A 72089-nucleotide genomic window follows, 5' to 3' on the forward strand; every position below is an offset into this window, starting at 1 on the left:
GAGGGGAGCAAGGCGGGGGAGGGTGTGTGTGTGTGTGTGTGATGGTCACCCAACTTGCTCTCCAACTCAGGGATTCCCTCGCCCTAAACTCTCTCCAGGTGGCACTTGTATTGTTCGTCCACTTCAAATCACTGAATGTGATACACAGCGCTGTGCAAAACAAAGCAAACCACAAATCTCAGTCTGGCTGCGTGCCAGTCAATCACAAACAGTGGTCGAAGTGTACGAAAAGAAGTAGTGGAACTATGTTCCCTGCTGGCCTGCACCCACTCCCGACAAACCCTATCATCACGTCCCCTCCCACACACAATACACACACCCAAACACTTGCACCTACTGTTTAAGGGAACGTTCATTGCAGTGCACTGAAAATGCAAGTTTCAACTTCTTCCTACACTTTTATTTTAAAACGAAACCATTCCGGAACGGTTTCTTTTTAAAATAAAAGTATAGGAGCTGTGAAAGGTAATTTAAAAAAGTAGAGGAGCACCGCTCCTGACCGCTCCCGCTCACTTCGACCACTGCTCACAAATCTCAGTCTGGCTGCGTGCCAGTCACTCACTTCCACTCCTTATCCTTCTTGCTACTCAACTAGTCTAATAACTCCACTCCGGTCTATCAATCCTGCCCTACATTTCCTAAGCTTGCCTCCAGAAAGGACCTCCATCCTCCAGAGAGCTGCCTGAAACTGAAAATGAGCTCCAGCCATATGTCACCCTTTAAGCCATGTGGTCGAACTTTGGAAAACACTTATAAAAACAGAAAAATCGTCCTGGACGAGTGACCTTAAATGTGGGTGATTCGAGATTTGTAGGAGAAAGTTTGCCTAGGCCTACACATTAGTGGCAACGATTTACACTTGACCCGTGAAAAAGATCCTCAGCAGCCGCTAATTACGTACACGGTGGGCCTCATTACGAGGCTGGCGGTAAAGCAACAATGGTGCCGGTATCCCTACTGGCACCGTTGCTACCGTACCGCCATAATAGGAGTTCTGCTCTCGGGTGCCCTTGCAGCCACCAGGTCTGACCTGGTGGCCGCACCGGCACCCGCGAGCAGAACAGGATGGTAGCACCGGTACCGTCATTACTGGTACCGGTGCTGGCACCCTCCCCATTCCCATTCAGCCCTATGGGGCCGAATGGAGATGGGGAGTCCCTTATTACCGGCACCTGCGAATGGGCAATTAACGCGTCTGCCAAACTCACCATGACCCGGTAATTGCCCATTCGAGGGTGCCGGAATAAAATGCATACCGGTGGCAGCCGTGTCTGTAGTACAGGCATGGCTACCGCCAGCCTCGTAATGAGGCCCGATGTGTTTTCGTTGTTCTGTGTATGGGATAACAACCTATTCCCAAAGTTGTCTGGAAATATCTGAATTCTATGCCAAGACGGAGGCGAGCATTAAGCTTCATCTTCTTTATTCTCTACTCTCCAGCAGTTTCAACAAATATAACTTTGTAAACTTTCAATTTAATTTTTTTTTTTTTTTTAAACAAACCTCAAATCCCATCAATCCTGTAGTCCCTTAGTCTCTGGCCATGTGACCTAGTCCTTCCTGTTCCTCTGTCCTTCCTCTTCTTTTCCTGCTCTCCACAAGATAAGTACCTCTTTATCTTAGCTCCGTAATATTCGCTTGACAAAACGTGTTTTATGCCATTAACGTAATTGGAATTGTACACCATGGACAATAATAGAATAAACATGTATAGTAGAGCGCGCAAGCGTTAGTGTTTTAGTGTTTAAAAGGGATTCGGAGGCCCCATGTCGTAATGTATGACACCCCAGGAGCCGGCCGTAACCCCTAGCAGAGCGTGAGTTCGCAGCCCCAACCCTTGGAAGGGAGGAGCTCTACGCAGACGGGAAACTCCCTGCGAGCCGAGCAGAAACGGCCACGCGCAGCGAATGCGCCAATAGCGAACGCCTCCTATGCGGGGGCCTGGCTTTAGACAGCGGAGCCGCACGATTATAGAGTACTACCAGGCAAATCGGAAGGATATATCCTGCAAACATACATATTGTATAAGGAAGGTGCAGCCTCGAGCAAAGTGAATCTGTGGACGCGCCATTACACCTAGACAGGTATTTGATTCAGGCACCGGCCAGCACAATGTCGAACTTTGAGTGGAGCGAAGAGGAGCAGGAGGCAGTCTACCAAGAAGACCTAGCCTATAGCTTCAAAGAAGTGCTGGGAGATTCACTGACAGAGGCAGTGGCACAAGGAGTGGGGCCTTTAAAAGAAAGGCTAGACACCATAGAACTATTCCTGAGCCAGAAGGAAGAACGCACCAAGCAGGAAGATAGCGCGTCCACAAGGGCAACGTTTAACGACTCTAAGGGGTGTAACAGGGCCCGGAAGAGCAAAGACTCTTCTGACCCCCCGGGCCAACCGACAGGGGTGAGTGCAGGAGCCCCAGAGGCTACGGACGCATTCCTCAGACTAAAGGAAGCGTTCATGAAAGATTCCCAGGTGCCGAGCCTCCGGACCCCCTACCCAGGGGAAGACAATATGGGTTGTACAGAGGAGGAACCCCCAGAAGGCTTCCCAGACGAGAAACTGCCGATATCCCCCACATCCACTCAAGCGGATGCAGATAACGAAGGGGATGAGGGGATCCAACCTCCGCCTAAGAAAAGGCAACGAAAACTCCACCACCTAGAAGAGGACGAAACGGCGGACATGTTCCAACCGGAAGAAATCAGAAATCCGAAATCCCCCGAGTGGGTGCCATCACCGAGAGTGGCGAAATACATGACGCAGAGATTGAGGAAAGCTCTCGAAAAAGAGGTCAGACAAAGACTGAGGGCTGAATGTCCGAGACCAGACCTGCCGGGCAAAGTGGCGGAAGCCCTGGAATTGGACCCTAAAATGTTGTTGTTCGTCTCCAAATCGAACAGAGACCCGAGAAACGGCATAGACCGCTCCTGGAGAAGCTGCCAAGAAAAACTCCTCGACATGGCAGGTCCGCTAGCCAAAATAATGGACCTCCCTGAACGAGACAGAGATACAGGCGAGGAGGTAGACCCAGGAGTGCTAGCGAACTGGGCCCAACGGGCCGTATGTATACTAGGAAACGCGAACTGCGCGATTTCATCGGAGCGCAGAAGAGGCCTCCTCTTGAAAATAGACGGGAACTAGGAGACCTATCGTCATACGAAGCCGGCGAGGCAGCGCAGGGCCTATTGTTTGGAGAGACGTTTGGTAAGGAGATGGGGAGGTTCGTAGGGACCTACACCTCTCTGGAGAAAGCTCAGGCTTCGATGAAGAAAACAGAAACCAATGCTGGGAATCCAGGCAGCCTGATACCTTCTTTCCCCCAAGAGGACGCTTCCCTAGAGGAAGACGAAGCAGAGGACAGGGAAGAGGACAAAATTTCCCCACAGGTGAGAGACTTTACATATCCACCAGTAGGGGGGAGGACAGCGATATTCTGGGAAAACTGGCGCTCGCTTTCCAGCGACGCTTGGGTCCTTCAAACAGTAAAAGGCATGTGTATAGAATTTACCGAAACCCCCGTTCAGGACCAAGCACCACGCCCCGTAGTCACTACGCTGACCGAGAAAGAGCTGCTAGACTCGGAATTGCGAAACCTAGCAGAGAAACAGGCGATTGAACCATGCATAGCGCCTCCAAGATTTGTGAGCAACATGTTCCTGGTTCACCGAAAAGACAAAGTGAGACCAGTGATAAACCTAAGGCACATGAACAGCTGGGTGGCCTACAACCACTTCAAAATGGAAGGAATCCACCAGCTCAGAGATACGCTCAGACAGAACGACTGGCTGGCGAGGATAGACTTGAAAGACGCCTATCTGACCATTCCTGTACAGAGGGATTTCCGTCCATTCCTAGCATTCGACTGGGACGGCAGTTATGGCAGTTCGCAACGATGCCTTTCGGGCTCTCCTCGGCGCCGTGGGCTTTCACGAAAGTGATGAAGCCGGTAGCCGCAGCAATTAGAGGAAAAGGAATTCACATGATTATATATCTAGACGACATCCTACTGATGGCCGACAGCAGAGAGACTCTAGTCTACCAGACCGAATGGGTAGTACACCTCTTAACTTCGTTAGGTTTCCTAGTGAACTGTGAGAAGTCGGAGATGGCTCCGGCGAGGAGGATAGAATTCCTAGGGTTTATTATAAACACCAGGTCGGCAACACTGGAACTCCCAAACAAAAAGATCAGAGACATAAAGAGAGAAATAAGAGCATGTCTCAGCAAAACGAGCATATCACTCCGCACCGTAGCGAGAGTAGTAGGCTTATTAGCGGCATCAATACAAGCAATCTTCCCAGGGCCATTACACTACCGAGCCCTTCAGAGGCTGAAGATACGGCATCTTCAGCAAGGCCTACATTACCACCGACTGGTACTCTTAGATCAAGAGTCCAGGACAGAGTTGGAATGGTGGTTAGCGAACATGGAGGCCTGCAATGGCAGAGCCATCTTCGGCGACCGCCCAGACCTGATAATAGAATCAGATGCCAGCAGAGCAGGCTGGGGAGCCCGGTGCGGGGATCTCCAGACAGGAGGGAGATGGAGCGCATCGGAACTCCAATTACACATAAACTGTCTAGAGTTACTAGCCGGATCCTTTGCGATTAGAGCATTTACGAAAGGGAAAGTGAACTCCTGTATCCTGCTAAAAATTGACAACATTTCCCAGTCAAATACATCAACCATTTAGGAGGGACAAGGTCCAAATTGCTGGCGGAAATAGCCAAGGATTTCTGGCATTCCTGCCTAGAATCAGGGATCTCGGTGGTAGCCGAATACTTACCAGGTTCGTTGAATGTAGTAGCGGACTGGAACTCCAGACATTTCTCAGACTCCAGCGACTGGATGCTGGACCGGATGATTTTTCAGAAACTGTTAAAGATATGGGGCCCAATATACACAGATCTGTTTGCGTCCAGGCTGAACGCTCAGAAAGAGAGTTTCTTCAGTTGGAGATTGGACCCAGCGGCAGCCGGAGTGGATGCTTTCCTACAAGATTGGAGGGAGCACACGCTTTACGCTTTTCCCCCATTCATAATGATGAACCGAGTACTAGCAAAGGTACGCAGAGATACAGCGGACCTGATAGTGGTAGCTCCGATCTGGAAATCCCAAGTATGGTTCCCAGCACTCATGGAACTATTGGTAGATTAGCCGAGAATACTGCCCCAAGGAGAACACCTCCTCACGGACCCAGCTGGGTCATATCACCTTTCTGAGAGTGAAGGGGACACTGCCATTGATGGCGTGCAGGATAGCAGGAGACGCTGGAATCTCCCGGGCATTTCGGCACAAGCTGCAAGTCTCATCGCAGAGTCATGGGCTCCATCGACTCGAAGGAGCTACGACACAGCTTGGAACAAGTGGTCGACATGGGGCAGAAGGAGAAATATTCATCCCGTTTCTGCACCTCTAGTCGAGATCTTGAATTTCCTAGCCGAACTCCTCCAGGACGGCAAAGCATACACAGCAATAGGGGTATACAGATCTGCGATATCAGCAGGCCACCTACCCGTGGAAGGAGTACCGGTGGGAGAGAACGTAGCAGTAATTCGGCTACTAAGAGGAATAAGATTCAGGAAACCACTGCAGCCGAAATATGAATCTCTATGGGACGTAGCAATAGTATTGAAACTATTTGCGGACTGGCCCGACAACAAGTATCTTTCTCTAGGACAGCTGTCCGAAAAGCTAGCCATGCTACTATGCTTGGTGTCATGCAGGAGAGTAGCAGACGTGAGAGTCTTAGAACTGAATAGCAGAACGTACAGGCCGGAAGGCGTGATGTTCAGCTTAGCCAGAAGAACTAAAACGGATTCTAGTACCATCACATTTCCGTACATGCAGGAGCACCCAAAATGGTGCGTAGCGGCATGTATAAAGGAATACGAAAATAAAACAGCCGAACTAAGACCGGCAGGGACGACTCAATTATTAATTCGCGCAGAAAGCCACACAGAGGAGTAGCAACAGCCACCATAGCACGGTGGGTCAGAAACATTATGAGTTTAGCAGGCGTAGACATGACAAGATTCGGGGCACACTCAGTCAGAGGAGCGATGGCCTCGAAAGCACTAGGACTAGGCGCATCATTACAAGACATCATGAAAGCCGCAGACTGGGCTAGTGATACGACATTCAGAACGTTTTACTACTGACCTATTAATGCAATGGCAGAAGTGGTAGTAAGAAGCTTTGAACAAGCTTAATGCTCGCCTCCGTCTTGACATAGAATGAAGATTCCCCCTGCTAATTGCGCAGGGAGCTCTTGATTCTATTAAAGACAAGGAGGCGAGCATTAAATTCCCATCCCGAATACACAATGAATGCAATAATGAAATACAGGTTGTGAAGTACGGTTGATAATTAACATGGCTATTTCTTCCAGAATAGGTTGTGTATTCCCGCCCTAACGTATACCATTTTGTTTCTTATTGACTTAGGAGATGAGCAAAAGAACAGCTGAAAGCCTGAATAAGAGCAGGTCGCTTAGAACAGCCTCGAAGGCTCGTATGTGAGAGATCGAACTGGTACAAAGCAGGAAGTTCAGCACAAGTTCAACAGTTGAGTGCGCAGTTAAAGAGAAAGGACAAGTTCAAGCAGTCAAAGAAGAGGAAGGACAGAGGAACAGGAAGGACTAGGTCACATGGCCAGAGACTAAAAGACTACAGGATTGATGGGATTTGATGTTTGTTTAAAAAAAAAATTTAAATTGAAAGTTTACAAAGTTATATTTGTTGAAACTGCTGGAGAGTAGAGAATAAAGAAGATGTAGCTTAATGCTCGCCTCCTTGTCTTTAATAGAATCAAGAGCTCTCTGCGCTATTAGCAGGGGGAATCTTCATTACTTCCTATAATTACACTGTGTTTGCACCACTCTGTGGATTTGCAAAGAAATGCCAAAACGATCCAAGGCAACAGAAATATTAACATCCTGATGCATATAAAAACACACCCAAAGTCTGTAGACTTTTTATATACCAGGCACGATGAGAACATCTTCCAGTGAACCGGCTGGAGCCTGCAGGCCCCGGGGGCCAGGACTGGAAGCTGTGACTGGATTTATGCCCTTAATTACAGGAGCTTTCACACTGTAGAGCGCACAGATATTGCAGTCACTTGGTGCCTGTGCTGCAGATAAAAACCGTCCGTGATTTATGATATTTCTGCATCTTACTGGGCGATGTAGGAGAGGCAGGCCCCTAAATCAGATTTATGGAGTTTGCAAATATTGTGTGCTCATTTTCCAAAGGTGACTGGAGAGCGGCAGCTGGATCGATGTCAGACACCTTAAAGACCAGCTCTCACAGAAGAGGTGGATACGTTTCTAGTCAAACAGAGCGGTTTCCTGAAAGGCTTGTGATTTCTTTATTTACTTCGTTTTATCTTGCGATTTCTTTATTTAATCTTATGTATTGGATATTTGCAAGGCGCCTATACAACAAATGGGGCTTCAAGGAGTCACAAGACAAAAAAAAGGCGGCAGGAAGGAGCAAGAGAGAAAGATAACAATAACGGTCCTACTAGGCCTTGCAATATTCAGATAGTGCAAGTGCTGTAACAAGAAGTGCGAGGGAAAGGTAGGTGGGGCAAGTGCCAGTCTGCGTTAACGCAAAATGCTTTTCTGGGAAGGATAGTGCAGGGAAAAAACGAGAGAGTGCAAGAGATGTAGGTGGTGGAAGGGGGGGTAATAGGTTCTAGGCGAGTGCTAAGGGGAGGTCTAGAAGGGCAAGTGCCAGGGACTGGTAGGGCTCGGGCAAATTTAATCAGGCCAGGGTAAGTGGCAGGCATACTGCTAAAACACTGAAGACTCAAACTGCTGACAAAGTGAGTTTGGGTGTTACCGTAGGATGAGAGATGAAGTCAGCAGGGTGCTCGGAAGTATTTCTACATGAGGCTCCTGCAAAGCAGACTTGGTACCGCGTTGCTCAATGTGATCAGCATATCTGGGATACAGTGGTCTATGCCCCATGGTCCTTTTGGATCTCCCCAATGTGTGGGAGCGAGGGGCCAACAGGCCCCTCTCTGCCGTCACTTCTCAGTACAAAACTCGGACCAAGTGCCTCCAGTAGTGGGTACGCCCCTCGCCCTTATGCAATGTTAACTTTGGCTTACATTCGCTTAGATGGGACCACTGAGCAGGACACAGGGCATCCATTTTTGTACCCCCTTTCGACTCCATCTTGGTGACCAGGCCTCACTGCGATAGAACAAAATGCCTCTCTCCCTTTCCCTGCCGCAGCAGCTCGGAGCACATGGCCCCCACCCTTGTTCCCACTCTGACTGGAAAACTCTGCAGCTCCATTCTCACGCTGAAGCCGGAGATACTTGCAACAAATAATAAATGTAACACATCTCTTTTCCTCTGAGATCACTTTCTTGCATGTGAACCAACATGAGCTAAGCACATAGCTCGTCCATCTCCACAAATGTGTCCTTGCCCTCATACCCTCGCCAGTTGAAACTCATTGCCATTCTAACCCTGTGTCCCTGCAAGATATTCCTTTCATGTGCCAGACCGCTGACCATGCTGTGAAGCCCACCCAACAGACCCCCAACTAACATTAGACCCCTGCTGCAGTATATTGTGCCTAATGCTAACAAATGCCACATACCTGAGATTCTTGTGAGACTAACCCCACAGTTCAATGAGAGTATTATGGTGGTCAAGACCCTTAAACCTGTGACCTGTATAACCCAAATGTTATAGATGATATAGATAACTGCGTGATTTGTATAGTGACATGATAAACTACTGAGGGTCTTTTTGATCAACCATTATTTAGTGCATGCATTATTTGGAATGTGTTCATTAGCTTAGATAGATAGTGACCACTGTGTTTCACAACGACCTGACCTTCTCCACTCCGGAGCACAGATGTTTGACGTCAACCCTCCCGCCAACCAAGCAACCAACCCGGAGGAAGAGATGATGCCCACACCTAAGACATCACCCTGGTTGACCAATCCGGGTCCAACGTAGCATCATATGTTAGATATGTCAATGTGCTTATATAATGTGTTGTAACCTTGATGTGGTCAGAGCGCTCTCAGAGATCTAGACAAACTTTTCCTTGAACTCTCGCAGCCTGCTCTTTTGTACCTTATTCCCTGCCCAGGGAGTGTCTGTTTTATTCATTTTACACGTGGAAGTCAGGGAGGGCACAAACACCAGATAGGCTCATTGAAAAGCATAGATGTGAAAGAGTGCCATTGTTTTGGCAGGACACTAACCTCATGTGGGTCTGCAATTAAACTCAGGTGGATCTCAAATACAGGGATGGGCTCATGAACGGACTGGGTCCTCAACAGAGGCCCTGGATGTTTTCCCAAAATGGCTCCATATTAAACCATGCAAGCAAAAATAGCATCTTAGTTGTGTGTCTGCCATGCAGCAATATGAAACATTCTGAGAGCTCTCAGAAAGGAAGACCATGGTGCAGAGGGCTAAAAACCCCAGACTTCACTGTAGGCAAGTCTACCAGCGGATGGGTTTCTAGTGAGTGACAAGTCATGTGTCACCCAGGAAAGTGAAAGGGAAAACGCCCAAGACCTCCTTTAAAGCCTCAATTTTAGAACCTGTGTGTAGTCAAAGAGAGTAGAGATACAAACCCTGCCCCGCCCTCATTCAGGAGGGCCTTGAGAAGCATCATGCAAAGCTATAACTCAAAATGCAGAATGATCAAAACAAGGACCTGAACTCACTCAGACCTGCCAGCAGATACTGCATTGAACAAAAGGAAGAAACATCATTGGGTGAAAGAGTGAACACCACAGGGAGGGCGAATGATGATGTCCTGTCGCAAAAAAACATAATTAAGGTTGTCAAAATGAGCACCAGTAGTCTCAACACTGCATGCACAAAAGAGAAGACAATGGAACCCGAACTATGAGTGAGAGAAAATAGTTATATCAAGGAGGAACTGGGGATGCGGATGGAGGGCAGAGATCTTAGATAATTCTTTGTGATGCTATGTGCCAACATTTTGGAAGAGGAAGATATTAGCATTATTCAATTGATTAGATGACACAGGTTTGGGCTGGGGGAGTAACACAATACAAACCAAGAGATATCCTGATTAAGGTCCACGTGCTTTTAATCAAAGAAAGGAATCCTGCAGAAAAGAAGGGGTCTGACAAGGGGATTGACAAAGACAGAAATCCAGGAAGATTTTAAGCCCTGATACCACTTGATCATTACAGCTGGAACATAACGAAACCTATTAATGAGAAACTAGCGAGTGGCTGGTGACAATATCAATTAACCTTTCAAATGGGAATTCTCTTTTCTTCGAAAGATCCACACAGTCATTTCAGCTTGGTGCAAGAGGTATGCAACATTTTAGAAATTGACATTTTTTGAGTAATCTTCTTAAAAGCATGATTGGTTCTTGGCAAATTAAGAGAGTGAGACGAGAGGAAATTCACCAAGAGGCCGTTACAGGGCAAACAAGTGAAATAAAAATGAACTGGGTCCCCGTTGTATGTGGGGGCTGCAATGAATTTAAGTCCAAAGATGTTGGCTCAAAAAAACACCAGGCATTAGTTGTTTTAGGGAATGTTAGGAGATTTCATAAGCATGGGTTTGACAACATACTTCTTTGTGATTTGTCTAATGCAAGAGAGTGTGTTTGATGTTTGCTTTCCGAGTATGAAATGATAGGTTACTTATAACGTGCTTAATACCCAGAAGTTTCTGAGCATGGACCCAGAGATCAAACCTGTGTTGCTGAGTGCCGTCTTGCTTCCAAGGCGAGGACATTGCCGCTGAGCTGTCCTCCCAACACTATGCGGCCCCACTATGTTTCAAGTTATTTCCTGAATGAGATTAATGATGCAAAATATCCCACAGTCATTTATTTATTTATTATATTTATCGGACATTTGTAAGGTGCCTATACACAAGTGTTTCAAGGTACCACAAGACAAAAAGAGGAAGGAGGGTCGGAGGTTGTGGGGGGATGAGGGAGGAAACAACAAGTCATACATAAAATAGCCAAGTGATTGATCTGATATAGATACATAGAAACTTGCTGAATTGTGTTACATGAAGTACTGGTGTCCACAAGCATGCTCAATCCTTATGAGTGGGTTATGAAGAACTCTGCTAACTGGTGAAATTTAACCAATGAGATTTGGTTAATTTCTGTTGTCGAATGCTGGAGAGTTGCATGGCTGATCCAGGGCTTCTTGCAACAAGTGTGACTGGATCTGGTGACAACCACAGAGCAGCTATTATCTGGAGAGAAGGAAAGTTGGAGTATGTCACAAAGTCACATATTATCAATAAAAGGACAACACAAAAATTTAGCAGAGATGTTTACAGAAGTGGCCATTAAGGGGGTTATCTTCTCTGGATTTCCATTTCTCAGTCCCTTTCCCAATGTATTTTCGTGTTGTTCAGTGACCGACAGTCTTGTGGGTGTAAGTGGCCCCACACTTTTTTCTTGGCTCGTCCTTCTTTTGTCTCAGGTCTTCAGTTTCTTATCTTGCTAGACTCCTGGAGAGACCATACTTCTGAGTCTAAGGTCCTATGTAAACCTGTTCACTGGTCGGGGCAATAACAGAAATCAGTGCTCAGTGACAATAGGATGAAACCCAAAACCACGACCAGGTCGCTGGCCAGATAGACTTCTCTGTGAGTAAGGTTAAGCTGGCCTATTGCGTTCCCTAGTTTGGGGTCCAAGCTCTAATAATCAACTCTCTGTTTTGTCTGCTACCGCAACAAGTAGCAAAGGCCCCATGCTTAAGGGGTTCTCTCCTCTGCCTCTTGTCCTCTCTTCTCCTTCTCCTTCATTTCCTCCTGTCCCAACTCAATACCTCAACACGTACTCGTACCCTGCCCTTCATTAAATCCATCCTTTCATACCTGACTCTTGCTTTTCCTCAATTCTCCCAACTTCCTCTATGCTCGTTGTTCTTTCTTCCTCCTTCCTTGCCTCTCCACCTGTTTTATTTTCAGCCCCCTCCCGGGAGTCTTGCTCCTCTATGCCCTCCACCTCCTTTATCTGATGTTTTCTCCAGCCACCTCCTTAAGCTGTTGCTCCTCCTCCTGATATATCCTCCTGCAACATATCAAGTGCTCTCCTCCTACTCACCTCTCTTAGATCTTCCTTCTGAAACATCTGTACTGCTGTTCCTATTTACCACTTTTTCTTTTTTGTCCACCTCAATACTCCCCTCCTTACTTCTGGCCCTCTTGCCAACTTCCACCTTCCTTACTCACCTGTACCACCTTCTTTGTCCATCACCAACTTTCTCCAATGCTCTGTCTCCTTCCAAAACACCCACAACTCTCTTTTCCAGCTCCCAAGTTGAATAGGGACTTGGGTCATGGCCCCGATGGACCACCAATGTCTATGCACACTCAGGTCTGGGTCAAAACTGTTTAGCAAATCTGATTGGTTGGATTGCTTTTATTCTGAGGCTCGACGCTGCTCCAATTGCCCTGCCCCAGATCCACAGAAAACATGACGTTACCCTTGATAAACATTGGCTGCCATCTTGGATTTGCATTCTTCACCTATCATGGGTGGGACTGCTTGTTCATAGCTCCATGATTCGGGGACATGTCCGCACTACTCAGTATGGGTGAGTTCAATTTTCACCAGCAAAGCAAAAAGTATGGAATCCACACTGGAATCAACTTCCTCCTGTTCTGAAAAATCAGCATTACTGTTCCACTGCCACTGAAATTTTGCCTGGTGTTGTGTGGTTACACGTGGAGTGTGCTATTTCGCTCCCATGTTAGTTTTGTGTGGTGCGATGAGAAACTTCGCATGGGTCTTTTCTTTTATCCGTGTTGATCTCGTGCAACGACACGTGAAACTTTCTGCAGGTTTTTCCAACTTTGCCAGTTTCATGCAGTGCCACGAGAAACTTTGCACATGTTTTCAATTTATGATAGGTTCGCGTAGTATCATGAGGCTCACGACACGAGAAACTTTGTGCTGGTCTTTTTTTGATCCGTACTAGTTTCATGCAGCATCACAAGAAACTTTGTGTGGGTCATTTTTTCAATCCTTGGTAGTTTCGTACAGCGGCATGAGAAATGTCTTACCATGTTCCATGATCCGTGCTAGTTTTGCACAGTGACACGAGAAATTTTGCGCTGGCTTTTTTTAGATACATACTAGTTTTGCGTTGCAGCACGAGCAACTTCACACCGCTTTTTGTTCTATTTGTGTTAGGTTTGCGCACAACACGTGAAACTGTGTGCCACTCTTTTCGATTCATGTTAGGTTCACAGAGTTGTACGGGAAACTTTGTGTCACTCATGTCGATCCATCCAAGGTTCACACAGTGACACAAGTAACTTTGCACTGTTCATTTGAGATCAAGAGACGGCACACAAAATGTTGCACCACTCTTTTCGATACATTGGGATGGCGGAATGGCAGATTGCTGAAAAACTGATCATAGTCTTACAGATGTCGCTTCCGCAGCTGGTGGAAAAGAATTACAAAATTGCGCCCCGCCTTACTCCTCAGCAACTGTAGTTAACTGAAATGTCTTGGTGTGGTGCACAGTGGGACATATACTGTAGCCTTGTGAGAAGTATATTATTGTACAAAGGGTGTTTCTTTTATTCTAGTGTTTTTGTGGCAGTATTTTGTTTATGATTTGAAAATACTAAACCTTCCTCCTTTGCTGAGAATGTATTCTTTGGGCTAGGCAATATCCTGCCATTGTGCCAAATCTAGGGAGAAAACTCTGAGGGCAATGGGACCATGGGGTTTCAGGTGGATTGGTGAGCCTGTTTATGTTTGAGATCTCTTTAAAAGGGTTTGGGGCATATAGTAAACTTATGTGACAAGCCCCTGCCAAATGGCGGTGCATGTTGGGCTGGACCAGAGGATTCTCACTAACACCACCCCATGTCCATCATGGCATAGAAGTCAGTGGTATTCCATCCCCAGGACTACGGACCCTCTGCCCTGAGAACCAGATGAGCAACATCATCACAGATGTTTTGTTGTGGTGAGGTGGCAGGCAGTTGTGCTCCAACCTCATGTGGGATTGTGTTGTAATGTAGGACGGCCAGGCAATATTCAAAGATTGTTTCATGCAGCTGACAATGTTGTGTGATAATGGTTAGATTGTTGTCTTTGAATGTCAAGGATTTATATTTGTTATAGAATGCCTTAACATCCAACAGGCATTGGGTGATCCTAGTGCTGACATTGTATGTCTGCAGGAGAGTCAGTGCTTAAAGACTGGCCGAGTCAGACTGCAAAGCAACCACTTCCATCAGCAACATCATGCCTCAGCAGATAATAAAACAGCCGGGATTACCAACTTGTTCGATATCAAATTCCAACTTCAACATATTGATTGTGATTGTGCTTGGATGTGAACATATGCTTTCAAATGCTATGGGGATATTCCATGGATTCAGAGCTGGCTGTGTTATCAAGTCATTAACAAATGGAAGAAAGGAGACATTAATAGTTTTCTCTTTTGTGAAACATGTTTTCCACAATTATTTGAAAATAATTCATATTAATTATTAGAAGACTATGAAGTGTTTAATCTGAGAAAACAGAGATCCTCCTAACAGCTTCATGACCGAGGACTGTGATCTTCAAATCTTGATTTCCTTACATTATGAACATAGGTTTTGTGTTTGGAGACCATATTCTTTGGTAGATTATCTAAAAGGAGATAATCTGTATAACTCATGTAATTAACACTGATTTAGGCAGCATGGCAATTGAGAATAAAACAATTGTGAAAAGTCATTGGTAAAAATGATGATTTAAAAGGATTCATGTGCACCATATTAAAGAGTATACAATTAGCTTGAATACACAGGCCTGGGTAATTTCAAAAAAGTAATCAGCGATTTTGGTTTTGTGTGGAGAATGTGCATACAACATTTTAGGGAACTTACATTAAGACAATGGTGTCAGAGAATGATTGATTACAAACCTGAGGCATTTGTGGTCAAACTACTGTACAGGAGGGTGCTTTCCCATCCTATCAAGCTCTCTGGCATCTGTGAACTCTGACTCTTAGACAGGAACAAAGGAACGAACGCCCGGGTGGGTTTCACAGCCATCTTTATTACAGGTTACAAGACACTTGGGAAAGCCACACAGTCATTCAGCCTTCCCTGCTTATATAGGCCTTTTTGAATGATGCAATACCCTCATGCAAATCCGGGGCACATATATGATAGGTCCTTTTAACCAGAGAAAAGCCCTCCCTACCATTTGATTGGGTGGCTTATCTGTTACTCACCAAACCCACATTAGTTCATACTTGGCAAACGCTTACTGACTGATGCATAGACTGAAAAGCTATTTTAAACTCCGGCTAAACACAATTATACATCCTTCAACTCTTGTCAAAAGCAACTTTAATAATACCACTATCAGTCTCTTATCTGCTTCTCGAGGCCTTGCCAAATTTAATCAGTGTCTCATACTGTGGAAAAACAAATAAGCTCATCCATTTTGTGCCAAGTATGCAGTTGGTGTGTACGAATTGGTAACTTTCTTGCCTTTATCTGACTTCATCATCAATTATTTCTTCTTTTTACTGCCAAATTTCCAAAATGAACTCCCAGAACTCCCAGATGAACTTATCTTACAATTAAATGCTGCCAAAGACTTACCACATTATCAGCATGAGTCAGGTTTTTCCACACCTGCCCTTAAGACACCATTCTGTGGTTGGCATCCATTTTAAAATATATCCCAATCTACCATTGTGCTATTCTATGGTGAGTCATTATTTACTTTTAAGCATTTCTCACCGTCTATCTCATTTTCATAATATATTTTTACATATTCATGATATGTGTGTAATACTTGAGGCACTCTTCACTTCCTGGGTCATGATGTTTGCAATAGTGGAGCCATTGATCTGCCTATCGTGTTATCTGTACTCATTTGAGGGAGTCAGGAGGACAGCACCCCTCTACATCACTGTTCAATACACAACCACTCCACCCAGTGTCAACCCTCTCCCCTATGCAGTGTACCTATACATCCCTATCTCAGTCACCCACCTCAAAGTAGTGCTTTATCTCAACATGGGAGGTATCATAAAATATATTTTCTAAGGAATCAACAGTGTCTTCAACTATATTGTACTCTCCTAATCTAAAAACATATATGTATGTCCTTTTGTCAAAAGACCACTGCAAATGTTTCACCATCTTTGAATCTTTGTATGTAAGTATCTTAAAATAATCACTTTGTTGTGTTCCTGTCTAGATCCCTCCCCCATTACTCGATAAAACGTAACATGCACAACAAGTGATTTCAGCCACAATGAGAATCGGAAGAAATCATTCCTTGAGGGAACCCACCAGCCCATTTTCTCCTGTTCCGCCCACATGCAAAATGTAACTGTTTATATCCACTTTTTCCTTCCTCCCATCCCACAACATTTCCTTGTTTCCTGCCCTTTCCCCATATTCATTTTAATTTTGTCCTTGTTTTGTTTGTCTTCCATCGGCACATCTGCAACTTGATTCATCCTTTTTTCCTTATTCTGCATCCAAGGATGTTCTTTATTCTTGGTACATTTGTTTTATTTGTCCTTTGGGCTGCTTTGCAGCAAGTTCACGAGACCCTTAATTCATAGGCCAGTCCTTTTGCATTTGCTTGGTTCTGTTTCTTATCACAAAGAACTCGAACTTTCAATCTTCTTTATTCACAAAGAATAGTCAAGGGGGGAAATTCGAAACAAGGATGGGGTAGTTCTCAGGATCGGTTGCCGTCAATCACCTGGTGTGCATGTACCTCTCGTCCATTAGTAATATAAAACCTGAATGAATTTCTTGAAAAATAAGCAAATTTTTATCATCAGTACTGCCTCCTTAAACCCAAAGCTTAGAATATTCATGTCCTTCCTTTGATCATTTCTACCTCCTAAAAACTATTGCTACTGCATTTTCTCTTTTTCTAATATAATAGGAGAGTGTCATCTATGTTCCATTCATATTGACTGATACCAGCGTTTGGCTACGACCTGAGACCAAAAAAACATTGCCCTATTTTTCATGGGCTTTTTTCTTTCAAACAATGTATGTTAAATAGCAAAGGAAACATTTTCTCTGTGGTTGTCATTCTTCACCCCACAGAGTTATACAGTCTCCATCTTTATGATAAAAATAATAAAAGACAAAAAGACAAAACAGACAACATAACAAATTCAAAACATTTTTTCAAAAAAAGGATGTGCTTTCCTCAGTCGCTCCCTTTCTTTCTTCTTGGTGCATCCGTAGCTGAACAAGTAGAGGCTGGCAAGGATTCCTGTTCCCTGTTCCCTGTACAAAACCGAAATAGAGGCAAAGTCATGTTTAAGCTAGCAAAGCGATCAGTTACTTCCCTAGTTCTTTCCACTTCCATCAGAATGTTTGCTGAGGTCATCTCTTGACATTCTCAGCCCACTAAAATGTAGGCTTGCTTTTCTGCAAAAAAACCTGTTGGTGCACTTTTAATTTCTTTTGAATTTCCATAGGTATAGTAACAGGCCTGTATTTAGTCTTTTCTGCTATGCTGAAAATTTTCTCTGTACTTTTTAAGTCCTCTTCCTGATGGCGTGGGACCGCGGTCTCTTCTTTCTTTGCTGTGTTTATTCTGTTGAGACATAATTAACATTTTCCACCACCCTTCCTACACTAATCTTGTCTGCCCCTGTTATTGGGAACCCAGCACTGATTCTATTAAGTGCATGCCAGTGTGGCATATAGAAATACATTGTTTTGCCTCTGCTTAATATTTTATGCATTGGCCAAATGGTCATATCTTGCATTTCCTTATCTATCCAAAGTCTTCTTCATTCTCGGCATTAGATATGGTCATACTTGTATATGGTTGCTATTCTATGCTCACAACTGTTGCTTACCTTTCTTGGGAAAATGCTACCTATTCAAAAGGACTGTATCCCTTACTATCTTTTTTCTGTACTCACCTGGGTCTTATTACTCCTAATAATGATCAATAAGGTTTGCTCACACACTTACTGTGTCAACTGATAATGGACGTTTTCATTCTGTACTTGTTCACTAGTACTTACTTTTGTCATAATATAATGTTTCTTCCCATTATATTGCTATGCTCCACTAAGGCCATGTAGACATTCCTCCCGTTCTCAAAAATGACAATATTTTTCATCTATAAAACATAAATCAACATCTTCATATAAACATAAACACTGCATTTTTTACCTACTATTGTATGTTCTTTTGTGCATTTTTCCTAAATATTCTCTCATATTGCTCGATCAATCTTTGCCATCCATACCCTTTTGGCCCTTCATTAATCACATTTTCTTTTCATCAAATTGTTTACACTAATCAATTGAAACAAGCAGCATCCATTGTGCTCAGTGTTTGTAAATCTGAATATATTATCCAGACCTTACCCCATCACCCTTGTCTCACGATGTTACTCTTTGTTCCTTTATTTACACTTTATGGCAACTTGTGTTTTTTGCTGCTTTAATATCCATTCATTCATTTATTCATCCATTCATTATTTATGTATTTATTTCTCCCCCTGAATTGATGCCAATCTTTTTAGTTTTGAACTTCATACTTCAGCACTTTTAACTTTAACTCTTTATGATTATCTTGCATTAATTAGTCTAACTGTAACACAAACCTCTCATTTTTTATATATTTATAATCCCTTACAAGTGTTGTACTCAGGAGACCCCCGCCGGCCCATAGAGCCGAGGTTTGCTCCGAAGTACTTTAAGACGAGATAGCTGCACCTTGAGATGGTTGGGGGTGCAGATGTATTACTCCAACACCAATCAATAAGGACAACTCAATGGTTTGGCAAAGGGAGTCTGTTTAATGACGAGTACAAAAAACAGGGAGTCATGACAATCAGCAGAGATGCAATAGTCCGTCTTGCTTCAACTCCAACGAACTTTATACAGTGACATTTATACTCAAATCTCATCATTATTGACGTGTTACACTTGAAAGTTTACATGCAATTCTATTGGCTAGGAAAAGGTAACTTTAATATAGGTACTATATCTGTATATGGTAATGGAGTGAGGGGATTGGGTAAATACTGTCAGGTGGGCGTCTAAGCCCTTCCTTCAAAAATGACTACTGTAGAGGTCACTAAAAGTATGACGTCCCATTGGTTCTACTAACTATAGGACCCTAGATTATTTGGTCCATTGTGATTGGGTTGGCATCAACCCCAGGCATACATTTTCACTTTACTTAGCAGCACACAGAATGGTCAGTCAGGTGCAGGGTGCCCCCTTAGCTACCCAGCCTTTCTCCAATTAAGGTTACAATCAATCATCACTTCAACAACTATGTGTCAATTATGTTACTGTGGTTGGCCTCAAAACTGCATCTTCTGTCTGAGAAAGTTCCGATATCCCTTCCTGGGCAGATGTCAAGCGTAGGTGTGAACTTGTGCTTCTCCTCGCTCGGATGGTCATGTGATGCAGACACTGTGAATTTGCCTAGTTTCTCTCAATTTGTGCATTCAATTCTTATTTGGCTTGTCACCTGCCTACGCTTCCTTATCTTGACCTTTCAAAGACAGGATATTCTGTTCTTAAGTTTCAATTAGATATAGCTACTGTTCGTTCCTTCTATTGGTATTACCTTGGCTCTCCTGGTGCGAGTTGCATCTGCTGAGTTTCGATTCAGCCGTCTCTTCTCATTTTGCTACAATATGAATCTTGTCTTGTTAGGCCTCTAGTAACCTGAGTAGATTCTGCTTTTCGTGCAAAGTGTAATCAGACTTATATTAATGTGCTTCGTCTTGAGGTAGATTATGTATAATGGCGCTTGCTGCGCTATTCTTCTAATTAGCATAGCAAGCTGCATTGTTTTCTTAGCTTTCTTGCGGTTTCAAGCATATATACAGGCATTAGCTGGTTAAATATCTTCATCTTGCTTACAGCTTAAGCTTCTTTGTGTTTCGACATCGTTCTCTTCCTTTGGGTTCACAATATCTTTATTCATGGTGTTTCGTCTCTGTGTGTCATTTTTTGGTTGTCATTTCTTCTATCTGTGAATCTGTCCGGGCTGTCGTGATGTCACCATTCGTTTTTCCATTAAGGCCTTTTTTGTTTCTTCCGGGACGGTACTTAGGCAATCATCATTTCGTCTCATTTGTTGCTAGGGTTTTCTCAATGGATACCTTACTGTCCATGGTTGTCTGGGTAAAGGTACTTCATTAGGTGTTGCTCTTCAGATGGGTCAGAGCGGCTCTCTGCTGGTTTATTTGCTCATCATACATCACATATTTTGGTGTGAACGTTCCTGGTACTTCAAAATGGATGATGGGAGTGCAGGCTTTATTTGGGACCTCCTCTACTCTACAGTGTGCATGTTTTATTTTGTTCCCCTATTCCTTTCAATAGAGCCATGTCATGAGGGCCTGTGGTCCACAGGACACTTGGCACTCTCTTCAAGTTTTCTTGAAAACATGCTGGGCGCTGCCGCACTTTTATCATTTGCTGTGGCATTTGCCCCTTTCTCTATTTTTATTCAGTAAGCGATGCTCATAAAAAACACCACTTCATCATTTGCTTAGTCTCCCCTGAACATGTCATCTTCAGTAATGTCAGTCAACCTGTATCCTTCTTTGAGAGCTATTACTGTTCTCCATGGTCTACCCTCATTGTCCATTCCTTTGAGCATTGCCATTTCCTTTTGCACTATGGCTGCCTTTAATTCTATAGGGATTGTCTGTCCCCCATCTTCATCCATAGGTATCTGTGGTCTGAACAATAATTCATCAGGCATCCTCACAGTCTTCCCCACTAAGGTAGGTAGTCATATTAATAAAATGCTCCCCTCATAAAGGAAAAAAAAACTCTGCTTCCACTGAAACACCTCACAGAGCCACTTGCCCTGTGAGTGCCTGTATAAACTTGCCCATGTTTAAATAGTGTATTCCAGAAGTGGAACATACCATGCCTTGGTCAATAAAAGAAATCGTCATGTTAAGTTTTGTCATCAAATCCCTTAAAAATATTAACTGATGGATGTCGCAAATATAACAAAAGGAACAGTCATGTCACACTCTTCTATAGAGACTAGTAATTCATCAATAAAAGGAACTCAACTTGTAGCTCCAGAAAACCCCTTTGATCATCTCGTAACAATTCCCACCATTGGATACCTTCCCTCCTGTATACATGAACATGTAGCCTCGGTGTCTACTAGAAAGAAAAAGGATTTGACTTCTACCGTCACAGTTAGTACTGAACACATCAAGTCTCCCTGTGAACTGTCCTGTTGTGGGTACATGCAAGCCCCTATTCCTGTGAAAGAATGTCCTCCTACCACAGTGGCACCTCCGATTCTGGGTGTGCGTTCTTGTCCTGCGTTTGCATATTGCTAAGTCTGTGTGGGGGCTTGTTGCGATTACCCCTGTAATGGATGCATTTGCACTTACCCTGACTGTGGTTCCTGTTGCACTGTCATCGTGTTTGCGTCAGATACAATGTCTGATCTTGGGCAAACCCTTTTCTTATCTCTTCTTATGCCAGTAAATTCAAGGTATCCCTTTTTCTCTTTTATGTATAGTCTCCAAAAATGTAGATCATTTTATCTCATATTTTAGCAAAACTTAATGTTCCTTTCTGGTATTCCTGATATAAAGCGAAAGCATCCTGTGTGTGTTCTTATTGCAGTATTGAATTCCTTCTTTGACTACCTATGTGTGTTTTAATGTACATTGCCTGAAATCCATTGATTGCCGATACTTCCACAAGATCATATATACACGTGTGTGTGTTCCTGCTTATGTGCATGTACATGTGTGGGGTGCATGTGTGTGTGTGTGTGCATGTGTGCATGTGTATGCATGTGTGTGCATGTGTGTGCATGTGTGTGTGTGTTTGTGTGCATGCGTGTGTGTGCATGTGTGCGCATGTGTGTGCATTTGTGTGTGGGTGCATGTGTGTGTGTATGCATGGGTGTGTTTGTGCATGTGTCACTGCACCTCTCTAGATCAGGATATCATGACAGAGATTCTAACCTTAATCATTCAATGTTTCCCCAATGTCATAAAACATGTCTTCTTTATTCATGTCTCCAAATTCAACTTTCTCCCAATAAATCAATTCATCATGCATAATAAGATCCATATTGTGCTTAATAATTGTGCCAAGCCTTACTTATTTCTCTTTGTCAGTGCCCAGCCTGTACTTATTCATAAATATGTTTCATTTACACAAACCATACAAAAATCTAAATATCACTCCTTATTCTTGAAAAGCATATTAATCCAGGAGTGTGCACTATAGAAAATACTCTTTGAACCTAATGGGCCTCATTACAGATCTGGCTGTAGCCGTGCTGGTAAAATCATCAGGTTGCTGCCGGACACGTAATGAATTACTGGCGCCTGACTTCCCGGTGCCACCAGGCTATTCCAAGTCCGGTGGCACGGAAGTCAGGTGCCGGTAATTTTGTTAGTCTCCATTAACATGGAGTCCTATAGGACTCCATGGCAATGGGCACACGGGAGCAGCAGCACCATTAACAACGGTGCCAGTGCTCCCGTGAGAACTCTGCAAGCAGGTGCCATCTCGCCCGACAGGTCTGACACTGGTGGGCGGGACTGCACCTGCCTGCAGAGTTGTACTGTGCCGGTCCGGTAACAACACTTCAGGTAGGCTTACCGGAACCGTTGTTACCGGACCAGCACAGTTATAATGAGGCCCAAAGTCTTCTCAATACAACCGTTAAATATATCATGCTTTTCATCTATTGTGACTAACCTTAGCCTAAGTCTGTTTGAGAGTACACCCTCTCATTACTTAGTGCTTCCCCATTCTAAATACAAATGTTTTTATCAATACATGCACCTTTAATTTTTTTTGCGGAAAAAATGAGTTTTGTCTTATTAATTCTTGCTATTCCCCATACATATTCCCTGTGCTTACTTTAGCATAATTAATTATTGCATTAATGTACTATTTAATGTAATTTGCACTCATAATTACATTTTTATTCTCAGCGACATGCTTCACAATTTGTGTGATCTTAGACATATATTTATTTCTCTTCAAATGTCTCATTATTATGTATTTATACTGTCTAGTGGGGGAAACACTGTCCCCCCTCTTGAAGCCTGTCCTATCTGCTCTGGACCTGGTACTCATGCTTGTATCTGTATGTATAACATCCCCATGACTCTGCATTGTATTATAGCACATATCCCAAGTATTGTATTATTGCACATATCCCATGTCTTCTCTCTGTCCTTGGTTAACAATGTTTTCACTGTTCTTGTCATCCACAGCACTCACCTGTGCCTTTCATTCGCAATCTGTCTTTCTTTTTGTAGCGCACTGAAAACCCCTTAACAAAACATTTTCCTGTTGTCCTCATCTTTGTAATTGGCCCATACATGCCTTATGATCTATACTCTTTCAAAAATGTCCCATCAGTCACCAACAAGAAACTACTACCTTGCCCAACATAAAATCAACAAATCAGGGGCGATCTTGTGTGTGCCCAACAGAGAAAGCATCCAGCACCTATGCCAAAAATAGCCAACAAGCCCCCTAGAAATGTGAATTGACTTGTGTGACTTCTAACCAGTAACCAAATAGGACCACCGTAGTTCACACATGTGCGATAAGTAGGAGCAGCTTCTACTGTAAAACAATACATTCATGTATGGTTTCTTTGACAACATCAAAAAAAAAATCTAAATCTATTCCAGGGGTTCAATTATCCCACAATGTATTAATTCAATCCAGTGCTTCTCTCAGCACCTGGCTTCAATGAACATACAGAAATGCCAGGGAAAAAACACTGTTTCTTCAAGACTTACTCAATTGTCAATTTCTTCAACTAGTATTTGTCATTTCAACCCATAACTGGGCTTCTCTACTCACAAACACAAGCATTGCACATATATCATAACAATCCCAAAAGAACAAAAACGAATATATGGAATTCTGGTTTAACTCACTAAATGTTCCTTGCACACTCATACATATATCAGCTCCAGCCCTACTCATTTTGGTCATATTTCCATAAATGTTCATTCAGTTTTCACCTTTAATTGTTTAATACATATACATGCATTTTGCTATTCCTGCCCACATAAAACAGCTTATTGCTCTTTCTGTGTGTAAAACTAGTTCACAGCCGCTTTGACTTGAAAAACTATATTTTTTTCGAAATGCACACAAATTTGAATTCCTGCAATGGTTTAATTACTTCCTGGCTCCGTCAGCTCTTATCTCTAGCTTTGAAAATGAGTGTTGGCTACTTTCAGCAGTGCGGTTTTGAACATAAATTTCACTTGTGTATGTCAGCGCTAGCTGTTTATAAGGTGCACACCGTGTCAATAGATAGCTATATTTCTCTTTTGTTACATTTTAAAAACATGCCATGTACCAAATTACCTTCACTTGCTCAACCAGAAATGGAACCTACTGTTGGATTTTAAGTCATAACTCAATTTAATGTACACAGTTATTAGTCAGCAAAAGTTGCCTCATGTGCAATGTTCTTTCACTTTCGTTTCTATGATCCATTTGTCGAATTTCTACTGTGGAAAGCATTTAGCTTTTTCATAATCGTATCTTTATAAGTATATAAAATGTAACCCTCTATCTGCCTTCAATCATTTATTTTAAAGGTGCAAAGTGGAGCCACAATTTGACTGCATTTTTCCTTAGGTTTTACCAGTGGCCTTAAAACATCTCAAAACAGCAAATACGAGCTTGCCCCATCAATGGCTTGCTCAATCCTCTGCCTTTTCACTGATCCCTGCCTACTTTTTGGTGCCAATCACCTTCCCTAAATAAATAATATAACCTCTTGACTTCTTCTCACTCTCCTTACACTCTCCTTAGGTCTCGGGAGGATAGCTGAGGGGCAATGCGCTCGTCTTGGAAGCAACATGACGTGGATCATCACAGGTTCGAAGCCCTTGTCCGCGCTTGGAAACCTCTGGGTATTAAGCGCATTATAAATTACCGATTACAATTACATTACAGGTACACATATGTCACTGTTTGACTTCAACACAAATATACAAAGAGACAAATTAGTCTACTCTTGCAATGCTCACCAGGGTCTCTGCGGGAGCAATAGATTCCTCCGGTCTCTTCCTCTCGTTAACCCTGGGCTAGGGAAGCTGACCTGCCAAGAGAATGGGTGTAGAGGGTTTTCTGTAATAAAGTATTCTAACCCTCCTTCCGCCCTTGCGGTGTCCCTTGTGCAGTGTATTCCCTTGCTTTGGGCGTGGCTCTGCACGGGCGCAGTAGTCTGAGGGTCTGGGACTATTTGCTTCACTAGGTTCAGGTAGATAATGTCCTTTGATGAAACACGCACTCTGTGGTATTTGCCCAGTTACACATCACTGGAAATTGTTCGTAAGTTCTATTCACTGGCTTGATTCCGAGAGCCCATGAAGTAGAAGCTGCAGGTAAGTTCAACAGCGAGCGGAGGGTAAGTTCAATGAGGGCCAATTACTCCACTGGCTATGCGTGCGTGTTACAAAGAAAAAGGTGAGTTGTTGATTGTGAATACGCTCAGTGTTAATTAGAGTTCTTTGTCGTTGCAGGTCTCAGAAACAGAGCTGCTAGTTGGATGCAGCCGCGGAGAGGAGTATTTCACTAGGCTGGCATACGGAGATAAGTTAAATGGTGGTCGTGCGGGAGACTGAGACATTAATTGCATACGCCCGCTTACTAATTCTAACTTGTTTTCTCTTCTTTTGTAGATCGGGTCCGGAGCGCTGGAGTGAAGAGCAGGGAAGAAACTTGCCTCGATCGCGAAGAACAAACAGGTGAGAGTTCCACTAGATGCCCGGGCTGCGAGGAAGTGGAACACGTAAGGATCCACTGGATGTCTGGGCTGCCCTGCATAGGAAACAGGTAAGGATCCACTGGATATCCGGGCTGCGGTGGAGCAGAAACGGGTAAGGATCCAATAGAGGGCCGGGCTGCGGTGAACGTGTGCTCAAGGCTACAGAATAAACACAAAGCATGGGCTAATTCTTGAGCATGGCTTATATAGGCAGCCACGCCCGGACACTGGAGTGTGCTACACAGTTCCACACAGTTCTTGGATGTCACTCAGGCATCCATGTTGGAAGTAAAGGAAGTGACTAGATAATAAAGCCTATGCCAGAACAAGCTTCTGTGAATGATGTACCCTCTAAGGCTGCCTCAATGCATGTTTTGCTTGACATTTAGCCCCTATTTGTGTTTTCAGACTTCCCCCATGTGTGTGTGCTAATGAGGTGTGGGTCCCTATGCTAGTGGCCATGACAATTATTTACATTTAAATCATTGGTGATCACCCTCATCATCTTGCCCCTAATAATACAATGATCACAGAGTTTAGCTCATCTCCTCATGCGGACCTGTCCTGCACAAAGCCTATTTTACTCTGATTGGAGTGTGACACGATCTTTACTGACCCCCTTGTGTCAGGTTTTTCTAGGCACTTCTATTTCTCTCTTTTCACACAAAATAAATCTCCTGTTCCTTTCTAAATTACTACAACCTCTTAATATATATATATATATAGTACATGTTTTTATTTTTCCTTTTTCTCTGTCCCCTACAATACATACCATAATTCACAGATGCCAAGTGTGCCATTCTAACAGTCATGGGGATGTGCCCCTGACAAGGTATGAGAGCACATTGCAGTTTCGCCACTCAACTGTCTCTTTCAGGCATCTCACCATTTGTGTCAGCATGACAACATGAAACCTGGGTCGTTGTCCCTGAAAGATTTTTAGGGTCTCTGCATGTGGTCGCCAAGTGTACAAGAGGGACCTTTCCCATCCAATCAAGCTCTCTGACATCTGTGAACTCTGACTCGGAGACAGGAACAAAGGACCGAGCGCCCGGGTGAGTTTTCACAGCCATCTTTATTACAGGTTACAAGTCGCTCTGGAAAGACACATACAGTAATTCTGCTTTCCCTGCTTATAAAGGCCTTTTGAATGATGCAATACTCTCATGCAAATTCAGGGCACATATCTGATAGGTCCTTTGAGCGAGAGAAAAGCCCTCCCTCTCTTTTGATTGGGTGGCTTATCTGTGTCAAGAAACCACGCTTTCACAGGGCTGCATCCAGTCGTCAGGCCTCAAATCCTCTGCCTCATGATACAACTATTACCTCGTCTTGTTGCTATTCCTCTCATGTTGGGGAACGTAATCCTCCATATGCCGCTTTGCATAGATGCAGCAGGAACCCGTTGCATGTTGTTTCATTCCGCGGGCATTGGAGGTTGCCATGGCGATGTTGGGTTCCTTTCTTGCATTTGTCACGTGTCTTTGCACGTTGAACGACACTTTGGTCAATCATGTGGTTGTCATTCACTTACTTTAGTCCCTCCCACTCGGAGCTCAGTGCTTCTGAATTTAGTTTCATTGTCTTTTGATTCTGAATTCCTGTGCCGTATTGTGACCTTTGCTACTTTTAGACTGCAGATTGTACTCTCATCTTGCCCTTGCCTGATTCTGTTGTTCTTTCCTGGCTTCGACCTACGGAACGTCCCTGACTTGCTTTGCCTGCTCCTTGGATCCACGTTATTGCCTGCTCCCTTGCTGACCCTCGGACCGTACTTGACCTGCCCTGCTTGGTCCATTTTTTTACTACATTTTGGCCGCTCTCTTTACTGATAGCACAGACCGTCCTTGACCTGCCTTCTTGCTCCTTTGATCTGCGTTCTGGCAAAATCCATATTCTTCCTATGGAACGTATGTGATTTGGTGTTGTGTTCTTTCTTGTCAACTCTCTGCACTCCTCCAGAAAATCATCCATCCTCCAAGTGTTTTCTACCCCAGGATCACCCTCCAACTGTGCTCAGATTAGAGTCTGCCTCAGAGCACCTAGGCGTTCACGTATTGCAGGGTTAGGTGGATTTCACTGGACTCACCTGTATTGTGGATAGGCGGGGTTATGTGGACTTGAGATACTGTCCCTGAACAAAGGAACTTGTTTTTGCATCATTTCATTTCACGACTTTCTATTTGGTAAGAACCTTTCGCTTTTAGTTTATTTAATTAATTTGAGCATCCAAGTTACTGTTTGTTATTTTCTTGGATTACGAGAGTACATACATTTGTTCTCCCTATTTCAGGTTATCTTGTACCATGAATAGAATATTGGGTTACCCGACTGCCTTGTCAAACTAAGAAGGTAGCAATCACAGTCTACTGTCTTACATTTTTGTTGATTGTTTTCGCTGTGGTTTTGATTGTGTGTTTCTTTTTGCATCCAGCTGAATCCTGTGGCTTCCATCCATCTTTTGGTTAATAGACTTCTCAGGCAGTCCTTTTGTACTCCTGAGAGGTACATTGACAGAAAGAACTTGTCTACTACATGACTTGTTCAAGATAGGAAGCAGATCACCTATTACAAGTGCAGGTGATTCCTAACAATCTGTTACTCACCAAACCCAAATTAGTTAAAACTTGGCAAACACTTGCTGACTGATGCATACACTAATAAGCTATATATTTTCTGCTTTTTCCTGCCAAGTTTCCAAAATTAACCTCCCAGACGTACGTATCTTACAATGAAATGGTGCCAAAGACTTCCTACTGTATCAGCATGATACAGGTTTTTCAACACCTGCCCTTAAGACACCATTTTCCATATTAAAATATATCCCAATCTACCATTGTGCTGCCCAACGGTGAGTCATTATTTGCTTTTAAGCATTTCTCACCATTTATCTCATTTTCATAATATATTTTTACAAATTCATGATATGGCTTTAATACTTAAGGCACTCTTCACTTCCTGGGTCATTGTAACCCAAATATGCTACACACCACGTGCACTTTTTACCTAAAAATAAAGACACTATAATTCTGATTTTTGCAATACTGGAACCATTGATCTGCCTATCATGTTATCTGCACTCATTTGGGGGTCAGGGGTCGGCACCCCTCTACATTAAATTGCTGCTTAGCACTCTGAATGCTTGGTATTTGAGTAGGGAAAATTTAGATCAGGTAGGACCTGGCCGATTTTCTATCTTTGAATGAGCAGAACGAGAGTTGGACAGTATTTCATCTAGAGCAAGGTCAAAGGAGAAGAGAAACACCTTGATTGTGTTTTATACCAAGTTAAAGATTCGCCAGCATCCTGTGTTTAGCCGCATGAAACAATCTGAGTACATGTGATGAGAGCCCTCCACCGAGAGCTATTGGCATTCAAGGAAACTACACAGTCATCTTATTTAAGAAAAAATATTTGTCAGCAGTTATCAAACGACCTTAGTCTGTTTTTTAATAAATGGCATAGGAATTCTGTTTAAAATATCCAACTAGGCAATGTCAGGTTCGCCAACAGTAATTAGCCGGTATCAGAATTAGGTTTATACACTTGACAGTCTGACAGGAAAGCACATAACAGGTAAACACTAAAGGGAAGTCAGAGACGACCCTTGAGCAGAATCAACAAAAGCAGAAACGTCAATGAAAAACAAAGAAGGACATTTGGAAACAACAAGGGAGACCCCTTACAACACACAGACAGAAAACCAGATGTCATTGAGAAAAAACTGTTATCAAGATTACTAGGAAAGTAAAAACAGATGAACAAAGTAAGCAAAGTGACTGTTCTTTCCTTCACCCAGCTACAATTTGGTGTAGTTGCCGCCATTTTATCCTCATATCTAAATCCTGAGGCTGTCTGAATCAGTATAAATGCTTACATAGTAAAAACATTTTTATTTTAGGGTAAATGCAGGGAAAAATTAAACAAGCACCAAAGTGTATTATGTGATTCAAACATGTAACCCTGTTTTCACAGACATCGTTGTCAAATATGAAGATATGTGGCTTTTGTCCTAAAATGCTCTTTGGTTGTTTGTAAAGTAGACAGAACCTCTCATTGGTGCTAGTTGGTAACCTTTTATCATCAAATAATTGATGTGCTTATTCTAGGTTTGTATAACTTGTTTTGCTCATTAAGACAAATGTACCATTCTTATTATTAGTGTTAGTGTGGCAGTATTTTGTTTATGATTTGATAACACTAAACCGTCCTCCTTTGGTGTCCCTGAGAATATACTCTTTGGGTTGGGCAATGTACTGCCATCATATTATCATATTTCATGAACAGTGGAGGTCTTGTAACAACTTTAGGGGGGCAAATAGTGAGGACAATGGGCCCATAGGGATTTAGGTGGATTGGTGAGCCAGTTTCTGTTTGAGATCTCCTTAAAAAGGTCTGGAGCATATGATAGACTAATGTGACAAACCTAAACGGTAAGGGGATATACTCCAGTGATTTTGAAAAATTCTCTAAGCTCCACTGATCCCTCTATTTCTGTCCTATGTCTCTCTGGCCTTTTCTTTCTGAAATTCTTGAGCGCCTTGTGTATGTGCAGCTCAGCTCGTTCCTTAATCTACATAATCTTCTTCCTCCTTCTCAATCTGGTTTTTGCCCTGTTTGCTCTACAGAAAGCGCTGTTCACGCTGTTTCTGATTCTATTCTTCATGTTGCCTCGTCACAAACTATCTTCTATTCTTGTTCTGCTAAATCTTAGTCATGCTTTTGATATGATGGATCATTTATTCTTCTTTGTGAACTTTCTTCTTTGGGTCTGTCTGATTCTTCTCTTAGATGGTTTCAAACTTATTTGTCTAATTGTTCTTTTACTGTCTCATGGAAGGGCTCTACCTCTCAGTCCCTCCCTCTTTTGTTTGATGTTCACCAGGGCTCTGTTTTGAGTCCTCTTCTTTTCTGTCTTTACACTTCTCCTTTATTTTCTTTGAGTCTTGATTTTGGCTTTCAAGTTCATTTTTATGCTGATGACATGCATATCTTTCGTCCTTTTCCTTCATTTAAAGATTCCATTCATCATCACCTTTCAGCCTGTCTCCTGGCCATCCAATCTTGGATGGCTCTCAGTTTCACTGCTTAACTCCAAGAAAATTAGATTCTGTTTTTTTTTCCAGCTAATTCTTCTATTTTACCACCTTTAACTATTTATTTTCCCCCACTACAGCAGTCTGTCATTTCACAACCCCGAAATCTTGTTATTCTTTTCGACTCTTCTTTTTCTTTATTTGCTCAGATTGCTTCCACATTTCCATCTTGTCAGTTTCCTCTTTTTAATATTAGAAAAATTCATCCTCCAAACCATTGTTCTCTCACATTTCATTTATTGTTGTTCTTTATATGTTGATCTGCCTAACTATGCTTTGCTTCCTTTATGCACTATTCTGTGCTCAGCGGTTTGTGTTCTTTTCTGCCTTCTCTGGTCTGTTAGTATGTCCCCTTATCTTGCTCATTTGCACTGGCTTCCTATCAGTCAACGTTTTGAGTTTCACTTCCTATGTATAGGAGGTCAGTCTATCCATGCCTTAGCTTCTCCTTACCTATGCTCTCTAATTTCTTTGTACCGCCGTTCAAGAAATTTGCATTCTGCTTCTCAGTTTCAATTATCGGTTTTGTGCCACCCTGTGCTCCCTCTAGGTCCTACTCGTTCCAACTTTTACCACCTCTTCTCTGTAACTCACTTCCTCTTCAGATGTAGATACTGGGAGAGATCATGAGAAATAAAGGTTGCACAATAGTAAAAAGAGCCAGTTTGCTATGATAGTATAATTCAATTCAATATTTTCCTTTTTTGCTTTTTTTAATAGCTGCCTTTGCAAAGCCTCACTTTTGCAAACCCACCAAGCCCCTTAAGGTATCTGCTTTATTTATGTGGTCACATAGCTGTCAGCAATGTCTAGGGAGTCTCTAGTAAATGCCCACCTGACTGCCGGCACTAATTTAAGAAGAAGAGAATCCTGGTAACCACTGTGCATAAAATACCTGCACAAATCACATTTCCGACATTGACTACTAGGGAGGAGAAAGTATCAGAATTGTCTGGGAGCAGGCAGGATATTACATGCAGTTACTGTGAATGAATGTGCCATCTTTTCGCGACTAGAATGAACACTGTCAAGGTGGAAATCGTGGAACTGGTTGGAGGCAGGAAATTACATTCAGTGGCTGTAACTAAATGTGCAAAGAAGAGAATCCCAGTGATCAGCTTGCATGACGTTCATGCATGTGACCTTTCCTGTCACTGACTAGGGACGTGTAATCCTAAGATTCCTTGGAGACCAGCACAATATTACATTCAGTGATGAAAACTGAGAATGCATATATATATTTTGTGACTCAAGAGAATGCTAGAAAAGAGAAAATTGTAGAATTATTTGGAGGAAGAGGATTATATGCAGCAGCTGTAACTGTGCAAAACACACACCATTCTCTACAAACTAGTTCTGGAAAGATGAGAACACAAGGTGCATCTTACATGTCCTGCATAAACATGACATGTTGTGTCAGTCACTAGGTAACAGAAAATCCTGCAATTGTTTGCTGTCAAGGATGAGATTACATTCAGTGTCTATGAATGAGTGTGCAGTACATGTGCAATCTTTGTGTTACTGCTATTACTAGGGGGAAGTCCTGGATTACCAAATAGGCAAAGTAGGCAGCTGCCTCTGGGCCCCAATCCTTTTAGGAGCCCCGTGACAACGGATCAAAATAATATTATTTTGATCTTGAAAGTAAATTACAAACAAGTGTTCTTAAATTGTTTCTAACAAAAAGAAAATAATCAACTCAAAGAAACAACAACTTTTCATTAAAGACTCTATATATTAGTTTATTAAAAGTGTTGGTTAGTAAAATTTAAAATATTTATTAGGAGATAATTTGCAAGTGCCCCCCCACCCGAGATTTCGACTGCTTTGGGACCTTCATAGGGTTCAATCCGGCACTGCTAGGGAGGAGAGAATCTCAGTGACACCTAGTTTGACATACATTTATGAGACATTTCTTAACTGTGACTGCTAGGTAGGAGGACATCATAGAAAGGGTTGGAGGTCAACAGGGGATTATATTCAGTGACTGCAAGTCATGTTCAGCATAATGCAATTTTCTTATCAGTAATTTGGGCAGTGAAATAGCCATTGTAAAGCTAGAAATGCTTTGGAGGGACAGTCCTCCCCAACCTTGTCCCACTACTTCTCTGTGTGTGTTTTCTGTATGTGTTCTGACATAATAGTCCAGTCTGGACCTCTGGCAGTGCAGCTCTTCATTTTTACCTTTTGATGAACAGTACCCACGGGATAGCTTTATGGCACTTATGAGTAGGGGTACACCCTTGTACCCCTAGGTGTATTTGTGGGCACTTTGGTGGTGCCCATGGAGCAGGGTATGGGCTGGTGGCAGCTTCATGCTGACTTTGCATTGGCTCTGGGATTCCTCAATTTTTGGGATACCGATGCCCTGCCATAGGAACCAATGGATTCCTACACAAAGGACAGATGCAGCTGTAGCCTCTTTGTTTCTGTTGTCATTATCCCTTGTTTCTCAAAGTCCTGAGAAGCCCTGGCTCTGTTCCCGTCCCCTTATTGGATGTTGGGTGGAAGGACCAGATATGGCTCTGGGCCTACCCATGCCAGACTGGCTTGAGCCTTCTCAGGGACTGCTTGGTGTGGGTACACCCTTGGGGTGGGACCCATATGAATGAAGAGAGGAGTCAATTCACATTCTGTGTTCTGGGTGCCTGGTTTTGGTTGTGTGACACAATGTCTGAGACAGCCCTGACTGAACCTTGAATTAATGCAGTGTGTGCCGTGAAAGGCTGGGAGTTGCCTCCAATACACATCCTGTGTTTTAGGTGTCTGATTTTGGGTGAACAGCCTGATTGCATGTGAGCCTGATTGGGTGCTGTCTGATGAATGCACTAGTGTGTGATTGGCTGACTGAGTTTAGCTCAACCTATGTGAATGGGGAGATATGTGTATAATAAGGGACCCCACACTCACCTTCTTTGTCAGAAGCTGAAGTCAGAAACCAGAAGCAGAAACCTGCAGTATTCCTGAATCTTCTATCCTGAATCCAGCAGGAGGAAGATGTTCTGCTGCTGCAACTCTACAAGGAATCAAAAGGCTGCTTTGCTGATTCTAGAAATGAATCAGACAATACCTGGTGAGGCAACCTCTTCCCGCAGATTCAAGGGCACATGATGCAACTATGTTTCTTGTCCTGAAGTGTCCTGGGAGCCAGTCCTTAGTGCCTGCCATCCTGCATAGGCACCCTTGTGGGTCTAGAAAAAAAGTGTACAGACATCTTGAGCCCAAGATGTTTAGCAGCATTGTCTAGGGTGCAGAGGTCATTTGTAACTGCTAGTAAGCCAAATTGCTGTGTATTACTCAGAACAGGGGGTACACTGGCATAGTGCTTCCTGAGACCCGGAGCTTGCCATGGAAAATCTTCATGGGGCACTGCGCGAATTACATATGTCCACTTTTCCACTATGTGCACAGTTGCCGACTGCAGAGGAGGGCCCATCAGTGGGTTTCCTATAAGCAAACCACAAAGATTGCGTTGCAAGGGTTCAAACGTGTTGGAGGTCTGCAGTACAGTCCAGTGCTCGAGTCTAAGTTGCCAGAAGCTATCCTGTCATGCGTGTTTTGGCTGCAGAACTGAAGAACTGACAGGCAGCCAATAGTGAAATACTGAAACCCGACACCTACTTCTGTCACACCAACTGTCATCACTGAGGATCATTAATGGAAACCAAAGGACTCCTCTGCACCTTCCAAGCCTTGTTGAGGACAAGTTTGTTTCAGCATCATGTGGCAACCACAGAGGTGACCACCCGACCAAGGAGTATACCACAACAGACATTCTTTCCGACTCTGCTTGTTTTCCTTCTCCTGCTTGACACTGACTTCCCAGACACCCAAGGTTCTGTGACGAGGAAGAGCGTCTTCCACCATCAGGGTTCATCCAAGGGTCCCAGATACGTGTTGGATTCTGTTCTTCGGTGACTTACCAGGTCATTTGGGAGTGGTGCGTCATGTAGAAGCAAAAGCAGACAATTAATGCATGGATCAATAATTTAAACATTAACCCCACAAAATCCAAGATCTTATTATTCAAGAGACCAAATAAAATAGTGAAGAACTTTGTTTGGAACTTGGATCAGTCTTCAGTAGAGGTTGTCTCTGAATTAACTTATCTGGGAGCCACATTGAGATTTTCTCAAACAAAGAGTAGCCTGTTATCTATTGATCTAAAGCTAGTGAAATTAGGTGCACAGATGAAATAAATCAATTTCAAGTTTGGCAAATGTTCTATTCTTCCCCTCCTAAGATTCTACATAGGAAATGTAGTTCCCATAATTCTATATGGTTTGGATTACAACTGTGTAGCTATGGAGCTATGGAGACTGGGATATAATAAAAGCAAGGATATGGAAATGTACCTTGGCTTTGCCAGAGTGCGCACCTATTGTTTGCCTGTGATATAAACTTGGTCTTTCATCACTTAGATCATGGCTGGAATGGAAGTGGTTGGCTCTTTACAGATTAATCTTAGACCCTCCAAAGAACTCCCTCTTTGAGAAAACAGCTATAGAATTGCAATTGGGGAATAATGGTTTCCTGCATAGATTTGGGCAGAAATGTCTGGAAATCTTGTCTGGCTGTGACTGTGATGTTGAATTGCTTCTTCAGAATCCAATAAAGGTGAAAGAAAAACTGAACTTGAGTGACTGGATAGGCACGATTGATAATATGCGAAAAGCTAAAAGATCAGCCCCTCTGACAATGTTGGATAAACAACTTTCATTTGTGCCGTCCTATCTAAAGAAGTCTCCTAACCCTTGGTTTAGATCTTCTTTTCTGAGATTTCGCTTAAATCTACTTCCTACTTGAGAAATTCTAGCCACTAGAGATATGGACGGGGGGACTCTTCCAATCTGTGACAGGTGCCTCAGTAACGAAGTCCAGGCTATTAAACATCTATTATCCAATTGTCTTGGGACTTGGAGTATTAGGGCTAGATACTTCAACAGATTTGTTCACGATGAGTCTAGTCTAGTACTGATGATTTTTGGGCGAGATTGTCTTCTGGTAATGAGATTACTCTTTCGGTTGAGGTGGGACGAGCTCTAAGGATCTAGAGTTAATAACAGACCGAATTGTTTGACTTGTAATAATGTATGTTTCGTTTATCATGGTATTTGGCTGTATAGTGATTGAAAAATATTTTTATTCTTTTTTATCTGTTTTATTTCTGTGTTTTGTCTTGTCTAAATGTGCTAAAAGTCAATTTTTGGCTGCCACACAATAAATAAATAAATAAAGCAGACAATTAATGGACACTTAAGGATTGGGCTGCGTTAAAAGCAAAATATAACTTACCTTTTCTTACAGGTTGCCCAAGTGGGGGGATCCTCAAACAGTATTGGTTTCTTATTCACAAAGAAAGTATTCTGCCAGTGATTCCAAGTATTACCTGCATTTCTACATTCATATCTATGAGGTCAAACTCCTAATAATTGTAATGCTTTTTAATAACTGTAAGCAGTTGGTGCATTATATAACTGAACATGAGGGTGACTCTGGTACTATACAGAACTGTATATACTGAGTTTACTATTCGTTTAGATTCCTGAGTACAAAGTGTCTTATTTGTTTGTATGATTCCATCTGGTTTTATCATTTAATAAAAGAACTGAGTTAGCACATAACATAGCGTGTAGATATTTCTTTGGGGATTCACTGTACCTATGAACCAGCCTGCATCACCTCTCTTGAGTCTCAGCCTTGCTTGCTCGTCCATTGCTATCATTTGAGAGCCTTGGCTTGGGTGCCTCTGTGCCTCGTGCCCAGCCATATAGCAGAAGTACAGCCACTCCCCTCCAGTCTTTACAGCCATCTTGACTGTCAACATGTCCGGAGGACTTGACTATCCCAGGAGGAGTGAGAGGCATGCGATTAGACAATGTTTTGCATCAGCCACAGCAGTGCTGTATGCATCGGAGATTTCAGAATTCTGCATGGTAATTTGAAAGCATTAATGTTGCATTCAGCAGCAACGACTATCATTCATCAGGCTGGCGAGCAAGAAAAAGGATTACATGCGCAGGTATGCAGCCAGAGGAGGAGGGTGTTCATTCCACTACCCCTCCAGCAGAAGTGGGTGAGATGAGATTGTATCTACTGGTGATAAGCCAGAAAAAAAAAAACAGTTCAGAGAATGAGATTCGAGTACCAACACAAAGTATAAAGAAGCAGCCCTGCTTCCTGCAGTGACCCCTTTGCGCCACGTCTTTGTGATGAAGATGTGTGAACATGAAAAAAAAATATCCGAGGTCGCATAACACTATGATTTTTACTCAATGCTAATCTGGCATTAATGGTGTCTTTTGATCCCTTGTCCTATTATTTTGTTGAAACACCAATTTACAAATAGTTTATGAGTAAAGACGATCACTGTTAGGAAGATCCCCCTCAGTGTTACTTTTTAGGCTACGATGTACCCATGTTGTACAGCAAGGGTCTTTTTGCAGTACAGTAAGCAATAGATCAGTCCCAGTGACAGAAAACCCACTTGATGATGAACATAACCATCGGACAGAGCATTGAATGCATGGGGTGGATGGCGCAACGAGTGACCTTCCCCTGCAAGCCGGGAGGATTCCTTATCACAGTGATATCCACGAGGCCGCAGGTGCATTCAGGTTGTCCACCAGCAGGCCACAGTCTACCTGTAACATTTGACATCTAGGAGAAGGTGAAGGCGGTTTTGGTCTATTTGACCTAAAACATTTTACCTAATCACAATTGATTTGACCTTTTTTTCTGTCTAAAATGTGGGGGGAACCCCCCTGCAACACCCCCCCCCGCCACCTCCCCTAAACCTAATCTATACTCTTACCCACCCCCATATATATATATTTAATTAAATTTGACCCAAAACAAAAGTTAAAAAAATGTAATCAAATGTTTTAGGTCACATGTTTTTCGGTCAAATATGCTAATACCGTTGTCACAGTGGCTAAAACCTGACGCCTACAGCTTGGCTTTGTTACTGCTAACAACGGGTCTAAAATCCTTGCTGTCAAACGAATTGGCAAGACCATGCATTTAATTTAATGTACTTATTTGTTGTGGGTTTATATGATTCCAGCCTCAGTATGCAGAATTCTTGTATCTCAAGAGGAAGGAGGGTGACAAGGGGATCGAGGGAACAGAAGGCAATTCACAGGTCTTGGTGCAATCAAACCCAAAGGGAGAAAGGTTAGGCGAGAAGAGCAATTAAGTAGGTAACATCGCCAGTTCAGTACATCAGGCAAAGGAAACACTAAGCAAAGCGTAAGTGCAGGGAGCCCCCCAGAGAAGGCCTCCAGGACCCTGGGAGCAAGTGAGGCTTAAGAAACATTTGCAGGATGCAGTCAAGTGAGGAGTGGAGAGGAGAGGCACTGGCAAATTCCAACTGAACCCTCAACCTCCGCCCCACAAGTCATTCCTCCTAAGACAGCAGAGTGAGTCTCTTTGAAAAGTTGAGCTTTTAGCAAGTTGCTTCCTTTGCACATGTAATTTACCTTGTGGAGAGGCATTTGATCAGCACTTGGGAGCCTGTGAAGGAAATGATTGCCGCAGCCTTTAAGATCAGGACACAATTCAGCTGGGTCTGCAAGTGCCAAATGCTGGCATGCCACAAGTTGACAAAGAGCAACACTGTGACTGCAGTGATCACCTAGCATTCCTGCATGGGATTCACAGACATAAACCAGCAGCACAAGGGCTCCAAACATACATTATTTATCTGGATCTCCATGCTATGAAATATCTGTAACCACAAATGTTATCTGGCTCTCCATGCTACCCCATAGTTGGAACCACGCATGTTTTGTTAGGGGCGCTCTAATTTTACCTGGCCATGTTCTCATAGAGCTCTTACTTAGGTTAATGGGAGGGGGGTGTTAGGGCGTTCGACATGCAATTGAGCCTTCAAAGCATCTTGGACTGCACTGTCCTGCAGTTCCCTCCTCACAGACAGCCCACCCACAGTGGAAGCAATGTGGGCCAGCATCCCAGAATAGGTGATCACACCGTTTGGCTCATATAAAGGCACAGCCAGCCTTGAAACCACAGGACGGTACGGAGCCAATACAGGGCTGGCAGTGGTGGCCAGTACCATTGTGAATGCCTGGCCCTCTTTCTTACATCTCCATGCTTTACATTGTGGCAGGGAATGGCTAGCAACTCCAGACATGCGGACAGAAGCTAACTCTGCTCCGCTGAAGTGTGCGACAGTGGGTGCGGTGGAGGTGCAGGGCAGATTGGTGCTAAAGATGGGTTCAGAGCTCTGGTGATTGTGTTGCATATTTCAGTGATGTCCAATGTGTAACACTCACACATGTTGCAAGGCGTGGCTACAACTGGCGACTTCTCTGCCTGTGTCTTTCCCTCAGGCATGGAGAAGTGCTTTCACGCCCCGAGGGAGTACATTTCAGAAACTGAGAGAACAGTTCCTTGTCCTTTGTCCAACCAACCCTACCCACAGGACGGGAGCCATTAGCATCAGCATAGTCTTCCCCTTCCTACTCCTACTCTTTCTGCCACTACACATCCTCTTGCTCCCCCTTGTACTACTGGCCACACCCTGATCCTCATCCTCCTCACCATCCACGCATCTGCCATGCACTACATCTTTTGCTCCCCATCAACCATGTACTCATGTTCCATTTTATGTGCCACCTCCTCCTTATGTTCCATCTGCTGTCCCACATCCCTCCCACACCTGTCTCGTCATGTTTGAAATCCTGCTGCTTCTCCATCTACGCCTCCTTGTGCTGCGTCTGCTACTGCACATCCTTCCTCTGGTCTGAATCTACCTCTTCATGCTCCCCCTTCTTATACTTCTTTTCTTGTTCTGCATCTGAGTCATCGTCTTCTTTCTCTTTCAGCCACTCCCCATGCAATAGCTCTTCCATTGCTGCCGCCATCTGGTCCTGCCCCACATTTATAAACATCCCCCAGAAGCAGGGGTGTTGCTAGGTCTGGAAAAGACCTGGGGCTACTCTGATGTCAGAACTGTTGAGACTGGGGGCTAGCTAGCCTTCTGGCTGTAGCTCCTGAGATTCTATCCGGGGCTACAACCAAAAGACCAGGGGCTATAGCCCCCTTAGCGCCCCCCCCCCCCCCAGCAACGCCTCTGCCCAGAAGACACTCAGCCATAACCTGCTCCCACTTCAGTTAAGGGAGCTCCAGTGATGACTCCATGCTATTGCGTTGTCACTCCATTCTTTCCACCTCCTCCACGCACTGCGCACCAGCATGTTCCACCAAGCCTATCAACTCTACATCCTTAGTCGAGGTGTGAGCCTCAGTATCAATTGTCTGTGCATACTCTCCAGCCACAATTGCCCCGTCAGCACCCTTCTACTCACCCGAAGGTGTAATGCTCAAAAAAGATTAAGTAATACATTTGTTCAACCCATACTAACTTGAAGGTTGTAGGGGAGAGAATATAAATGGGTGACACAAATGTTTTATTTTTTATATTTATTTATTTGAGTGATAAATCGTAAGTATAAAGGTTTTAAAACAATCAAACAATGAGTCACACATGTATTCACAGAGGTTGTCTTTGAGTGAAGGAGGGAAAGGTAAGCAAAGCGAATGAAACAAAAACAATGAGAAAGGGTGTCTCAAAGGCGTTTACTGATTGATTCTTTGTTTTATTGTTTTAATTTTTTGGGTGGAAGGAAGTTAGACAAAGGAAATGGATAACAAAAGCAATCATAAAGGGCTTCTTTTTTATTTGTTATTTATTTATAGTGAATTAGCCATATAAAAAAAACAAACAAAGCAAATAAAACAGTAAATGTCTTTTAACACTATTAACAAGTTAAAAAAAGAACAATCAGAGAAATGTTCAATTGAACCAACACAGTAAGAACTTAGTAAATAAAAAGAGATTAATGAAACAGGGGAAAAAGAAAAAGAGAGAAAAAAATAAAAAATAATGGGCTTCACAAAGGGTGTCTCAAATGGGGAGTAAGAATGGAAGGGACTTTACAAACATGGCCCAATAAAAGTGGAATACCACACATAGGGAATCAAATGTCAAAACGACACAGAACATGGTCTAAATAGCTAAAGCACATTGCCCCTGCTCTCACCAAGTGTGGATTAGTTTTCCCCCTGCATTTAACAGTCAAGCAAAACCCACAGAGAACCAGGAAGTGATTGTTCCATTTCCCGTGTCTATCAAGACTTCCTACAGATGCTAGGGTTCTGATTGGCCCATCAAATCTCTGTCAGAGGATCTGTGCATTTTATTGGCCGACCAATGCAAATCTAGCTGTCAAACTCATATACGAGTTTGAGTATTACTTTGAGCAATGGGAATTCCGTCAAAAACGTGTAAACCCACCCAGTTCTAAATTGACGGTGCAGTTCAAAACCCTCTCTGGGGCAATTTTGTCCCCGGAATTATTGCACACTGACCATTGGATAAGGTATTCCTGTGAAAATACTACGAACAAGAAGATTTAGAAATTCCGTGTGAAATATAGTAAAGGCATTTGGCAGCGAAAGAACATATTTTTGGCGTTTGATCAAATATACATGGAGAATTAAAAATATATCCCTTTTTCCCAAAATCGAAATTCCATTTGTTACAGTGTCCTGTTGGTATTTAAAAATGTAAAAGTGTGTTTCAACATTTCTTCTGCTTTTAATTGAGAAACTGCTGTTTGCATTCTCCCAGGACTCCTAATTAAGAGCTGTACTACATGTTCAGTTATGCAAATTAGTTTCAAAGTAATTTATATTTTTCAATGATTTTTAGAGAATGCAGTGTGGCTGTATTAATTATTACATGATCCAAAACAGAAATCAATACATTGCGACATGTATTTTGACAGAGCGATGGATAATCAATAACATTAAAGAAAGCCAATTTTTCCCATCTCACTTTCTGCGAATTTGGTGGCACTGTCCCGGCATTTGGTGATTAAAAAACAGCTTATACGCTGATGCCTATGATAATTGTGTATTCTAACAGCAGACACAGAAGGTAATATGTGTGCTTTGCACAGCACAAAATGCTGCTGCTTTTCAGTTGAGATAAAGGGACCGATTCATGGAATATTTGCACGGTTCAAAGTGAATTTGCAGTACTGAAAAGTGACTTTGCACTGCCAACACAAACCCTGATTCATGGAATTGTGCCAAGTGTATTTTTGCAGGGCAAAGTCAGTGCAAAGTCAGTGCATAGTCATGTGTGCAGAACACGATGGGCCTCATTACGACCCGGGCAGTAAGGGATTACCGGTACCGGTAAGGGCAATGGTGCCGGTAATCCCTTACTGCCCAATTACGAGGTCCCTTTGTGGGTCCCTATCATAATGGCTGGTTTTACCAGCCGTTAAGGAAGGGACCCGCAAAGGGACCTTGGAGGCAATTACGGTAGCACAATCTGCTGTGCCGTAATTACCACCTTCCCCATTCCTATTGAGCCTATGGGGCCAAGAATGGGAATGGGGAAGGGCCAATGGTGAATGGGGAATTACCGCCCCGCCAACCTTGGAATGGGGCGGTAATTCCACCATTCACCATGGCGGAATCGGGCGTCAACCGTGGTATAAATAGCACCATGGTTAATGTCTGGGTCGTAATGAAGCCCATTGACTTTGCACTGACTTTGCAATGCAGAAATACAATTTGCACAGTTTCATGAATCAGGGTGTGTGTCAGAAGTGCAAAGTGACTATGAGCCGTGCAAGAAATTCCATGAATCAGGCCTAAAGTGTGCAAAAGTTAGATCAGCCTTGCTAGTGATAAACTCTGAATGTCTCGTAGAGAACACAGTTACTGTTATTTATTATTGAGATGTTAGTATACAGCATGTGAAGTCTTATTGGCACATCATTTCTGCAGTATTTATTACATATTTTCAATCTGACACCGTTATTTCGTTCGTTTTTAGTAATGTGTGCTGTGACTCAAAGAATCAAAAAAGTGAAATTGTTTTAATTTCAAAGACATCGCTCTACTTCAGAGCGGCATTTGGACACACAATATCCCCCAGATGCATCTGATAGAGCTGTGCATGACGCTGCCTATCATTGCTGTGCAAGACGCTGCCTATCATTGCTGTGCAAGACGCTGCCTATCATTGGTTGTTTCCTTGCCATTCAGTAGCATCAAAGACATAGGGCCTCATTCCGAGTACGGCGCTAACCAATGGTGCTATTAACGCCTTGGTTGACGCCGTACCCGGACCGGCAGCGCCTTGGTGGATGGCGGAATTACCGCCCCATTCCAAGGTTGGCGGGGCGGTAATTCCCCATTCACCAAGGCTCTTCCCCATTCCCAAATGAGCCCCCATAGGGCTCAATGGGAATGGGGAAGATGCAAATAACGGTGACCGTTCATTACGGTCACCGTTATTGGCTTGGAGGCCCCTTTGCGCCCTCGACTTTAACACCTGCTCAAAGCAGGCGTTAAGGGCGAGGGCGCAGAGGGAACTCGGAGTATGGCGGTAAGGGAATACCGCCACCGGTCTCGTTACCGGTGGCCGCTATCCCTTACCGCCATACTCGGAATGAGGCCCATACTCTGTTCACAATGCCCCAGAGATATTGGGAAGTGTGTTCCATCTGACTCGACCAATCCTCGCAAGAGAAATAGCTAAATTAGACAATATAATCCCTCAAAATTTCAAAGTGACCCCAATTGAGATGACCAATGCGCTTTTCCTTTTATTTAATAACCCCGGTGACTGCTGGTGTAAGAACCTACTTTTGGCACAGTCACAGGAGTACGTGTTGTTAAATGTTCTCATACATTTTATTTAAACTTTTATGAACGTCAGCTAATGGGATGTGAGCCATGCAGTAAACATTTCAATAACTTTAAAAAAAATAACTATTATTCTAGTTTTTCAAGTTGGCTGTCTGATTCTCTAATTCAGTGGTGGGCGACATGCGGCTCTCCAGGTGTTTTGGACTACAAATCCCATCATCTCTAGTTAGCAGTGTAAATGGTGAGGGATCATGGGAGCTGTAAACCAACACATCTGAAGGGTTGCAGGTTGCCCATCAATGTTCTCATTGGTACTGTAGACAGTGCAGCATTTTGAGCGTGTAAAATGTCTGCGCATGGGCAGTGAGTCTTATTTTATTTATTTTATTTATTGCGCATTTGTACATATCAAGTAAATTGTGTTTCAAAGCGCCCAGAGGGCAACAGGGAGGGAGCATGGGAAGGAAAGGTACATAACAATGAAAGAGAGAGGTGGTCCTACTAGGCCTTGTGAGCATTCAGAACGTGCAAGTGCCGAGGGAAAGAGGGCTTGGGGGAGGGGGCGGTTAAGTGCAGTGCTTGGAGTACCACAGAGGGAAGTGCTATGGAATAAGTTGCAGCAGCTAAGTGACTGGCAGAGATCACTTGGTAAGATTGGTCAGCTGCCAATAAATAAGTGCAGGCCTGTGATAGCATAGGCCAGTGGGGGCCAAGGCGAGTGCTGGGAGTGGGCGGAGGCTGATGGCGATTGGGGGTGAGAGGCCAGGACCCACATGGACACATAAGGGCCCTGGTCACCAATCTCAGTGACTGGGGATTAGCAAAGGAGGGAGAGGGGGAAGGAGGAGGTGAGATGCATCCAATGTCGCACTGTGGACTGAGTGGAGAATATTTAGGTTTGCTTTGACAGACAGAGTGGACTTCAAATGATCAATATTACTATCATACTACCGGGCATGATGCAGTTGAGTATCAACATGAAAGAAAATGCTCAAAAAGGACTGACTTGGAGCAGTAAGCATCTGCAATACAGGATAGAGGCAGTTCCTGGAAACAGGGGTGTTGCTAGGTCTGGAAAAGACCCAGGGCTACGGTAATGTCGGGACTGGGGGCTAGCTAGACTTTTGGTTGTTGCTCCTGAGATTCTATCCAGGGATACAACCAATAGACAGAAATCATAAAATTCATATTTCTGAATGAATATTTCTTTTAAGAACCTTTTGCACTGCTAACGCACACACATAATGCATGAAAACACTGGATAACTAAATAACAGTTCTGCAACCATTGTCTCGCCAGATGATTTTGTTTACAACTTCCATCATGCCAGGCAGCAGAGTCAATGGTGAGGGATCATGGACTGTGTAGTCCAAAACCTCTAGAGAGCAGGAGGTTGCCGGCCCATGAAGTAGATGATGCTAACGTTTAGAATAGGGTACACTTTAATAGAATAGCAGTCCTTAAAAGGGAAATGGACATACAAGAAAAAGGCATAGTACCCTGAATTTGCAAATCACCCCACTACAGAGGGATTGTTACATTGCTGAAATATATTTGCGCAACCTAGGAGACCCCTCTGGGTGAGTTTGATGGAAACTGTGAAACATGGAAATCTTCCAAATAATGTGTGTTTTTACTGATCGCCTCTGTATGAGTAGGATCCTGTGCGTGGTGTTTCCACATGCAGAAACTGGAAAATGAAAGGATGGACCAACAAGACTACTTGAGAGTGTTGAGAGGAAGGCTTTAAATCAATCTTAACCACTTGCATTTCTCGAGGAAACTTAAATCCAATGGATTTCATCCTGCCATTACCGGTGGGTTTCCGGGAGGGGATCCCTCAGGCATGATAGCTCTTCAAAAAGGACTATCCAGGCCACTTTTCTAGGTCCTAAGCCTCTGTGCAGAACGGGCACATGCAGCAGCTCCTGCTAGTCTTTAGGGGAGGAGCGGTGTACCAAAGAGAAGAGGAGAGGTGGCAGCTACCCAAGAGGAGAGGAGGTAGGAGGCGGCCCAAGTCTGAAGGGCAAGACCATTTCCCAGGAAACTCAGCAATGAGCTACCCTGAAATACTGGCTGGAAGGGGAGACCATCACGTCCATTGTCCAGCTCATTGTAATACAGGTAGACAGCAGCATCCAACTATGTATTGCAATTCACCCTCTCCACAAGCTTCTGGTAGTCCTACAAATCTGTGCCACTGGCACATTCCAACATACCTCTGGATTATTGCTTGGGATATTGGCTTTCCCAGTATTGTGGGACCCCTGGGCTGATTGCAGGAAAGGGAGTTGAGTTTCAGGAGGCAGAAACAATAACATCCCCAATGGTCAGATGATATGCAGTGCCATGCTTGGCATCCCACACTGCTGTGTGTGCTTCCCCACACGGAACCATGACTTCGGGATCCTCCACACCAGATTCCTGCCCAACAAAGTGGAACCTGTCTGCTGGGTATGTGGCAGGTGCAACTCACTCTGATACACATTCCCTCCCCCTGCCAGGCCCTTTACATGTCCGTGCCATTTTCCATCCCCACTTTCTTAGCGTAAAATCATGACAGCAAAGTTAAGCCCATTCACAGAGTAGTGAAGATAGAACGTATGCGAAATCGGTGCATCTACAAAGCAGCTGAATAATACCACATACGCGTGTATTGCTTCACCATGAGGATATGCACGTGAATCACACTAGGCCGATCAGGCTAAAGATACGGGCAAAACCAAAGTTTTAAACTATGCACACTGATTCTGTATTGTTATGCAAGTGGGGCAATAGAATGCAACAATGGAAAAATAGAACTCAACAAAGACTCGGGTTTTTTTTAAGTTCTCAAGCCCAGGATTCCTTTCGCAGTGAACCCTCACATCTCATTTGCTCACATTTGAGAAACCCCTTACTTCTGTTTTGGCTCTTCTTACTGAACATTTAAGATGTCAGCTTTTCGTCTTTGACTCTTGAGGAGACTCTGCGCTTGTGTTTGCAGTTTTTGTGTTTGCAGTTTACCTCGATAATGGCAGTAGTGCAGGGTGACACCAGGAGATGCCTCAAAGCTTCTTCCATGAAGCTGGCCAACTGAGCTTTTCTACAGTTTGGGTCGAGGTTCCTGCTCCACTCTCTAATCCTAAACTTCTTCTGTGTCTACCTCTCGTCTTGTGCTTTATGAGAACCACCTGTGATCTCTGTTCTACTATCTCACCATCACCCCTTATGGTATCTCCTTAATGTCTCGCCAGTGCGTATACTTCTTTAACTCTCTTCTTTCATGCTTGTAGCGTGCGTACTCCTTCTCACCTCCTTCCATGTTGTGTCTACTATTTCTCCACTCATCCTCCTTCCCGCCACCCTTCTCTTCTCCAACCTCATCCTTTACGTCTTTTCCAACTACCTCCTCAATACTCTCCACCTCCTCGTTCCTTTTCTCCTCCAACAATCTCACTAGTACTGTCCACCACCTTCCCACTGATGTCTAATGTAGCCGTGGCCCCCCAGGGCCCGGCTAGTGCAGCTACATGCTTGCCCTCTGAGGGAACACCAAGATAAGAAAGATGCAGACACCAGGAACGGTTTTATTAAATGTGTAGTGTGTTCATGTTTTTGTTCTGTGTGTGTGTGTTTTTGGAAGAATCCATCCAGCCCTCCGTGGGATAACAATAGGAAGGAACTCCCCTGCCAAAGAATGGGCTGGGCAGGGGAGAGAGGAAAATAATCCAGAAGGATTTTTAAAAAGAACAGTTGGAGGGGACAGTGGAAGAAGAAAGACAGAGAGAGATACTTACCTGTGGGGTCGCTGCCGTCAGCGGCCCTCTGGGGCCTAATTCCATCAGGCAGCATGTGAGTGATGCATGAGGTGCCCACCGAGAGAATATTTCCAAGGCCCGTGGTAGCTGTTGGCCCATCCAGGGTCTAGACCGGAAGGGCTTAGTGACAATCAGGGCCCAGTCAGCGTGGCAGGGGCTGCCTGGGCCCACAAACAGCAGCCCAGCCAGGGCCGCATGTGGGGGCAGCCCTAGCCAGGCAGCCTGGCTGTGCCCCAAAGGCCTGGTTCGTTGCCTGTGTTTGTTGCCGATGTCATCAGTACAGTCCTACCGGGCTGTGCATGCAAGGTGCAGCCCAGGGGGTGAAGGAGGGAGAGCGGTAAATCTCACTCCACCCCTTTGGGTGGAGCGGTGTATGAAAGTCCCAGGTTGGCCTCAGCGGTCAACCCGGGTGAGGAGGAGGTGGTGGAAGCCCCAGGCTGCTCCGTTGAGCGGGCCGGGTGAAGAAAGCCACAAGCCACACTGTGGAACAGCCTGGGTGCATTACTGAGGAGGAGGGCCAGGAGGAGACCACAGCATGCAGCGGTAAATGAGGTGGCATCCCCATAGCAACGGTGACGCTGCCAAAATCCAAAATGGCCCCTGTTTTGTGGCAGTGATATCGGGTGGGCCACCACCAGCCAAAAGGGCCCACCCTAAATAATATTTATACCGTGGTTGCAACGGTGATGTGTGGGCATACGCCCACTTGAGCAGGGGGATCTCAAGATGCCATTAATAAGAACAGGCTGTGCAGTGAGCGTGGTGGCCCCACGTGGCAGACAGGGCCACCCTGAAAGAAGATGAGGGGCCAGGACCCAGTCATCAACTCTGGGGTCAGTCCCCAGAATCCAGCAGGTCATCATTTCATCAGCCCGCGGGGAGCCAGCAGCCAGGATCACACCAGTCAGCAGCATGCACAGAGCCTGCACCCAATGAATAGGCAGAAAGGTACTCTGAGGGGTGGCTGACTACATCAGTCACCCCATTGCAACATAGTGTATGTTGTGTTTATGTAGTATGTTAATATATATGTATACTATTATGTGTATAGTGATTTATCGTTAAGTAGGGGAAGTTGGGGAGCTTGGGTAATTATTAGTGGATATGTTAAGTAGGTTGACAAGTTAAGTGGAGTAAGATGTAAAGATGGCGATTGTTTTGAATAGGTGGTAGAGGGGAAGTACTCTGGCGTGAGGTAGCGTGATAGGATGGCGGCCTGCCTGAGGCTGCCTAGAAAGATAGATTACCCACTGATGCCATCCTCTGCCCTCACACTCCATGTTGGTGGTGCCTGATATTAGGAAGGGGATTGGTTGTGGCAGACTCACCCTAAGGGTCCCTGATACTCCTCCAAGAACGGGTGAGCTCACGTAGCGGGTCCCCGCTTAGATGGAGCTCACGCCAGGGAGCTTATAGGAAACAGGTTTTAAAGATTAAAAGTGTGTAATAAAGAGGGGTCACTGTTGGGATCCCTATAAAATTCACTCTGGTGATCCGGGTCCCTTAGTCATCTAAGAACTCAGGGCGTAGCCCATCAACTGCACTAACCATTATAATTGTAGGTGGTTCAGCACCTCCCCAGAACAGCTGGTCTGGGGTGTTGGGGTGGTTCCAGTGTGTTCTAGTTCTGACCCTGGGGTATTTTATAATACTGGGTGCTCCAGCGCCAGAGAAAAAAAGGAAATAGGGGCCACACTCCTACAACCACCTCTTCAATAATCTCAACCTCCTTCTTCCTGATGTCTCCTCCAACCACCTACTCTCTGTTTTCCACCTTATATCCCTGCTCACTTCCCTCCTGATTACCTTTCTATCGCCTTGCAAAGCTTGCAGGTTATATAGCAGGTTGGTCCCACCCCCAACAAACAGCCCACACTTAACTGGACATAGGGGTTGCTCTTTAGTAGGCTTTGAATCATTTAAGATAAACAGCCTTTGTTCACAGATGTTCAGTCACTCTGGGTGCCGCACCCCTGCTTCGTGGAGAAGATTCCCCAATCCTGATCAGGGTCGGATACCATCTTGGGCTCCCCTCTGCACATGCCTGAAGCGGTGCTCTGATTACAGACCTCTGTGGTTCCTGTTACATAATCTATTGCTCAGCTGTGAATGTAAATTCCACAAATAGATGTTTCTTGGAGTGTGGTTGCTCTGCACGCTGTGTGATTGCAGGGAACAACATGTTTGGAAAGAACCAAATACTTTGTTCTCTTTGTGGTCAAGACGTGACACGCCCTTCTACCTCTGCTGCCTTGGTATTACCCTGTCCAGGTTTCAAAATACCTTCAAGAACAACTTGTGGCAGGTGGTGTTCCCACATTTAATTTATGAGGTGGTCTATAGGAATGTTTGTACCAGAGGGTTATCTGTATTTTAAAATCCATTACTCATGCTTTGAGCCTCTTTAAAAGGTACTGGTACATGTGTGTGCCCAATGTGACAAGACACGGTCAGAACTAGACCTCCCAGGGAAAGTTCTTGTCTCCTGGAGAAAGGTATTGACCCTCCTCAAGGGCATCAAAGAGGGGCTTCCTGAGCAGGGACCCAGACCACAGAGCTAACATACACCCATCCTGTAAAGAACGAGTGACCTTGCCAAGCAGATGCTCATATGGCAGCCACGTGCTTGTGGCTTTTATAGTTGTGTGATTGTAGTAGACATGGATTATATTTCATTATTATTCCACTGCCATCAAGCTTCATAGGGGCATACCAAATCACATTTTGAACCAGAAGTGCTTGTAGCTAATAAGCCACGTGCGTCTGTTGGAACTTTGGGTTCCAGCAGCTGAGTTCAGGAATGTACATGCGACCTATGAACCTGCCCTGCTGCCATTGCCCGGCCGCTGCCAGTTTGATGTCAGTAGAGCACCACAGGCAGGCATATTGCACACTGTGCTTTTTGGCATGGAGCATTGGGAAAAGCAAGTCTACATGGCAGAGCTCACTTTCAGAGACAGACTTACCCGCATCAGTGTATTGCTAAAAATAAAAACAACGAATGCTTTTACAACCTTGCATTGGCATTCTGTCACAGGAGCACGTAGAAGCAAAGAACAGTGGCGAGCACCTAAAATAAATAACAGTGATTCATTAAGATACATTTTGACTATACTGCAAACTATCAATGAGTTTGGAACTTCTGCCTAGCGTCCCGTCCCATATAAATGTTAACTGGTAACTATAACTATTTTAGCATTCCAGCCGACGACCTCGGAAGGGCAGGAGCCCTCATACACCCCCCCCCCCGCTTGCCTGCCATTTTGCTTTGGATGTGTAACGGCAGCTGAGGACGACTCAATGCCCATTCCTCCAGGCGGCATACTAAGAATCCAGCTTGTGTCCCCATATGCTGCAGTGTATGCAGTGCTGATGCGGAGGTAACGCATCTTTATCTTTATTGCATGCGAAATCTGACCACGCTAAGATGGCCGACACACCTTCCTCGGTCTGGTAGCACAGAGCTACTACCTCGCTACGCTCGCCACTCCTGATTGGCTGCCCCATACCCTTTTTTTCCTACACGACGGCAACCGGAGGCAGAAGCCACGTTCCCAAGGGCCGCGTACTAAGGGCCCTGTCTGCAGCTGTCCGCAGATGGCCGCCTTCCATCCTGCAGGATACGCCGCTGGCATAGTAAGTACTGTTACCGATCTCCCGTGCCTCTACGCTTATGCTCTGATCATGGCCTAACATTGACCTCTCTACAACTCAGACCGCCCTGCTTTATACCCTTTACCAGTTGCACAAAGTTATATGCTTCTTCTGAATGCTCTATCAACCGCAGTTGTCTAGGGTCCTTAACCCATTTCCACCACATGCTAAACTCTGTTGGACTTATCTTGAATGCAACAACCGCTTTTCCATACCATATGACTCGGCGCTATTCCTCAGTTGTACCAGCTCACCCGCTATTAATGAGCACATTGCGTACAACTATACCCGCGTCCCATGTAACCACCTATAGCAGCCACTGCTATAGGAGACACCTATATCAGCTAATGCCACAGTACTACACCGCACTGACCATACAAAAATACTGTAGCCTGATGTCAACTGCTCTCCCGAATGCGCGCTGTGCACCACTTTCCTCAGCCCTACTGTGCTTAATCCTCCTAGGCACAAGAGTCTAGACACTCTTACTCCTTGTGCCCGAAACTATCGCCTCTCAGGACAAGTGCTAAAGTCCGATTGAAATGTGCTTTTACTCATGCATTACTGCTACTTCCTAGGCTAACTGCAAAGTCGAATCAAGCTGTGTTTGTTGTGAAATGTGCTTTTACACATGCATTACTACTACTTCCTAGGCTAACTGCAAAGTCGAATCTAGCTGTGTTCTATCTTGCATTAGGAACAACTGTATCATAGGTAAACTACTAAAGTCAAATTTAGATGTGCCTCTATCTGCGCTTTTGACTTGCTGATACCTAGGCCCCACTGCCATAATTTAATTTAGGTGTGCTACGATCTGTATGCTATCTGCCAGTAGCCACAGTACATTAATCCTACTCTACACACTCCCATAATGCATTTCCCATTACTTTACACTGCTCTACTTAGATCACTACTATATATCAGAAGTTTAGACTTTTCCACTGTGCTCCCAAACTCGCTCCCACTCATGCCATTGACTAATCCCTACAAGCTAACTGACATGATCACCTCTCCCTGCTCTGTTCTACAAAGGAACCTTAAACTACATGCCAGACTTCCAAGGCTCTATGACCCTTTATCCAAATCATTTCCTAGCAATGTTAGGGCTAACCTAGGCCATACTATCACCTCTCAACATCCTCTTCAACTTAACAGTAGACTCTTCCGAAAGCCTATCCTCACCCAGAAAGATGCCTTCAAAACCCAGCCATCACCTGCAAAACTAGCACAACCTGAAATTAAGGGTGGACTGATAAATGCCCGCTCTATGGTAGCCCATGCAACAGAACTAGCTGACATATTGTATAATGAAGATTTAGACTTCTTAGCCATCACTGAATCTTGGCTTCACCCAGCAGCTGGTCCTGCAATTATGCTAGCCCTTCCAGACGATTACACCTTACTAAGACTTGACGGAACAACATCTAGAGGCGGAGGCCTTGCTATAATAGCTAAAACTAAACTCACTTTGAAATGCTCTCCATCCCCTAATTTAGGATTCATGCGAAGCCTTAACTGCCAAGTTAACTCTATCCAACACACAATCTATATCTATCCACCTCATCTACCGACCTCCAGGCCCTCTAGGATCCTTTGAGGAAGACCTCTCCAACATCATCTCAAATAATCTTAAGAATTCATCCCAAAGTATCGTACTAGGTGACTTTAACCTTGGACTTAACGACTCCACAGATGGCAATGCCACACTAATCAACAACACCCTATAGGAACTAGGCTTTACCCAGAAGATCACAGAGCCTACCCACATCAAATGCAGAACTCTTGATTGGCTAGCTGTACATAACTGCCCCATCCCGATCTCCTCTATACTGCCACAGCCTTGGACTGACCCCCACTTGATCATGTTCTCATTAGAGGCATTACCAGCACAAGCTATTAGCATAGCCCCAGCTGCCCAGACTAGAAACAAAAGAAATATTGCTTCTGAAAATCTTATCCCTTTGATCCTACCTACCTTGAACGCTATTCCAGATCACACAGACTACTCCATTATGGTAGATCTATAAAACAAAATTATTCTCTCCTCCCTTGACAATATTGCACCATTGAAGTTGAGAAAGAGTAAACCTCTCAAACACATCAACACCTTGTTCTCCCCCCATCTTAAAGTACTCAGACAGGAGAAACGACGCTGTGAAAAAGTGTGGAGATCAAACCCCACAGAAATTAATAAGAAATAATTGAGTATACTAGCCACCGAGTATATAAAAGAAATTATCCTGGCCAAACAAACCTCCTATAATTCCCGAATTTCGCTTGCAAAATCTAATACCAAGGAGCTCTTTACTATCCTCAGAGAGGTAGAATCTCCTGTACAAACGCCTGACTCCTGCCTTAAGGATAAAAACTGGTGCACGAGCATTCAAAATGCCTTAGCCAATAAAATCACTTCCCTGTAAACTAAGATAAACAATAAAAAAGACTCCCTTCTCCCAACTACCAAAATGAGTATCACCAGCCTTACTACGGGACAACCTATCCAGCCACCCCGCCTATTCTCATTCCCCAGTTCAACTTCCACAAAGTCACGACCAAATAGGTTGAAAAGGTCATCCTCACTCTCAAACCTTCAAATTTCCATGGGGACCTATGTCCTGCACAATTGATAAAGGATGCGGCTCGTGAACTTGCACCATTCATTACTAAACTAATAAATGCCTCCTTTACTGCAAACACCATACCCAATAACTTGAAACAAGCGTGGGTCCTCCATCTCCTCAAAAAACCTAACCTAGATCCCTCGACTCCTACGAACTACCGCCCTATTACTACAGTACCATTCTTAAATCCTCAACAAAATAGCATACCAACAAATCCAACATTACCTTGAACACTTTCACCTCCTAGGAGTCTGGCAGTCTGGCTTCAGACCATTGCACGGCACCAAAACTGCTCTCCTGGATCTCAAGACACAGATAGACGAGCTGAGAGACAAGGGAAAGACTGCACTATTGTTACTCCTTGATCTCTCAGCCGCCTTCGACCTGGTTGACCATGAGATACTCTGTAATCATCTACAGTCAGCAGCCCATTTTTCTCAAGAGGCAACTGACTGGATCCAATCCTTTCTTAACAACCGTACTATGAGAGTCTTCTCCCCTTTAGCAGCCGTTAACCCATCACCTATCACCTGTGGTGCACCCCAAGGCTCTTGTGTCTCTCCCACCCTGTACAAAATCTTTACAAAGCCCCTTTTCGATGATCTAGATGGTCTGGGTATCACCTACACTAATTATGCTGATGATACCCAGATCCTCATCCCGCTGACGGGGGACTACGATAAGGATTTGGCCTTTGTAAACAAAGTGTACCTCATCATTCAGGCATGGATGGCCTCACACGGTGTATGCCTGAATGATGACAAAACAGAACTTTTCATTCTTGGCACTAACTCTAACCTTACCAAATTAGACCCAAATTAGACCCAAATTATTCCGCCTTTGTAATCGACAACAACAAGATTACAGTAGCCAAAGAGGTCAAAACACTTGGCTTCTATCTAGATTCCACACTCACTTTCTCAAAACAAGTTAAGGCTATGGCATATGCCACATCATACACCTGCAAACTTATTAGAGCAGCTAAACCTTTCCTCTTACCCTCCAACTGCATTACACTAGCCAGAGCTTTAATCCTGTTCAAATTGGATTATTGTAATGCCCTATACGTAGGTTGCAACAAATATATTACTAAGAAAATCCAAATCCTTCAAAACAATGCTCTAAGAGCTGCCTGAGCATCCCGAAAAAAGCACACATCTCAGACACTAGAAGATCCGTCAACTGGCTATCAACCAAAGATAAAATCTTCCTCAAATCTGTCTCCCTGACGCATAAGTGCCTCCACCTGGCAGCTCCTCAATATTTAATAACTAGATTTACCAGACCCATCTCCTCCCGCCCATCTAGAAAGGCCAACTCCAATCTCCTCCTTGTGCCCAGATTCAAGCGCACGCTATTTGGGGGGAATAGCTTCCCAGTCAAAGCAGCTCAATGTTGGAACTCACTACCCCTACCACTTAGAGAAGACCTCCCGTACCTACAATTTAGATCTAAGACTATCCATTGGCTCAAGGAACATGATACTTACCGTCCCTCCAGGTGTGCTACACCATAACTTTTGTAAACTGTGTATACCAATGTCTATTTCTAGCCTATTAGACGTTACACGCTATTCTACCTGTAAATAATGTACATCCTGTCTGCTACTTGTTTGTCTATCATTGTCCAGATGCCTCCAGCAATGTAACCCCTGCTGGATCCATCTTCTGCTGCTATGTAACTAAGCTTCACAATCCTCTTGCTACCTTTGCGCCTTGCTACCCTCTGGGTTAGGTGCGCACTATAAATAAACAATACAATACAATACAATATATTTTGCTCTTGTGCCTGCTTTAATCTCGCAGCCTGGTGAAACATTGATTAAGTATACCGCTGGGAATGACGGGCATGCATCATTTTGCTGTCAAAGATTCTCTTATTAGCATATCCTGTTGCACGGCCAACACATGTTTCACGCCATTTGCACTTTTTCAAGGCCATTTTTGCAATAATGGAAAGGTAGCAGTTAAGTAATACGAGTGCAATGTAACCATATTTGCAAAGAAGAGAAATTCATTCGGAAAAAGAAGGAACTGGGAAAACAAATGATAAACAGCATGCAAGAGACAATGGCAACAGACTTGAGGAAAAGTAACAGGCACACACATTGCTTTCATTTCCCTTTGGTTTAAAAACTGCGTTTGTGAATTGAAATGTGTCAGAAGAAATTGTGAGCCCCGTATTGTATGGTACAAGAATTAACTCTATTTGCATGCACCGCCCACTTATTCTAGTGACACCTGAGGGCACATATGTGGGAAGTTTTGAAAAGGTTTGCAGTTTGAATGACTATTATTTCATTATTACTGTAGTTCAGAAAGTGAAAATAAAGAACTTGCTAACATGAATGTGTCACTTTTGCAGTGGTAGAGAGAGCAAGTGTTACATTTACCACACTGGTTAATTGGCTCATTTCACGCTGCACAGTTATGGTGTGAGCTGAAATGAAAAAGTTGTTAGCTATTATCTCGCAAGCTTTCACATTTGAGAACCCGAGTAAGTATCAAAGAAACTCTGCTTTTCTAGATCTGGCAGAGGTTGGCATTGGTCAATATCAAGATTACGTAATTAGCTAAATGGGGGACCGGTGTGCAAGTGGTTTATCCAATGTAAACATTGGCCTGAAATATCCCAAAATACAGATGCGGATCCACCGGTTCAATGCCTATTCTTAATGGGGGTAGGGATGCAGAACCGGGAGCCTGCTGCTGATTTTCTGGGATCTTCTGAGGAATAGATTCTCCTTGCCAGATCCTTACTTCGAGATAAGCATTGGCAGTATCTGTGAACGGGAGCCCGCAGCGCACAGATGCCGTTTTCAGCAATTGATTGTGAAGGTGTTAGCTGTGGTGGAAATTGGACAAGGGACGGTGCGGGGGCGGAGTTTGGAGGAGGGGGCGGAGTTCCGAGGAGGCGGTGTTCCGAGGGGGCGGAGCTTTCAGTTGAACTCCGATCAATGGAAATGTTCAAAATAATAGTTTAAAAAGGGCGCAATGTCTTTCATTGCTTGAAAAGTACACACTCCATAGTAAACGTACCTTACTATGGTTTGTGTACTTGTCAAGCCATCTTTCTGAGCAGAGCATGTTCCCAAAAATACAAATACCAGAATTCATTTGGGAAAGGCAACGACCAGCGAGCCCGCAAAGCTGGGGGCTCGGTTATCATTGCGTTTTACAAATGGATTCTGCTTTGTGCACACAGTGCACTTTCTGCTCTGTCACAGGGTCTTTGGCCCTTGGCGAACCTGGGGGCTCAGCTTAGTGATCTAATCTGCTCTGTGCGATCGCACTCTGTGTACACAGTCCACTCGCACAGAGCAGATTAGATCACTGAGGCGAGCCCCCAGGTTCGCCAAGGGTCTGCCTTGACTCCTGCTGTGACATAGGTAGGGGGGCGGAGCCAGAAGAGAGCTTGTGGTGCCAATGGCGGGGTGTGCCTCCACTCCCACTCCATATCTTACGCGGTTTAAGCAATCTTTGAGCACTTTGGTTTGTGATGGGATATTTGGGGTTGAGGCTGGCCGGATCCCGAGATCCAGCTACAAATCTGATGCCGGATTTCAGATCCGGCGAGAGCCGGACCTATTGGCCAGCGCTGGGTGTTACGTCATGCTGCCTGCCACGTTTAGTGGTTTATTATGTTAATTCATTACTGAATGTGCTAGTTTTCATATTTAACCAAGTGAATGCTTAAATTGAAGACACAAGTTTGTGACTTGAATTTGCAAATAAATATTCACATTCCCCAAACGTATGTAGATAGGTTTGTTGTGGTGACATTCATTTATTGTCATGGATTCACTATTGCGATTGCAGTGCCATGGATTTTACAGAAGAGAAATTACTTGTCTCATAAGATGATGTCCTATAGTTCCATAATACAATCTTAAGAAAGAAGTGTTCAATGGTAAACAATGTCATTGTGCATGGGTCATATAACTTATTCAAGAAACTCAAGTGCAGTTCTGGTTTCAAATCTTACTGTAGAAGTCCCTCGAGTGGGCCTGACCGCATGGGGTGGACGTCTTGGGTCTATGTTGGGAATTGGTGGAAGTGGAAACAAGAACTAGTGGTACTCTGGCTGAATTAAAAAAGGAGGGAGTGGGATGGTCAGACAGATGGTGGCAGATGTGTGGAGGGGGCGGGGTACACGTGTCGAGTGGGGTAGGTGCGTGACTAGGGTCATAAACTTTGACTCAAATTGTTGGATTTCAAGGTCTACAGTAATAATGTCTTAAAGAGTTTACAAATTGCATAATAAAGCCATATTGCAACATGTAACTCTTTATAGAAACATGGTAAGCCAAAAGAATGTCATTGTGGCTTTAATTTCCACATCCTGAATGGTAAAGTCCCAGAATGCAATATAATGCCAAACTGAAACATCTAGTTAACCCCACTGTACTCAGTGATTTAAGACATGTACTAAAATAAGTTGTGTAATAAACAAAGACAGATATGCAGATTCTTTGTCACAAACCTCCAGCTCCTTGTTATTCATGATGTTGAAAACATTTGATTAGTGACCTTTATTTATTTATGTGCTTGTAGAGCGCCGAAAGCCCGCAGGCATCAGGGCGCATAAACACACAACATACAAAAAATAGGACTAGGAACAACTAAGTTAGCACGCTATGCTGAGCTCTAATAGTGGTTTATTTCAACAGTTGGGTTTTGAGATGCTTCCCAAAAGTCAGGTAATTATGTTCAAGACGAAGAGAAAGGGCAGCTTATTCCAATGCTGGGGCTGCCAGCACTGGGAAAGCCCTGCCCAAGTCCATCATACGGCTAAAAGATGGCACTTGCATCCTGCCATGTGCTTCTGACCTCAGTGACCAATTTGACATGTATTTTGAGATCTTTTTCTTAAGGTAAGCTGGCGCTGAGCCATACAGGCACCTGTGCACTTAGGTCAAAGATTTAAAGAGGATCCCATCTTCGATCCTGAGCCAGTGCAGTGCTTTCCTTCCTTCGGACACATGATCTCTTTTCTTAATCCCTTTGATGACGCGTACAGCATTATTTTCCATAGTCTGGCATCTCTCTAAACCTTTCTTTGAGGCCCCAAGCAAAAGCGAGTTGCCATAGTCCAAGCGGGACAAGATGGTAGCCCTGGCAATGGTGGCAGAGTTTTTCTCGCTTAGGAACGGTCGAATGGTTCTCAATAAACGCAGATGGTAGGAGTTGTTTTTGTGTAGATAGTTCACCTGAGCCTCTGCCGCCAAGGATGTCTCCATGATCATCCCAAAGGTTTTAACCTGAGCGGCCACATGGATACATGAGTCTTTAATATGGAAAGACTAGTTTTCTGCGCCTAACTTAACTCTTACTTGTCGGGTGCCAAAAATCATAAACGCAGTCATTTTACTGTTCAGGCACATCCAATTGCCCTTCATTCATTTTTCTATGATGCTGTACAGTGCTGAAATTTTGGCACTGTCTGTGTGATAATCTGCATCTGACTCCAGCACAAGCTGGGTGTCATCGCCGTAGTTAGTGAAAAATACACTGACGCTTTCCAGTAGCTCACACAGGCATCTCATGTATACATTAAAAAGGGAGAAAAACTGTCTCCCTGTGGAATCCCCTTATCCAAGACTTTGAGAATAAAATTGGAATTGGTAATAGGGCGCAGGTTGACAGGGTCCTTAGGATCTAAGCCAAGCTCTTAACCAAGGGAGTGATGGTGACTTCCTTGATGTTGCTTGGTACTATGCCTTCTTGAAATGAAGCATTAACTATTTTAGTCAAGACTGGGGAGAACAATTCCTTATTTTCCAAAATAACTTTGGGTGGTATTATGTTTTCGGAACAAGAGGTAGGTTTCATGTTCGCCAGCACTTTGACCATCTCATCTTCAGAGACCGGATGAAAATTAAAACTCACTAATTCTCTCTGTTCAGGTTCTGTAACAGATAATGGTATATCCAATTTCAATGCTTCTCTGGCCGCAATGATGGTGTCTCTAGCTTTCTGGATTCTGCCCGCAAACGCCCATTGCACTGCTTCACACTACTCCTCTGTGGGGGCGTGAGGGGAGGACAGTGCCCTGGGGTTTCCTATAGATTTGCAATTGTTAAAAAGTTTACTTGTGGAATTAGGTACGGCTGCTATCAGCTCATTGTAATAGTTAGATTTCGCTTCTCTAATGCTCTTTCTATATTTCAAGTTCACACATTTCCAGAGTTCTTTGTTAGCTGGTGAAGGTTTTTTTTGCCACTTCCCTTCCAGGCTCTTTTTCTCTATCTTAAGCTTGATGAGCTCACCATGGAACCAATTATGAAGATTATTATTCTTCCTGACCAATTCCAATTTAACAGGTGCCAACTGTTCCACCAATTTTAGAATTTGGTCTGAATGATGCTGAAGCCTTTTATCACAGGATTCACCATTCGGAAAGTTATCAGCAGTCCTTTTTAGGCAATGCTCCAATTGAACAGGTTCTACATTTTTAAAGTTTCTGCTTTGAACCTTTACATGAGGGTTATTAATAGGTTTAGGGAGATCTTTCAGGTGTACCTCAAACATGACTGTAAAATGGTCCAACCAAATACACGGCATGGTTACCATGTTCTGGATATTGAGGTTTTACATTACAATCCAAACTAACTGGTTCCCTTTAGCGGTCGTAGGTTTGTTACTTATGACTGTGAAATCCATGTTGTTCATGGTTTTCTCAAGGAGAAGCGCTTCCTTATCCAGCTGATTTACTCGCCACCTATTAAAATCGCCTACCAGTAATGTGGCTGAGTTTGTGGACTTCAAATTATTTAACTGCTGTGTTCATTCACTGCAGAATCCGAGACAAGGGAGGGAGGTCTATAAATGACAATGAAGTTGATACATTCATTCGGTGTAGGGGTGGATTTAAGATGAAGTGATTCACATCCACTGCAATCGACAGTAGCCTTAAACAAATTGATCGAATCTCTGGCTATTACTGTGACTCCCCCACATATTCCGCCGTCTCTGTTCTTATGATGCATTAAGTAGCCTTCTGGGACGGCTTTATCACATACCGGGCCCATAGGGTCTTTGCGCCAAGTCTCTGTAAGCAATGGAATGTTGAGTTCCTCCTCCAATATAAGATCATGTATATTTAGGGCGACTTTACGAGAGTGAGTATTCAGGAGACAGGTTTTTAAAACCTTCAAGTCTTTCAACTCGGGTGTAGAGTTAACTAGGGTTTTCATGTTCACCTTGGCCACTACTTGCTCAGGAACTGGGTGGTTGGGTGGGATAAATCTCTTAGTTTCCCTGTTGGCATGGGGCATTTTTTTAAAGGTGGCAGCGCAGTTGACCCCATCAATGGACATAGAGCAAATGTGTTGTTTTGCATGTCAAGATAGTAGACATTGTGGATCTAAGCAGATATTGAAATGGACGCTTTGTGTTGCTCACTTTAACTATCACAGGCTTGCAAGGGAACTGGTGCTTTGCGACCTCTTTGAATGGGAAATGTTCCATCATGCATATGAAAGGCTCTGTCACTGATCAAGGAAATGTGTTTGCAACCTGATCACCTTAACTACCTGCAGAGCCACGAACACTGTGTGTGTGTGTCTGCCTAGCTGAGACCTGGGGAACTAGCAGTGCTTGGATGTACAGCCTGAGACGATTCTTTATTTGGCTCAGGAAAAACAGAAAACGCCCAGGACGGATCCTTGAGCCTTTGAACGTAAGGTACGCTTTGTAAAAATCAAACAAACTAGTGGTACGAACCAATGATTTATACTACACTTTCATCTTTGATGCTGGGCCATGGGACCCTCCAGCAAAATTACTCGTGGGCCGGCAGACGAGGGCTGCTGGGTTGCGACTCGGACCAGGCAGGTGGGAAGAGGAGGACAGAATGAACTTGGAGGACAAAAGGCAACAAAAACGCTTTTAAGAAACTCCAGTGCAGAAAAGGTCTACAATAGCTCTTTGTTATCATTGTGTGAACGCCAGACAAGGATGCCTGGTCAAGAAGAGGGGGCAGGGATGATGGAAAAAATGGATTGGGGGAACTGTCACCTCTTTGGAGGGGTGGGACTGTGGGAAGTAGGGGTGGGGCCAAGAGGCATGGACCCTGGTTTGGTTGTAACACAGTGGGCTTCATTACAAGTTTGGTGGTCGGGAAATAAGGGTGCTGGTAGCAATGTACTGTCACCCTTTCCGGACCGCCAGACTACGAGAATGCCTGCAGGAGCCGGTGCCTATAGACATGGTTTTCACAGAAGCACCGGCACCATTAGCAGCGGCGCCTGTGCTTCCGTGTCCCCATTCCCATGAGTCCTATTGGACTTCACGGGAATGGGGACTTACACTTTCCGTCGTCTGACATCCTGGCCCAACGCCACCTGGAATATCCCGGTGACATTGGGATATCAGGCGGCAGACTGGTGTTACGGGGTCAGCAGGAACCGGCAGCGGGTAGCACCAGTGGGTTACCGCCGACTTTGTGATGAGGCCCAAAGTATCTCGACATAGAACACAATCCCAGCCATTTGCATGAAAGAAAAGATCAAAATGTCCACAATTTTTAAGGTTAAACTTGTCTTATACTGATTCAGTAAGAAGCCCTTTTAAATGAATAATGGACTCTACTGTTTTTGGTCACAATATTCACCCTAATAAAGAGATGTCTGTAAACTGCAGGACGTATATACTAGTGTGGACAGCTTGCAGCACTGAATGTGAGGATTTGGCAGTTTCTGCCCGCAGTGCTGAATCTTCTGAAAGCTCGAAAAAACTTGTTGCTCGCACCTACAATGTAATGCGCAGACCGCTTTCGGAAGACTTAGCAGCGCTCCGTGCTGAATCTTCTGAAAACGCTCTGCTCGTTGAGGTGCAGGACCTCCGAGAGTTATGTGCTGGCCCCTGGGTGAGTCTAGGGCTGGCCTCTGGGTCTCGGGGACAGAGCAGTGTTCCGGCGAGACGTTTATTGCCGGTGCGATGCTCTGTCTTGTTCCGGCCTGTTCCCTGCACTGCATTTGACCATCAAAAAAGTCATTTTTTGGCCGGCAGGTAAAGGCTGCTGAGGGAGGATTGGGGCTGATCCCTTTGGGGAGAGTGGGAAATCAGGAAGCACAGTAGGAGGAATTAATTTGGTAAATACACTTTAGAGGACACTTCATTACAATTGGTAGGGTCCAAGCATGCTTCGTTACCTTGTGGGAGCTGGTTGAGTGAGTCTTTGCCAATCCCATTGTGGTGTATGATGTGCAGAAGGCAATTGGGGATAAATTAACACCAAAACAACCACATTATTTTGAACCACTACAAAAATCACAGACGTGGGAAGTCTAGGTCAGGGGCAAGAAGAGTTAAGGAATACCAAAAGGTTTTCTGAGGGTGTTACAATCCTTGAGAGTGAAAAAAGAACCCCACCTAGTAACAGGGGATACGTTTATCAAAATGCTCCCTAACACCACAGCTCCAACTGTAAGGTGTCAACATGTATCTCCAGTCTGGAAGGGGGGGGGGTGATTCTCAAGGCCGGATACCTCACTAACCCAGGGCCTGGGACCTGGGTGGGAGGGGGCAGAAGGGACCTGGAAGAGGCACAGGCAAGGGTGTTGGAAGTGTCACCCAGGAAGCTTCCAGATCCTGGGAGAAACAAAGGATGAGCCATCAAAACTTAAAAGATGCAGACACTTCAAAGACAAGCCTCCACAATGACTCTGCCTACAAACATTGACTACACCATGATTCACCGGCAAAAGAGCAAGGGGATCCAGTTGCCCAGACCGTGCTGCCTCTGGAACAATCTTCCCCCTCACTGGCGGGCTCAACCATCCTATCATGTGTTCAGAAAGAAACTTAAAACTCTTAAGTGCCAGGCTATTATGCAAGTCTCTACAAAAATACGAGCATACTAGTCCATGCCATTTAAGGGGACATTGCTCAAAGAAATCAAAAATCTAATGGCCAAGAAAAATACTAACAAGAAAAGTGTAACTTTTCATTTGGGAGTCCAGCAAGCCATCCAATTTCACAAGATATATGATTTGAGGTATGCACCCCAAAAAGTCTGACACAGGTCTAGAAAACTAATGACTACCATTCTATGAGAAATGCATCCAGACAGAAACGGACTCAGAGAAGACAGCAGAAGAGGAGAGCGCAGAGTGGCTTTCAATCAATCCTTCAAACCCTGGTGTTCAAAACACAGGGCCTCATACCCAGTTTGCCAGTATCTGGGCAGTAAAATTGCCAGGATACCAGCAAACGGACCTACCGTTACCGCCACCTAATGTCCCGGTATTACCAGCATATTTCAGGAGACGGCAACAGCGGTCCTTTTCCATTCCACAGAGTCTCATTGGACTCCATGGAGGGAACTGACGGTATTACAGCACCGTAATACCAGCTGTTTTTGCCTGTGGGGGCCTAATTTGGCAGTAAACCTCTACCGGAAAACGTGTACACTGCTGGTCCAGAAAAGTCTGGTGTATGGAAATACCAGGACTTTTTTTGGGACCGGTTGGGTCGGAATGAGCCCCATAGACCCTTATAAGGAAGAAGGGGCAACAATGGGACCCGTTTCTCTGGATGTTGACTCATTTTTCAAAACACATGTGCCAACCAAACATGAAACTGTCCTCTGCCATAGCTGAAACCCTTGCGACCAGTCTAAGTTCTACGGAAACCCTTAACGACATTTTCAAACATCGGCGTCAACAAAGGTTTAGATGTCCGGGGTGAAAACTAGTTTAATAAACCAATATATAGGTCCCAATACTCAAAAAAGGGGCATTAAAAAAAACAGCACAGAGGATGCACTTTTTGCAGAGGACCCCTTTTGGAAAATGTGCAAGTCACCTTATCTACAAAAGTGACCGTGCATTTCCAGGTGGCTGTGCTGCAGCGCAAATTATGTGCCCACCAGTCCCCTTGCATACATCAATGTCAGGGGCCCACTAAGGCAGCACACTCTTACAGAAGCTAAGGGGGCACACCGTGAAAAAGCGCCCAGTGAGCAATTCTGCCTCTCAGTGGCGAGAGACATATTCAGAGATACAATCTCTCTGCACTCTCTCTGTATGATGTTATATGCCCTCTCTCTCTCTCACTCTCTTTCTCCTCTCATTATTGCTCCCTCTTCCTTGCCTCTTCCCTTTGTCAGTGTGAGGCCACAGAGAAGAGGTCTGTGTGTGAGGCTGATATAAATATATACGTATATATTGTGTAGCACCAAACAACACCACATTGTCATGTGTTCAGGTGTCTGCAATCCAAAGATGTGAGGTCAGGGGAGGAAAAAGTCCACATATATAAAATGACAAGCATTTCCAGCATGTCCCCAGGTACCCCAAACACATGTAAGATTGTTTGTTCTTTTACAAAGTCACATCATCACATGACTACATTTACCAGAATTCATTCTGCCCGTCCCGTGCAGAATTTCAGACGTGTTCTCTGTATCACTACGTGCTGATATGGGGCCAGGAGTACATGTTCCATAATGCACTATGTTCCACACATTGAAAATGTCACCGCAATCGTTCACTATATTTCACTGAGTATGGATCCATGCACAGGACTGAGTACTTCAGATTGCATGTGTGTTACCCTGGGCAAATTCAGAGCACTACATGCCCCAGAATGCATTCTCTCGTTCAGCTTTGAATCACACACATTGCACATGCACTTCACCTCAACGTAGCTGCCCCCACAGAGCTGCAGTGCCCTCAATGCGCTTTTACTTTCATAGTGCAGCTATCCACACGAGACTACTTATATGAATGCATTCTCCCTTTCACAGCACATATGCCTCCAGAGCACTACATGCCCCAGAATGCATTTTTCATTACTGAGTACAGATGCCCCATAATATTACCCGCGGAAACATACACCGAATACATCATGACAGAGCCCTAAATGGGTACATTTACCAGAGTGCACTTTGCCTTACTCAGTCCAGAGGATCATTCACAACCTGATAAGTACCAGGTGTCTTTAGAAGAAAAAGCTGAAAAGTTCTAATGCCGTTGCCATGCCTTCTACTGCAATATGTCATGTTTTACTGCAAGGAATACAACATAACTATCTCAGGAAGGTTCAAAGGTGCACATTCCTCTTCCAAGGTTTCCAATATAACACCAGTGTGCATTACGGTGCATATTTCTTTTCCAAGTCTTCCAGTAGACCAGCACACTGTATTGTGCGGGTGGACAAACCAAAAGAAACAAAGAATAATACAACACACATTGGTTCCTTAGGTCTCTGCTTGTACAGGCACCAGACACAAACATTGCTAAACAACAGCACTAACTAATGGGGACTGGTGTGCTTCACTTACTCAAGGAAACACAATTCCTAATCAGGGGTTACCTTGTACGGATGCCATCTCCTCTCATAAAATTCAACACGTCAGTAGATCATCTGCGAAAATTAGGAAGGACACCAACACTACCATCGCACCAGAAGAAGTCTCTGCGCTCTAACCCTACCCCCATTAACCACTTCGTATCCCCCATCACTAATCTGCATCTCCCTTCCCCACTATCACACCAACACTCCCCTCCCACAGCCACCTCCTTTTACAGAAGCCCTGCAGGACTAGCATTCTGGGCAGGAAGCCACTAAATAAAGCCCTTACCTTACCAAACCTTATTTTGTCATGGTGAAAGTGCATAATGTGCCTCTGTGTCTTCCATTAGACTAGTGCACTGAATTGTGGGAGATGTACTGTGCAGAGGTGGATTCTAGGAGGGTTCTGAGAGGCCATTCTAGTTAATGAACAGGGTAAATAAGCCCCAGGTCTTGCCACACTCTATAATCTAAACCTAGACTAAGCAGTAAGGCAGACATCTGGAGATATGGGTGGTGTACTAGTACAGTTAACCACACACAAAGAACATATAATAGGCAGCACATCAGTACACAAGTGTAGAGGAGCAGTTACATGCCTCTGTAGGAAGTCCCGCCCCCCTCCTACCTCTTGTATTTTAGAAGTCTGAGATTGTGCCATGTTTGACACCAGCAGTTGTGACCATACCACGATGAATATTCGAAAGAAGATATCCACTGAGAAAACCCTGTGAAATGTATTCCCGAACAGACGATAATCTGAGGGAGGAACTCCCTGAAGAAATGTGAGAATGAGTGATACTGGCGGAAGAGAATGCATGGACCTTATAGAAGCTGATGACAAAGATAAGAATCAAGTAAACCTCCATATGCGAAAAGAAGATTGCACGTGTGTGATGCACTGCAGAAAATGCAAGCCGTTCAATAACTGTAAAGATGCAGATACGGAAGTAGATTAAGTCATCTTAGAAGCTGGCTATACGTAGTGAATAGAATGCAGGCAAAGCTGCCATTGTATAGAAGCTGACATTGGTGTCATGGATTTAGTAAGCCCGGACCCATGGAGAGGAAAGGCTGAAAACTGTGTCGCAGCAAGAATTAGCTGATTTTGTGGATACGAGTGGCAAGACTGTTTGGCCTGGTGTCAAATTGAAAGCAGCAAAGGCTGGTTATCTATTCTCAAAGGCAGTGAATGTAAGAAGTTGAATCATCCTTTGTTAAGGTGCAAAGAAAGAACACCAGGCATTGCAGTTTTATTAATTTAAGACATGTAAATGCTGCAAAATGGTCCAAACGTGGTCTCCTCTCACATGAGCCAAGTATGGAAATAGAGTTGAGCTTGGAGTTCTAGAACAGCGAAAGTGCATGCTCGCACTCCCTTATATTCCCAGCGAAAAGAATACTTTGAAAGGCATAGTTAAAAACAATCTTCTTGGCAGAAGGTATGAGTGATGAGAGAACGGAATGTTCCAGACATGGCACATGCGTGCCAACCAATTGTAGAGGGCCATATAATGAAGGGCCTTATAGTTTGAGAATCAATGATATAGCGTGTACTTAATAGTGTTGAAGATGACATGTTTTAGAGGTAGGCATGAGTTGTCCACCTGACAGTAGATATCCAATTACAGTCCCACCCCCTATAGAAAGTATACTTAGATGTCCCCCTTGTGCCTATCATAACCCTTCATAGGTTTTTCTCGTTTGCCATGTAATTTGAGGTCACCTATGATGCATTTTTAGTATATAAATTTGTTTTTATGTGAAATTTACTGAGAACTCGAGCGAACATCCATTAATGTCTTTTGTAGCTCCCTGTTTTAGACAATTGATAATAAAACAGCAACCTTTGCCATCTTCCTGAGTTGGTTTGATTATTTAGTGTTGGAGCTATTCTGCATCCCATCCATTGCATCATTGCATGCATGATACCCAAAGGGCTCTACGCTCACAGGTAAACTCATTTATTAGTATAATCAAACCAATAGACCGTGGTAATGCGGCTGGATTCATTCAATGCTCATTAAAAGATCTTTACCAAGATTTTTTGGGACATGTCACCGCAGAGACGCTGTACGTCTGAGATAAATGTCGGAAGGTTTCCAATTCACCTGAAAAAATGTGGGCTCCTGTGGGAACGATCTTGTAACACAGAGTGTTGGAAGTGAGCTACCCATTTATGTGGGTCACAATAGCATGAAATAGAGATACGGTGAGGTCACTTGGAATTGAAAAACCTCAGCTGGATCGCTGTGGAATGAGCTAAATAGCCAGACTAAGTCACGTACTCTGTGGCTTCTCTTTGATTTGGTTGGAGTTTTTTGGGTGCGCCCAGTAATTCGGTTGTCCTGAACACTTGGGATTCACCTCACTGTACTTGCGCAATCTCCACCTACTTGGAGGTGGAGGGAGTGTGAAACCGTTGAAGGGTTGAAGACATCTTCCACCGATATATAGAACCCAGAGTGAGGATACGTTCACGCCTTGTGTTTGTTCTGAAGAAGGTTGAATAATCATCGGTCAACAGTAGTTGGCCATCTAACAACCGAAACATATGTAGACAGAAGGTGTCTATATAAGAACATCAATTGACTTTTGTGCATATTTTGATAAAGGAAGAGGGTAACAAAATGATAGAAGTGGGAAGCTAAAGTGACATGAAAGACCTTTGTGTTCACCAGCAATATTGGTGTAAGAGTGTATGTATGGTGGTATGGATGGGTATGACAGGTGGCAATTAAAAGATTAGTGAAAGTAAATTAGCTTTGTACAGTATTCACACAAACAAAATACATAATTTATGATATTTTTGTAAAATAAAATTCTTGGTAAAGATCTTTGAATGAGCATTGAATTAATCCAGCCTCGTTACCACGGTCTATTGTTTTGATTATATAGATGTTATTTAACTGAAGGACCGTTCTGGTATACAGGTACCCTTATTGTTGACATTCTCATTTATTAGGCCTTGAACTCTAAGTAGGTAAGGTAAAAGCCAAACAGCTATCACTAAAACAAATAAAATAAGTACACATACGTACACAGCTATTGATGTCAAAGTAAGATCCCCTGCACTTAGAGTAAAAACAGTAAAAGCAGTTCAAATTAATGAAACAAGAGAAACTGTGAACGGTAAAGTGAAGAAACAATGGATTCAAATCCTAAACCATAGTTTTTGCCTCATTAATATAAGGCCTCTACAGCTTCAGCAGTCCTTCCTTTTCAGGTAAGTAGACCTAGGCCCTAGTACCTCAAAAGAGCTGAGTATGGAGCAGGATTCTTAAGAGTTCCCTAGAACAAGCTTTGTAAAAGCCAATACGTTGAGTTTTGAAGGTATGTAAAGAAGCTTTAGGGGTACTTTCCCAATCATACCACACATGGCGGTATCCTTGGCTAGAACTCCATCGATCATGACCAGGCAAGGGAGAGTTTGGAAGTTAATTTTATGGCTATACAATCCCTTTTTATTTATTTATTTATGTTAATGTTCATAACGCGCCACATGCCCGTATGGTGGGATGGAAACAGGTATGCAGGCTCATGCCCTAAACTCTGATTTTCTCAGTGCCCACAGGATTGGGTTTGTGCTAGATTACGGTTCAGCGCTCTGTTAGGACAGTTCTGTAGATCCTATACCAGGACCACCCAGGCACTACAGGGCAGCAGAGAGAGCAGGTCCCGTGATGCGAGGGGCCCCAATTTGGCAGAGTTGCGAAGCAGTGAGCTTCACCCAGATTGGGAGGCAGGAGGCAAGACATGTGGCATTGAGGAAGACCAGGCTCCATTCTGGAGACCAGCAGGAACAGGCAGAAGAGTCTTCAGCCACAAGTCTTTGACTTTCAGAATCCCTATCTCCAGCTCAGGACTCTACCAAGTGCAGCAGAGCGGGCTTTGCGGAGGCATGACAGCCCACAGCATGGTTCTTTGGCACTTAGGATGGCTTCTAATGGTAGGCTTCTTAGGCAGGAGTCCGGACTGGGTGGTCCCCTCAGACCAAGGGTTGAAGCACCAATGAAGGTCTTCAGGGATATCAGCAAGAGAAGAAAAGCTTCTCCGGGACTTGGCTCTGGCAATGCTGGACATACTCAGCAGAAGTCTTCTGGGTCTTTAGCACTTTAGCAGGGTGTTATCTTCAGCTGGGCTCTTGGTTGTAGTGATCGATACTAGAAACGGCTGCAGGAGTACTCTTCTTATCGGCCACCATTGGCAAGGTTGTGAACCTTTCAAAGAGGTAAGGGCTCTTCGATCTTGCACAACCACAATTCTCACATCTGCCCAGCAACAGAGATCCTCTCCGTCTAGGTCTCACACATCCTCACTTTGTCCAGGAATCCAAGCTGGATCCCACAAATGTGCATGCTTTATATGCCATTTACTGACCTGAGAAAGCAAAATGGAGGCCAAAGGGCAAGATGGACAAAAGACAGGGCAAGAAACGGATGACACCACGATTTTGAGTGAGCCAGAAAAAATAGTAGAACTTCGTCTGCTGCAACCAGCCTGTCTTGAGCCCATTAAAAAGGTAACAATAACGTTAGAAAAAAAAAAATAAGAACAAGGGATTTTAAGTACCCGTGAAGCACGGCTCTGTAAAGTGGTGTGTGCGGCAGGAAAACAATACAGGAATTTCAAACAGGGGGTGGACTCCCCCTGCACTGTTTAGCATATGGGTTAACCAGTGACCCCAAAATAAGAAGTCGTGCAAGGGAAGTAAAGCAAACAGACTTCACTTAAATCCAACAGTCAGTATAGGGTTCAAGCCAGAGCAAATAGCTGGGGGTTCCATTGATGTCAATGGAATTAAAGCTGTGAAATGAAAAACCTTTCCTAACATAGTGGTTTTCTTTTGAGAATGCCAAACAACACATCTCAGTAATGACGTTATTAAGGAGAAATCACCTTAACATCCCAGTCCTGGACTACCAAACTAGTTAACCCTCTATTGACCACAGACACAGATTCCATGCACATGCTTACATAGCCCAACATTCACTCCACCTTAATCGGAGGCATATATTACACACCTATCACATAATGCACCTTATTTAAAGGGACAGGTACTGAATTTCAGATTAAACAGCAACCCCTGCATTTCTCCCAATCCTGGTCATGCAGACTTTCCTTGGTTGAAGGCTGTAGAGTGGGGCTTGGAGATAGGGGTAGCCTGGCTGTTGATTGGCTGATTCTGGCAGAGAAGGCGGGAGTTGGGGCCGATCACTAGAGAGGGTACTACGTGGCTGCATCCTTCTGCCTTCCCACCTCGTCACTGAAACTCTTTCAAGGAAGGAAACACACTGAACAACGTGTGATTGCTTTTTGGCATACCAGAGCGCTTTTCTGGCTGTGATGGTATTTTTCAGTCAATAGTTCTGGCTGACATCAGCCAGGTGCAAAAATGAAAAATGATCAGCCACAAAAGAAAAGAGCAGGAATAATTGTAACATTACTCTTCTTTCTCTCTCAACAGAGTAGAAGAAAGAAGGAATTATATTAAAAAAGCGTAAGTGTGATCAAAAGCATTCTCCTTAACATCCCAGGCTCCCATATGTAAATATCAGTTAATGAACAACATTATACGCCTGTGTGAGTCTCAATCAGAATGACACAGATGTTCTCAGATGTCGGTACTCAAGATACTGGCCCTCCAATTTCATACTCCCTCTTCCAACGAATAAGCAAGGACACAGGGGATTTTGATGGGAAATAGGTTTAAGTTGATGGGGCCAGAGAAATAGTGCAGGGCCAGCACAGCCTCAGGCATTCAATGATACCAGTAGCATCGTATAACACCCGTTGGATGCTAGGGAGCAACTCAACCATAGAGAGTGTCACCTCGTGTTGACTGTGAGCATCTCTTATGAACCCAAGGAAACCGTCTGATAAAGTTCAACAAAGCAATTGAAGCCATTATTCTTACAGAAACTACACCTGTGGTTGAAGAGACTCTAAAATGTATTTTCAGAATCATTAATCATCTGACGTCACCCTGGAAGCTGCTGATGGTAAGCTTAGCTACGTGGTTGATGTCAGCAAGCATGTTGTGATCTTGCTCAAACCTACTGGAAAAAGGGATTCACATCTGCAAATGGTTGATATTTGGGCAGACTATCTCATTTTCACACATCACACTCAGCCAG

Source organism: Ambystoma mexicanum, chromosome 8 (genome assembly GCF_040938575.1).
Source record: "Ambystoma mexicanum isolate Mex_15411 chromosome 8, UKY_AmexF1_1, whole genome shotgun sequence".
In the NCBI taxonomy this organism is placed as follows: Eukaryota; Metazoa; Chordata; class Amphibia; order Caudata; family Ambystomatidae; genus Ambystoma; species Ambystoma mexicanum.